The sequence below is a fragment of the Tubulanus polymorphus genome, chromosome 11 (assembly GCF_964204645.1).
Source record: "Tubulanus polymorphus chromosome 11, tnTubPoly1.2, whole genome shotgun sequence".
Taxonomy (NCBI): Eukaryota; Metazoa; Nemertea; class Palaeonemertea; order Tubulaniformes; family Tubulanidae; genus Tubulanus; species Tubulanus polymorphus.
The window spans coordinates 1,675,486-1,726,883 of NC_134035.1; the positions used below are offsets into that span (position 1 = coordinate 1,675,486).

General features: G+C 37.3%; 2 protein-coding genes and 1 long non-coding RNA gene across 4 annotated transcripts; 2 read left to right on the forward strand and 1 right to left on the reverse strand.

Annotated features, from left to right (window-relative positions):
* The first annotated feature begins 15,396 nt into the window (after positions 1–15,396).
* On the forward strand, positions 15,397–32,765 carry LOC141912790 (xylosyl- and glucuronyltransferase LARGE1-like). Of its 2 annotated transcripts, XM_074804185.1 has the most exons (18): positions 15,397–15,475; positions 15,989–16,164; positions 16,491–16,596; positions 16,984–17,155; positions 17,739–17,910; positions 18,122–18,156; positions 18,301–18,396; positions 18,756–18,917; positions 19,445–19,702; positions 20,324–20,482; positions 21,139–21,447; positions 28,273–28,428; positions 29,140–29,246; positions 29,484–29,556; positions 30,137–30,261; positions 30,964–31,062; positions 31,158–31,244; positions 32,079–32,765. In XM_074804185.1, the coding sequence occupies exons 2-18, from the start codon at positions 16,071–16,073 to the stop codon at positions 32,275–32,277; spliced, it is 2,409 nt and encodes an 802-aa protein (XP_074660286.1). In that variant the 5' UTR covers positions 15,397–15,475; positions 15,989–16,070; the 3' UTR covers positions 32,278–32,765. The 2 variants fall into 2 exon arrangements, with proteins under 2 accessions (XP_074660286.1, XP_074660287.1); XM_074804186.1 differs by having other exon boundaries at positions 31,158–32,197.
* Positions 24,007–24,787, reverse strand: LOC141912541 (uncharacterized). Its single transcript, XR_012620182.1, has 3 exons — positions 24,759–24,787; positions 24,496–24,568; positions 24,007–24,060 (listed from the first exon to the last, which is right to left on the reverse strand). It is a non-coding gene; the product is annotated as an uncharacterized LOC141912541 (long non-coding RNA).
* Positions 32,766–35,044: 2,279 nt separating the features above from the next.
* On the forward strand, positions 35,045–45,893 carry LOC141912882 (uncharacterized). Its single transcript, XM_074804303.1, has 15 exons — positions 35,045–35,318; positions 35,877–36,694; positions 36,997–37,135; positions 37,437–37,594; positions 37,853–38,017; positions 38,254–38,343; positions 38,924–39,102; positions 39,621–39,810; positions 40,640–40,814; positions 41,331–41,510; positions 41,593–41,787; positions 42,089–42,328; positions 42,619–42,802; positions 43,203–43,356; positions 43,854–45,893. The coding sequence occupies exons 1-15, from the start codon at positions 35,069–35,071 to the stop codon at positions 44,019–44,021; spliced, it is 3,285 nt and encodes a 1,094-aa protein (XP_074660404.1). The 5' UTR covers positions 35,045–35,068; the 3' UTR covers positions 44,022–45,893.
* The last annotated feature ends 5,505 nt before the right edge of the window (positions 45,894–51,398 follow it).

Sequence of the window (51,398 nt, forward strand, 5' to 3'; positions counted from 1 at the left end):
AATAGGTGTGGCAGGCAAAGAGTTACGAATGTTCTTCATTTATATTCCCGCTTTTTTTCTCATATACCCTAATTATTCACTCGCCTTAAGCCCGCCGCACCGGCATAACATTTGTTTCGCCAAAACAGAAAACACACTTTTCAGAACACGTTTTGCCCACAAACAATAAAATGTTCAACGGACACGACATTTTGCTGTTCGGCGTTTTGTGTTTTGCCTTCCCCGCACACGGCATAACAAAAAACAGGCTTTAACCTCATGTACTAACACAATACAAATCATTTTCATCTCAAGTTTCAACATATTACAATTGATAACCAGCCAACAGAACGGATACATCTAAACTTACTTCGATGTCTGGGGACGCCAACGTGGACCTCGTTCCAGTGTGATGCTGTAAAAGAATAAAATTCATTAATACAAAGCCTAGGAATTGGTAAATCGACCATGGAAAACATCATCTTGTTTTGCAGAAAATCTACCAGGCGAAAGAAAAAAACGAGTCGGAATCTATTCAATCGTTGCGCTTATGAAAATCAGCACCAGTTTATGGGCATAAAAATGTGCGCCAAGAATTGAATTTGATGACCAATACAAATAAACCAAAAATAGACAGGTTTGATATCTGTAACCGAATTGGATTTAGAGCCGCCTTTTTTCAGGTCAAAAACGATAAGTTACAAAGGGAATCGAACTCCGATTAAATTCTGTAACTTTGATGATAATTCTGACGAAAAACTCATAAGAATCGGTTGTTTCAAGGTAACAGAAGAATTAATACTTACTGCCTTTGCTGCTGTTTGTTTACGCTGATGACATGAAAGAAAAAAAGAGAATTCCTTTTAGTTTTGTTATTTCACGTTCACACGTTAAATACAGTAAATATAAATACATCAATAAGAGATACATAAAATATATGCACATATATCCGTGAGCAAATGCTTCCAGATTTTACTGTGTGTGCTAATGTTATATAAAAGAAACTTGATATATAAAATAATTCTAAGTGATGGGAATTTATTTCATTGAAAGCAGGATTATTTTCATGACTTTGTTCCTGGTATGAAATATACGATGAAAATCAGAAACAAATCATCGTCTGTCAGAAAGAAATAAACACCACAGAAATTCCATGATACAGAAAACTTCTCACTTACTTCTGGTGCTGTTGTTCTTGTCGTCGTCGAATTCTGTCGCAATAAAAAAAAGAGAATTCATGAATTTCTTGCATTATTTCATATTCAGTAGCAAACATTAAACACAGGAGATCATATTATAATTAAAACAAAAGACAAGTTTTATATCTGTATTCGGGAAAAACCTCGATATTTCAGTATTCGTTTGTTTTAGGGTTTTATTTAAACAATATAAAGTCCATTAAACAGAAAAATTCAAACTTACTGTATTCGTCGCTGTTTGTCTGTTCTGTTGCAATAAAAGAAAAGAGAATTCATTAATTTCTTGCATTAAAACTCTGATCTCTGTAACTTTGATATTTCTGTATTCGTTTGTTTTACAGTATGATTCAAACGATATAGAGTCCATTAAACAATACCAGACAGGTTTAATATCTGGAAAAAGATTTCATCAGAGTAAACTTGTTACAATGAGAGAAAACCAAAAACACCACGCGATAAATCAGTTTGATAATTCCTTTCATCGGGATATTTGCACTTTAAAAATGACAATTGTAATTATCATCATTACTATTATCGTTATTACTACGAGTTTGATGATAATTATGAACTACATGCGCAAATATAAGTGTATGTGTAAGTGAGCGCGCGCACAAACTGAAGACGAAATCAGTTACAACTTGCTTAAAGAGTTATGAAGTTTCAATGACTCTCAGCGAAAATGGTAGATATCATATTCCACCGAGGAGATTAATAGAAAACTTACAAAATGAATTTCCGCTTCTACTGTTATCTAGAAAAGAGAATTAACATTCATATCTATAAAAATCATTCATTAAATGATCAATGAATCTAAGCGCCAGTTTTATGGAGACCAATGTTTACTTTAATAAATCTGGGTTAACTTGATTAAAAGTGAATTCAGTTAACTGAGCACGGGTTAAACATAATACCAGTCTAACCGGCTTCAGAGGACCAGGTTAAACAAAACAGGTTTACATAAAATGATATCATAAAATCTAAACTTACTGGCGGCGGAATTTCCTCCAGGACTTCTGGCTGTTAGAAAAGAACAATAACATTCACATTCAGGTCAAAAACGATAAGTTACGAAGGGAATCAAACTCCGATTAAATTCTGTAATTTTGATGATAATTCTGTTGAAAAACTCATAAGAATCGGTTGTTTCAAGGTAACAGAAGAATTAATACTTACTGCCTTTGCTGCTGTTTGTTTACGCTGATGACATGAAAGAAAAAAAGAGAATTCATTTTAGTTTTGTTATTTCACGTTCACACGTTAAATACAGTAAATATAAATACATCAATAAGAGAGATACATAAAATATATGCACATATATCCGTGAGCAAATGCTTCCAGATTTTACTGTGTGCGCTAATATTATATAAAAAAAACTTGATTATAAAATAATTCTAAGTGACGGGCATTTATTTCATTGAAAGCAGGATTATTTTCATGACTTTGTTCCCGGTATGAAATATACGATGAAAATCACAAACAAATCATCGTCTGTCAGAAAGAAATAAACACGACTAGAAATTCCATGATACAGAAAACTTCTCACTTACTTCTGGTGCTGTCGTTTTTGTCGTCGTCGTCGTCGTCGCTGAATTCTGTCGCAATAAAAAAAGAAGAGAATTCATGAATTTCTTGCATTATTTCATATTCAGTAGCAAACATTAAACACAGGAGATCATATTATAATTAAAACAAGAGACAAGTTTTATATCTGTATTTGGAAAAACCCTGAAATTTCTGTATTCGTTTGTTTTAGGGTTTTATTTAAACAATATAAAGTCCATTAAACAGAAAAATTCAAACTTACTGTATTCGTCGCTGTTTGTCTGTTCTGTTGCAATAAAAGAAAAGAGAATTCATTAATTTCTTGCATTAAAACTCTGATCTCTGTAACTTTGATATTTCTGTATTCGTTTGTTTTACAGTTTGATTCAAACGATATAGAGTCCATGAAACAGAAAAATTCAAACTTCTGTTGTCGTTGCTGCTGCAGCAGCAGCAAACTGTCGCGATGAAAGAATAGTAATTAATTGCGTTGTTATTTCATATTGAGTAGCACACATTTAACAGAGATCATTATTAAAATGAATACCAGACAGGTTTAATATCTGGAAAAAGATTTCATCAGAGTAAACTTGTTACAATGAGAGAAAACCAAAAACACCACGCAATAAATCAGTTTGATAATTCCTTTCATCGGGATATTTGCACTTTAAAAATGACAATTGTAATTATCATCATTACTATTATCGTTATTACTACGAGTTTGATGATAATTATGAACTACATGCGCAAATATAAGCGTATGTGTAAGTGAGCGCGCACACAAACTGAAGACGAAATCAGTAACAACTACCATATTAAGAAGCGCATTAATAATCGGATTCGAACCGACCGTACTCATACAGATCTTGCCGAAGCCAGTCGTAGTTATAAAAAAACTATAAGAAAGCACGTGAATTTACACAGAAAGCGTATGCAAAGAGAAATTCGAAACCTTAATCTTCATAACCCTAAAAAATACTGGCAGCTTTTAAACAGAAACACCCCTAGAAACACTAATATTCCAGTACCACTGGAGGACTTGTATGAATTTTTCCGGGATGCCAATAAGCAGCAAGATGATAGATCAGAATTACCTAATGTAGCAAATGATATGATCAATGAAAACGAGTCACTAAATGATGCTATATCTGCGGAGGAAATTTTAAAGGCAATTAAACTACTCAAAAATGGTAAATCAGCTGGAAGTGATGGCATCCTAAACGAACATATAAAAGCCACTAAGGATATCATGCTCCCAGTTTATGTAAACTTCTTTAATATCGTTTTAGATACTGGGATACTCCCAGAATCTTGGCTAGAGGGCGTCATTTGTCCCATCTTTAAAGGTGGAAATGACAAACTACCAGAGAACTACAGGCCCATCACTATTTTAAGCTGTTTGGGAAAGGTTTTTACAGCAATACTTAATAATAGACTAACATGTTATATTGAAACAAACAACATCCTCCATAACAACCAAGCTGGATTTCGTCGTGGTTACTCGACAATTGACAACCTCTACATTTTACATATTTTAGCTGAAGTTATTAAAACTCAGAAGAAGAAACTATATTGTGCTTTCGTAGATTTTACCAAAGCCTTTGACACAGTCTGGAGAGCCGGACTATGGCAAAAGCTTCTTACAAATGGTATAAACGGTAAATTACTTAACTGTGTGAAGAACATGTATGACAATGTTAAATCATGTGTGAGAGCTAATGGTAACCTATCTGCCTTTTTTCCTTGTGAGACAGGTGTCAGACAAGGTGAAAATATGTCACCGCTTCTTTTCTGCCTGTACTTAAACGACTTAGAAGAATTTTTACATAATAGAGCCAGTAATGGGATCAGTTTGTCCGATCATAACGATGTCATCGTTTATGCAAACTTGGTAATTCTATTCTACGCGGACGATACGGTAATTTTTGCGCAGAATGCGCAAGAACTTCAGCGCAACCTAGATAATTTCCATGAATACTGCAATGTATGGAAACTAAAGGTCAATACTAGAAAAACAAAGATTATAATATTTGGTTCTAGAGGCTTAGGAAATGAACAGTTTCACATGGGAAATCAAAATATTGAGGTTGTTACCAGCTATAAGTACCTGGGATTATTATTACATCAAAATAGAGGTTTTTTGTCGACTAAGAAATACCTAGTCTCACAAGCAAAAAAGGCACTACACGCTCTATACTGTAAGACTTATAGTCTAAATCTTCCTCTAGATTGTCAGTTAAAACTATTCGATCAGACGGTGGTACCCGTCTTATTATATGGCTGTGAAGTCTGGGGGTTCTCTAACATAGATTCTATTGAGTCTGTTCACTTAAGTTTTCTGAGACACGTACTGAAAGCGCGAAATAGTACACCAACGTTCATGTTGTACGGAGAAACTGGTAGATTCCCCCTTTCTATAGTAATTAAATCTAGAATTGTCTCCTTTTGGGCTAATTTAGTTAGTTCTCAGAACAAACTTTCTAGCATTCTGTATAAATCAGTTATGCGACCTTTTTACATTAACGGCATAGCTCCAAATTTCAAATGGATTAGAAATGTAAAAGATATTCTGTATTCTGTAGGTTTAAACAATATATGGGATGATCAATCCTTCCCAAACACTAGATGGCTGCAATCTACTTTAAAACGAAAAATAATGGACCAGTTCCTCCAAGAATGGAGAGCATCCATAAGGGAATCACCTAAAGGTGACTATTACTCTCTATTCAAAGATAATCATAGCCTGGAATTTATTTACACGTCGGACATTCCTGATGACCTGCTATATAGTTTAAGTAGATTTAGAACGTGTAACCACAAACTTCCAATTGAAACTGGTAGATGGATGAAAGTACCCAGAGAAAACAGGACCTGTCCTCTTTGCAACAGTGCTATAGGGGACGAATATCATTATATATTATGTTGTCCAACCCTTGACGTTTTAAGGACCAAGTACATTGAGAGAAAATTTTCAATTTATCCAAACCAGTATAAATTCTCCTCCCTTATGCAGACAAAAAACATCAGAACACTTTATAATTTATGTATCTTTATAAGTAAAATTGCTAAAATATTTGTGTAAACACGGCATTCGCTGCTATGTTATTTTGTATAATGTTCTATTTTTCACTCATATTGTCTAATTTGTAGACCTTGAGTTTGTCAAATAAACTGTAAACTGTAAGCTTAAAGAGTTATGAAGTTTCAATGACTCAGCAAAAATGGTAGATATCATATTCCACCGAGGAGATTAATAGAAAACTTACAAAATGAATTTCCGCTTCTACTGTTATCTAGAAAAGAGAATTAACATTCATATCTATAAAAATCATTCATTAAATGATCAATGAATCTAAGCGCCAGTTTTATGGAGACCAATGTTTACTTTAATAAATCTGGGTTAACTTGATTAAAAGTGAATTCAGTTACCTGAGCACGGGTTAAAGATAATATCAGTCTAACCGGCTTCAGAGGACCAGGTTAAACAAAACAGGTTTATATAAAATGATATCATGAAATCTAAACTTACTGGCGGCGGAATTTCCTCCAGGACTTCTGGCTGTTAGAAAAGAACAATAACATTCACATTCAGGTCAAAAACGATAAGTTACGAAGGGAATCGAACTCCGATTAAATTCTGTAATTGATGATAATTCTGATGAAAAACTCATAAGAATCGGTTGTTTCAAGGTAACAGAAGAATTAATACTTACTGGATTTGCTGCTGTTTGTTTACGCTGATGACATGAAAGAAAAAAAGAGAATTCATTTTAGTTTTGTTATTTCACGTTCACACATTAAATACAGTAAATATAAATACATCAATAAAAGAGATACATAAAATATATGCACATATATCCGTGAGCAAATGTTTCCAGATTTTACTGTGTGCGCTAATATTATATAAAAAAAAACTTGATTATAAAATAATTCTAAGTGACGGGAATTTTATTTCATTGAAAGCAGGATTATTTTCATGACTTTGTTCCCGGTATGAAATATACGATGAAAATCACAAACAAATCATCGTCTGTCAGAAAGAAATAAACACCACAGAAATTCCATGATACAGAAAACTTCTCACTTACTTCTGGTGCTGTTGTTGTTCTTGTCGTCGTCGAATTCTGTCGCAATAAAAAAAAAAGAAGAGAATTCATGAATTTCTTGCATTATTTCATATTCAGTAGCAAACATTAATAAACACAGGAGATCATATTATAATTAAAACAAAAGACAAGTTTTATATCTGTATTCGGAAAAACCTCGATATTTCAGTATTCGTTTGTTTTAGGGTTTTATTTAAACAATATAAAGTCCATTAAACAGAAAAATTCAAACTTACTGTATTCGTCGCTGTTTGTCTGTTCTGTTGCAATAAAAGAAAAGAGAATTCATTAATTTCTTGCATTAAAACTCTGATCTCTGTAACTTTGATATTTCTGTATTCGTTTGTTTTACAGTTTGATTCAAACGATATAGAGTCCATGAAACAGAAAAATTCAAACTTCTGTTGTCGTTGCTGCTGCTGCAGCAGCAAACTGTCGCGATGAAAGAAAAGTAATTAATTGCATTGTTATTTCATATTGAGTAGCACACATTTAACAGAGATCATGATTGAAACGAATACCAGACAGGTTTAATATCTGGAAAAAGATTTCATCAGAGTAAACTTGTTACAATGAGAGAAAACCAAAAACACCACGCGATAAATCAGTTTGATAATTCCTTTCATCGGGATATTTGCACTTTAAAAATGACAATTGTAATTATCATCATTACTATTATCGTTATTACTACGAGTTTGATGATAATTATGAACTACATGCGCAAATATAAGCGTATGTGTAAGTGAGCGCGCGCACAAACTGAAGACGAAATCAGTTACAACTTGCTTAAAGAGTTATGAAGTTTCAATGACTCTCAGCGAAAATGGTAGATATCATATTCCACCGAGGAGATTAATAGAAAACTTACAAAATGAATTTCCGCTTCAATCGTAATCTAGAAAAGAGAATTAACATTCATATCTGTAAAAATCATTCATTAAATGATCAATGAATCTAAGCGCCAGTTTTATGGAGACCAATGTTTACTTTAATAAATCTGGGTTAACTTGATTAAAAGTGAATTCAGTTACCTGAGCACGGGTTAAAGATAATATCAGTCTAACCGGCTTCAGAGGACCAGGTTAAACAAAACAGGTTTATATAAAATGATATCATGAAATCTAAACTTACTGGCGGCGGAATTTCCTCCAGGACTTCTGGCTGTTAGAAAAGAACAATAACATTCACATTCATTAGAATTATTTGAAAAGTAAGCATCTGGGGGTGGTTGCACGTCAATCGAGACTGAAGTCCGAAAGTGGTCTTAAATCTTAAGACTGGTCTTAAGTTGTTAGATTGGCTATAGAACCAAGTTGGTCTTAGACTGATCTTAAGTCTAAGACCTGACTATGGAACCGGCCCCAGAAAATGTTTCAGTTTTGAATCTTGATTGTAACATCAAATGATAACCGGTCCCGGGTTCAATTGCACATTTAATTCATTATTCCATCTGTATCCTGGATGGTTAGTGAGGTGGAGTGGACGGTATCTTTGATGGGTTGGTATGAACGCTAACACCAGGGGGAGTGGGGGCGGGGGATTTAAATCTAGCTCCGATATATCAATGAAATAGTGCGCACTATCTCAAAAATATCGATGACGTAGTGCACATCTACTCAGGTAAGTATACTAGGTATCAATGTAGATACAGACATATTATTGGAACAAAAAAAATGAATACTTACTATCTGCTTTCGTTTTGGAGCCATATTTCTAGAAAACAAAATAGAGACATCATAAACATTTGAGCGACGACACTTATCATCATTTGAAAATTGGCATATCGATTGTAAACAAATCCGCCAGATGACAGATCTGTAATCAGTCAGTGCTATGGAGGGTAGCCCTTGGGTTTTAATAGAAACAATTTCAGAGACAACACATTAACATCTGGCCCCAGTGTTACCGCACTATAGCAGTATGCGTGGTTACTACAGTTACATGGATTAAAAATTTCTAAGTATTTCATGGGTGATTTTTCAATTTTCCAAAGTGGAACTGAACCGATATCATCATGCTTCAGTTAACATTTTAGCGGTGACTGGTTGATACAGATGATTCTCAAGGGAATTTGCTGACGAAAGTTGCACTTGGCAAATACACAAAATATAAATGAATTACCCAAATATTTCCTTGATTTTAGGAAAATTTCCGAAATTTATTTTTGGAAATATTTCCAAACTAGGAATTATCATTTCAAAATTCCAAAGTTTTTCCCAATTTCCGCGTTCTGTGGGAACCATGAGTATGCCTGTTTATCTAAGTGCTGAGGTGGAATTTTTTAAATCTTTACATCTCCAGCACTTTCGAGTATTGATTAGTTCAATGAAATGCTTAACGCACCTTAAAATTTCAACAAAATATTTTGTTTAGGGTTTCATTCAGTAAACCATCAGGCCATACATGCAGTTCAACAGTTTTGGACGCAATGGTATAACGGCAAGGCTAATGAATGAATAAGACCCTAAAGATATTTTCTGTTGAAGACATTTTGAGGGCACCAACGATTCCCTACCATTTTTCATTACCAGTTGAAATTTGGTTTATTTCAGAATGTTTTAAATCTAAAAAACTGATCAAGAAATGTGGAACTGGGGGGTCCAGAACAGTGGAACTGGATCCTGATAGCCGCTTTAAATGAAATCTTTTTGACATTTTTGTTGAAGAAATTAAATTTGTGTAGGGTGCCAAAAATCCCAGATCAGTTATCCAAAGTAATACACACTAAATTTTTTATTTTCGTGTTTAAACTTTTCTCAACTTGGTCTCAACAGGACCAGTGAAACTGTATAGTCCAGATAAACCATCGTTTCTATATCCATCTGACACTGTTTTCAAAAGATTGTCAAAAAATCGTCTTTAACTGATTTGAATCAGAGAAAAGAGACTCCATTTTATGAACTAAATAAATTTTAACAATATGTTCCATGCCTACCATTTTAAATTATTTTCAAATCATCAAAAATCATATTTCAGAGGCATGGAAACACAAGAAACATTTTGTTAGAATTTCAAAAATGGCTGATCTTTTGTAATTGCAACATGAGAAAATGAAGACTTTTTGGCAATTCTTCAATATGGTGTAAAGTGGATGTAAATACAACTGTTTATTCAGACTGCACATTTTCACTCTGGTCGTATCGAGACCAAATTGAGGTGTGTTCAAAAGTTTACCCCCTTCAGTGTGTCTACAGCACAGTGTGGTATATAAATCGGTGATGGATTTTGCTCGTTCACCGCACTGCGGTGTCTTAATTAGTTTTTATCTCTATAGAAAGATGGCAGCACCTGTCAAACATAGTGAAATACTAGTAGCTAATGATACACCGTGCCGCGGTGTAGACGCGCTATAGTGGTATTCCCGTTATTCAACAAACTAGGGCAGAATTTTTCAAAATTTTAAAATTATCTCCAGCACTATAAGCTATTGATCAGTCAGCACTGAAAGGGTTAAGAGAAATATCACAAAGTAACGGATGTCATGCAAAAATTATGAAGACATCGGTCCATTCCGTTTCATGAACGTAAAAATAAAACCCTGTAAATCAATTCAACATTCACTAAATTCACCTGCATTAATGAAGAAATTTAAAATCGATTTTAAGTGTAAGATATTTTTTATCTAAGTGGGTCCTAGTCTAATTGGGTCTAACAGTCAGTTTCACAAAAATTTCATTGGCGAGATAAACTTTAGTTAATGATGAAATTTTATAATCGATGCTAAGTGTAAGGCTAAACAAAAATGATACCTTGTTTCTCCGCAGCGGCCGGGTCATTTTTGTAAAATATGATAAAATTTATAAACAGTTCATTTCTATAGCGGCCGGGTCTGTTATGGTAAAATTGATCACGATTTTAAAAGTAATGTAAAGGGTAGATAGGCGGCCGGCCGGGTCAACATTTAAGTTCAGCAGAGCGGAGAAACAAGGTATCAATTTTTTTTAGCCTAAGATATTCTTCATCTAAGTGGGTCCAAGTCTAATTGGGTCCAAGAGTCAGTTTCTCGAAAATTGTACAGCTATTTTCTATTTCGACTTGACTTGCACATCAGGTGGCCTAGCTCAGTCAGTTTTAGTGGTATATACCTGATAGAAGTCTTATTAGGACCAGAAAGGACTGGCAGTTGACGAAAAACATTGTTTTCTGATCCATTCTACACTGTATTTAAGGATTGCAATAAAGTCTTCATTGAAAACAGTTAAAATAAAGAAAAGTGGCTCTATGATTCTAACATTAAATTCTAACAATTTATTTCCATGCCTACATAGCAAACTTCAGTTGCTAAGGCTTTTTTGTAATCATTTGATACAGTGTGCAATGGATTAAAAAACGACTGCCCCTCAGTAAGTTTAGGTAGTATATACCTGATATTAAAGAAACGGGTCAAAAGGGTAAGCACAGATGGGCAGCTGATCTAAAAGCATCGGTTCCATTTAAACTGCATTGAGGGATAACCTAAATCTTCTTTAACTCAAATGATCTTCAATACAACGTAAAATGGATTAAATATCAAAGTTTAAGGTTGGCCGCCTATCTGTGCCATCTCATTTGAGACCTTTATAACAGGTTACGTACTACCAAAACTGACTGAGCTAGGCCACCTGATGTGCGGCCAAATCTAGTTGAAATAGAAATTAATCGAAAAACAATATTCTTTACCAACACTAATGGATACAAAAATCTTGTAAAACCAGGGCCAACTAAAATCGGGGAAGCAATTTCATGACATAAATTTGACACCAAAATCTATTTCATGGCTCAGTATTTTATGAGAATAGATAATTCTAGAATATAATCATATTTTGCCTAGTATTTGTTGATTTGTATCAACATCATCCACAGCTAATAGTGATCTAAGGTCTCAGTGAGTTGTATTGTATTCAAACAACTGTAAGACATGCCGTTACATTTTGAGCAGCCAGGGTTTGACTAGTTCGCCATCTAGTGGATACTATGAATTATGAGTGTCTATCGGATTAAATTGTCAGCTGGCAGATGAGCTTGGCAAGAAAGTTTTTCAAATCGATTCTAAAAATATTTACATTTAATTCAGTTTATCTCACCAATAAATTTTTTGTGAAACTGACCCCTGGACCTAATTAGACTAGGCCCTACGTGAAGAAAATCTTACTCTAAAATCGCTTTTAAATTACTTCAACACGGGTGCATATTGAATCGATTTAGGATTAATTTCGTTTTGGGAAAATGTACCCAGGGTCGTATATTTCATATAGGCAGCTATCAGGATCCAGTTTCACAGTTCTGGACCCAGTTCCACAGTTGTAAGTTAGAGCTAACTGAGTTCATTTTCAATGTTTTAACTACAATCAATTTTGAACTCAGATTTAGAGTTCAGGTTTAAAGCAAATTGAAATGAACTAATTTTAACTCAAAGTAAACCAAAGATGAAACCGAGATCGAATGCTGATTTTCAGATGCAGCTCTCAATTCAGAATAATTCTTATCAAAATAATTTCTGATCTTTAGGACTAATTTCACACCCCTTAACACTGGACAAAAATGAACTCAGCTAGCTCTACCACAACCTGGAAGCTTTGTTTATTTTCTACCCTTAGCTACGTATAAAGCTCGGGTCTAAAATCAAAACTTCACTTCAAAAACTTAGGCCTAGTTTACAAAAAATGGCCACCGGGCTGAAGAGGTAGGAGGGAGAGGGATCGCCGCCGACGGGGCTTTGTTTCTTCAGTTTTCTTCTGCCGTTCGTTCGACCATCTCATTTTTTCAACCAGTCGCTGCTGTGATGATATTCTCCTGCAGAAATTTGAGATCTCAAAAAGATCGGCCTCAAGAATATCGGCGGCGATCAGGATTGAGGAGCGGGATGGGTGCGGAAAGTGGCGCCATTTCAGACGACGGAATATCGAGTTAAAACATCGTCTGAAATATCAGTTTACATCAATAGATGATCGTCAAAAACTATTTCTACGCCGTCCAAACGACCTCTTCTGTTATATTGGCCGTAAAATCTACCGCAAAACGATCCGATTTAACGGATGTAAAGAGATTTAAATCGAAAAAAATCACCAACACGTTTACTTACATCGCTCGATTTAGCATGAATGATAATGCGCGCAACGGGCGAGCCAATCACCGTGACGGAAACAATAGGATCCAATCAACGGAACGGATACTATCGGATGCCGGACCACGTGGTGTGTTTGAATCGGCGGCACTCGGATACGGATTCTATAACCGAACCGTCGAAATGATATATCATTATCAATTTCAATTGATGTATCGAAATATCAATTCGACTATCGATAGAAATAGAAATGATTATATCGTAGATCTTTTAATATCAGTATCGGATTTTTTTTAGATTTTACGGACGCCCGACGACCAAACAACTCACATCATCCTCGATTGCCAGGGGCCGGATGAAACGTTGAACGCGGACTGCGTATCGGCCATCGGCACTATCTAGGCTATGAACCCAGGGGCGGATACAGGGGGTTGCACCTGCGGCTCGTGCGACCCCTTGAATTTGTGAAGTGCCCTTTTCAAAAAGATTCTCATGAAAATACAGCGCCAGCAAAATCCGACGTCCGGACCTATGAAATTAATTAGAATTTGAATTATTGCGGAAAAGGGCACTTTATATTGCAAAAAATGGCACGTTTCATTGAATCAATTGCCAAAAGGCACGTTATATTGTCAAGAAGGGCACATATATTGCGAAAAAGGGCACGTTCATTTGCAAAAAAATTAAGAAAAGTGCTCCAAAAATAGTTTGAAAAATCCTGTTATGGGCACGATTAATCTCCAAAATGAGGGCGCATGTGTTCAATCATATTACCGTACTGATGTGCTCTGACAGGGCACAACTCTGTGACTATCGGCACGTTCAAATTGCCAAAAAAATCCTAAAGGCACATTGTATTGCCAAAAGGGCACGTTCATAAAAATTCAGAAAAGGGCTCAAAAATAGTTGGCTCAAAAAAATGACTAATAACTATCACATTCTAAAAGGGGCACATTCAAATTGCAATAAATACTAAGAGTGGTTTGTTATTGCCTAAAATTCAGACAAGGGTATTTTTGCTATTTTGATGCCTCAGATGCTCTGATAGCTGGTCTTCAAATTTTTAACTGATTCTAAACCCCTTGGTGGCTTCGTACCTTCGGTGCTCGCCTCGTCGTGGTAATACAAATCCGGACAGGTGCCCTCTTGAATGACTGCTACCCCTTGAATTTGGGCCTAGATCCGTCCCTGGAACCGATACCAACCAAACACTTTCAAAAATAACTTGAAACCTTATTTAGAAATAATTGCGATTAAGATTTCATCCCCGGCTTTAATTACTCTTGTTAGCTCATGTTTTATTAGTAAAAATGTTCATGTAAGTCCCAGACGAAGTCTCTTGATATTTCGGCTAAAACATTTACATGGTGTATTGTTTTTATATACTTGTAATCGATTTTAATAAATTAATCGATTTTCAATCGTCATTGTAATAATTTTGTTCTTTTTGAATAAATTTCTTTTTAATGTTTCGGATAATTCTATTGATTTTCCTTGTGTAACAATGAGTGAATTGCTAGCTACCTCCTGAGGGAGAGACTCTCTTTAGTGCCTGCGGACCATGGGGAAGACCATGGGGGAGAACAGTGGAAGAGGCTCAGGGGCGGATCCAGGGGGATGGGTAGACAGTATTGGAAGGAAATTGAAGGGCACCTTTCTGATCTTAGGGCACACCCAGTATCCAAGTCAAAGCGAGCGCGTAAGGCGCGAAGTTCTTAAAGGGGGGTCTGGGGGCCCACCCCCGGAAAATTTTGAAAATATGGTACCATTTAAAGGCTTTTAGAGGGCTTCTAGAGGCTAGCAGAGCAATCCAGAATAAACGAATTCGAGACAAGATTTCAACAGATGCGGATAAAAAATGAAGCTGGCGAACCCATAAAAGAATGGTTGTCGCCAACTTCGCCTAGTGCCCCTATAATCTTTAAAAGTGCCCCTTAACAATTATACAGAATACGGCTAAGTGCCCCTTCATTGTTAACAATCGGCAAAAATTGCCTCGTCTTCACATTTATCCTCATGTCGTGTGCCATCTTCCAAACCAAAAGTGCCCCTAAAATTTTAAAAATTAGGCAAAAAAGTGCCCTTTTCTTCAACATTTTCCGCGTATAGTGCCCTCTTCTAAAGTACGAGTGCCCCTTTAGCCCTCCCTGAAAAGGCAAGGACAAGGTGCCCTCATCTAAAGCATGAGTGCCCCTTGCAAAAGGAGAGTGCCCTATTTAATTTATCATGATTAAAGGCTTTACAAATATGATTATCTCTCCTCACTTTCTCGGCAGCAGTATATACCGATTAATTTTATAATTATGCCCGGATTACGGACACGGAATTAGCGGTTGCTGAAATAATGCCGTCAAAAATATTGCCGGTGAAATTTCGAAGGGCACTTAACAATTCTAGACCGTATTGGGCAATACGGCTAATACGGTCTGGGTCCGCCCCTGTTTATTTTACTTTTGGTCGGTATCGGACGGTTCTGGTCAGTATTCGGCGGTTTCGGTCGGTAATTTACTTTTCCAATTCCAATTCGCTTTGTTGTCGTATTGAAAAGGTCGCCGTGCTTAAAAAGTGTTTATAAATAGATTTACTCGATATTGTTCAAGCTTTAAGTAAGAATTTAGAAAATGATGAATGAGTATAGAATGTAGAATGTATATCTAGAGTTTGAAACATTCGTAAAACTGTTTTAATCCGTCTGCCTAGTTAGTTTTTCCTGATCAATTCAATTAATTATATTTGACGGTGACATAATAAATTTCCTTTTTAGTCCTGTTTCTTTAAGAAGCCTAGTTTCAACAACATAATGTTGTTGGTTGTATGGCCCCTGCTATTCATACTTGCTTGCTGGGTTTTGATTGTAGTTAGTTTACGTGGCTAATGCCATATTATATGGTTGGTGGTGGTAGACTTTTAATTAACAGTTTTATTTATTATGGTATGAGAAGTTATTTATTCAATTGCCTTATACCAATGTGCAAGAATGATCCAATTCGTGAAACTAAACCCCTGACAGGTTACTGATTATTACACCACCCAAGATTTCTTAGGCCTATATCTAGTCGATCAGATGTGTGGTATTGATCAGCTGAATTTCGGTAAAAATAGGGTTTCTTTAATTTCAGATATGTATCAAATAGTACTGATAAACCAGTTACATTCAGTCTCTATCTGAGAGAATAATGTATCACTATTGAAAAGGTCAGAATGGTTCGACTTCGGCGAAAGTTCGTCGGCGTTTTATTGAGTGGTTTTATTATTATACTAGTCCTGCTCGGCTATGCTTACTGGTGGAGCGAAGGTGGGTTGAAAATGACTATTCCGTTTCAGTTTATGAGTAAAGTCTCTAGTCCGTTTATGAGACTTGTTTTTCTCGGACATTTTGCTTTCTTTTTTGGGTTACAAAGGCCTACCTCATTTTGCTCTTAACATGACTACAAAAATCGCAATATTATACCAGTTCGGTACCAATAACAAGGATTGCCGATGAAGTCTCCTTTAATCGAGTTGAATAAGAGAGAGAGAGTGATTTTGTTGTTGAGACCCCACAAGAGGAAGGCATTTCTTTGGTGTTACTGGTGTGATAGGTACTGAAGCGTACAAGTTTTGTGTGTATATTTTCAATAGGAATACGTTCTAATGATGTGATGGGTTTCACTCACAGAGAAGCTAAACTAGCTCAGAGAGTCCGTGAAGTCGAAGAACAAAACCAACTGTTACGACGACAATTAAGGTAAAAACAACGAGCGAATGATGGTAGACTCCAACCTCACCACAGAGCGGATTGTCTCTGATTATCATGAGCCCCAGACTCTGTTTGCCACGGAGCTGATTGCCTCTGATTATCATGAGCCCACTCTTTTTGCCGCAGGGAGCACATTGCCTCTGACGGGCTTCACACTCTGCTTGCCACGGAGCAGATTGTCTCTGATTTGTTACTGGCTTGGATTATCACATGTCCCAAATAGAATATCAAGAGTTTCCCTACGAAAATTCAAATCATGGAGATCCATCATTGCTATGACAGACTGCGATGTTGGTTTCACCGCTGTACAAAAATGTAGGAATAAATGCTCAGGTTTTGAGAGGAAAGTAGAATATTTTCTTGTTTTTCGAATAGTTTATCGCAGAATCAGTTGATGAGTCTTCAGTACACGATTAAAGATGAGAACGAAACCGATAAAACCAAGTTGGATTCAGTCGTTGCGGGAGTCGTTCCAGGAGTCGTTGCGGGAGTCGATGGCTCTCGAGTGAAATGTATCAGCACCGAACCTGATGTGCCTAAATGTGAGGTAAATATAACACTTTTGAACGTCTGCAGTTATTCAATCTGCTGCCTGTAACCATCAGCGTGAACAAGACAGGAGAACAGGTGGATCTTGATGGTCAGTTTTTATACGGATGGCAATAGTCTTTGGGTGCATGGTTACAGAAAACAAAGTGGGTTCTCAGAGGGTACATGCAATATTGATGAGGGGATGGTACAGACAGCAGATTGTCTGCGGGGGTGCTGGTTACAGATTCGGACCTATTCCCGAAGTTGGTGTGTAAACTTAAGATGATAAATGGCCTATTGCTGCTAGAGTCAATTACTTAGTGAACTTTGTTGACCGGTTTATGTTCTTCCAATTATAAAACTAAAAACCACCTTGACTAGTTGTAGTAAGGAGAAAATCTATTGGTCCCAGTTCCACAGCTCTTGAGATTTAACTCAAGAGTTCGCTCATTTGGAAATAAACTGAATTCAACTACTCAAAAGTTTATTGGCAACTGTTGAACTGGATCCTGTAGATAATTGTTGAAGTAACCAGAATATCTATTGTAAGTACACATAGTTCATCCAGAGTGTTAAAGACATTTGATATTATATTTCAGGTAATACATATAGCTATAGTTTGCGCCGGTCACGGTGCCGCACGCGATGTCGTCACGTTGATTAAGAGTATACTGTTCTACCGCAAGAATCCGTTACAGTTTCACTTCATATCCGACATATCTGCCGAGTTAACGCTGAAAACGTTGTTTAAAACGTGGAACGTTCCCGGAGGTGAGATCTGTTCAATCTATATCGGTATTTCATACAATCCTTCTCTGATTTTTCTACATCCCAACATTACAACTACGCTTATGTTATGAAGGCCTTCAGACCATTAGATTACCACTAGGTAGCTGATTACTGAGATTTATTTCTCAACCTGCCTAGATTGATGAATTTCTTGTTCCGTTGAAATTAACACTTAATATTTTCATTTGTTCAGTTGATGTGAGCTTTTATATGGCTGATAATTTAAAAGTAAGTTTAATATCAATCACATTAAGACAAAAATGTCTTGTTTAGTTAGTTACCCGTATTTACTTGCAGTAGATGTACACGATGAAAACAATTGGAATTTATTTTTGACGTTTGAAATTTTTGCTTACGTTTCTTAACTTACAGAAAGATATAGATTGGATACCGAACACTCATTACTCCGGTGTTTATGGCCTGATGAAACTATTGCTGCCAAAGACTCTCAATTCTGACCTGGAAAAGGTAAGAAATCGCGTCAATTGCTGTCACTGTTTATGTGTGTTATGTTTTTTCTAAGATTATCAATGTTGATCAATAAGTCTTATTGAATTCAGTCAATAAGGGAATAATGATTCCTAATACCGGTACATGCAAATTAAGAAGCAACACCAGTCGAACTTAACTTCCTTTAATACAGACAACCAAAATGTCTGATGTCCTGCATGGGTAGGTTAGATTAGATACAATATTTCATATAAAGTAGCGATGGAACTATGAATATTTCACTGAGTGGAAAATCGTTGAAATGGAAATGAATTTTGAAGATATTCAGCGCGTTGAATGGATGGTTAATTGAGAGTTGTGTATTTTTTCGTGGACAGGTTATAGTGTTAGATACGGACATCATCCTGGCGACCGACATCGCCGAATTGTGGAAGATATTCCGACGTTTGAAAGATAAACAAATTCTCGGTTTGGTCGAGAACCAGAGCGATTGGTATCTGGGTAAACTTTGGAAGAATCATCGACCGTGGCCAGCGCTGGTGAGTTTTATCTGAAGACGTGTACATTTAATGCAGGTGTCATCCTGCAGCATGCATTTACACTTCTGGATATTCATTGCATTACCACCATTCCTCCAATTTATAATCATCCTCTCTTCACATGTTTTGATGAAAACTCCCGGAGATTTTGAATTGACGGTGAACTAAAACATGAAGATTAGGCACTTTATTGTTATACTTAGAAAGTGATCATCAAGACTTCACTGAACCGAGGTGAATTGTCTGGTAGTGGTTCAGGGTTACCGATTGATGCATGCATTTCATTATCTTGCATTGCAAAATGCTTAATTCGTCTTTGCACATAACTTCTTCTGATCCTGCAGGGCAGACTTTGATTTTGATTAGGAAAAAAAACGATGATAATTTTCAATGGATAATTCTAATGAATGAGTTGGAAAGCTTTGTATCATTTAGCCTTTGATATTATTGTGATGGTGGTTGTTAATCATTTCAGGGTTTTCAAGTACTACGTTACTAAAGCTATTCATGATTGATATATATTTCAGGGTCGCGGGTTCAATACGGGCGTGATACTGTTAGATCTGAATAAAGCTCGCGAGGTCAACTGGATGCAGATGTGGAAGCTGATCGCCGAACGCGAACTGATGACGATGTTGAGTACGTCGCTCGCCGATCAGGATATCTTCAACGCGGCACTCAAACAACATCCGTATCTCGTGCATCGTATGTCGTGTCAGTGGAACGTACAACTCAGTGATAATACTCGCAGCGAGTTGTGTTACAGCGAAGTCTCCGATTTAAAGGTAAACGTTAAATCACAAGAATCTGTTCTAACAAACCTTACGTTTTGACAAATTTTTAACTCTGTGAAATCTGCTAGAATTTATTTGGACAAACCTTCCGTTTGCGGAGCTGCCAACTGTTCCTGATTTTCAGTATTTGTTACTCTTTAATGATGAGAAATTATGATTTGGTTTGTTTGATGCTTATAGAAATATGAAAGATGTTACTGAGGGTCTTACTGTTGATTACTGATTAATTTGAACAGAAATATGAAAGACGTTACTGAGGGTCTTACTGTTGATTACTGATTAATTTGAACAGAAATATAAAAGATGTTACTGAGGGTCTTGCCCCCTTGATTAGTAATTAATTTAAAAAGGAAGGAAAATGAAAGGTTTTACAGAGGGTTTTACCCCCCTTGATAAGTGATTAATTTGTACGGAAATATGAAAGATGTTACTGAGGGTCTTACTGTTGATTAATTTGAACATTTTCTTTCATATTTCAATGAAATGTTATTGAAAAAAATTCAATTTGCTACTGATAATACATTTCAGAGGTTGGCAGCCATCTGTTTGCCAAATTCTCAACTCAGTGAAATATTTACTGAAATTTCTATCCACATTTCTCGGAATTTGTAGATCATTCACTGGAATTCACCGAAGAAACGCAACGTCAAAAACAAACACATCGAATTTTTCCGTAATTTGTATTTGACGTTTTTGGAATACGACGGTAATTTGCTGCGGCGTGAACTGTTCGGTTGTGGAGTTACGCAGAACACGGACGTTAAAGAACAGGTCAGTCGAAACAGCACGTTTTACATAGCAAAGTGAAAATATTGAATTCGCTTATTGAACCAATACGTGCTCCCTGGGTGGACCGAATGCCATAGAGATCCTACCACAGCATAGATCTCTGTTCAAATAAACTCAGTTTCTATATACAGTTCACTTCAGTTAACTTGGGTCCCGCTGGCTCCGGGCAGTCGTAGCAATGATGAGTTGTCATCGCAAGAATTCGACTAGAAAATTTTTTAACGTTCTGTCGAGGACATGTGATAATCCATGGCAATCAGCTCGGAGGCTAGTACATAGTCTACTGTAGTTAACCAGCATTGCCAATCAGATATCACATTTCATTTCTATTCATGAAATTGCCATAAAAAGTAAATGATTGTCATTTTCAATGAGCGTTGATTCCTTCGTATGATCCCTTCTGAATTTTTCTTGAAAAATCCCTACTCCAAGTAATTACAAAAAAACAGTCCAGAATATTAACCATACTCAGAAGTCGGATATTTGGTTTCATAGATGAATCTACAATTTGATTGGGTTGAGCAGTAATTGAAGAATATGACTGATTCTATCTGGGAGATTTAATAGATCCGTACTCCAAGTAATTACAAAAAAATAGTCCAGAATATAAACCGTACTCGAAATGTTTTTGATTGTAGTTGAGTGCTTTGAACGAAGAGGACGAATGTTACGATTTCCGCCGCGAGAAAGTGCTCGTACATCGTACGCACTTGTATTACATATCGTATGACTACGAGCCGCGTACGGACGACGTGACGCTCGTCACGCAGCTCAGCATGGATCGTCTGCAGATGATCGAATCGATCTGCGAACACTGGGAAGGCCCGATCAGCGTCGCGTTGTATATGTCCGACGCCGAGGCGCAGCAGTTTCTGCGGTACGCGCAAGGATCGTTGATTCTGATGCAGCGACGCAACGTCGGTTATCACATCGTTTACAAGGATGGAGTAAGTAGAACGATAATAGGTCGTCAAACTGGCCAGGGATGGATTGGACAAATCTGAGCTGACGTTGAATGGTCTTTTTATTCAGTCTGGGTTTGTCCATTCTAAAATGGAACAGACCAATTTAGAACAGACTATTTGTTAGTGTGAACAATCGGTGCATTCTTGGAATGGTCACCAAAAAGATTTAGAATGTTTTGAAAACATAGTGTGTTTGCAACTATAGGCATCATCAGGAATTTTTGGAGGCGTCTCAGATTTGTGCGGAAGTACATGTTTGTGTACAACAGCATCGCTCACATCAACAAGGAATGTTGGTCAGAAACCCTTATTTGGTTTCATAGATGAATATGATACAAATTGCTTGGGTTTAAGCGGTTATTGTAGAATATGACTGATTCTATCTGGGAGATTTAAAGGTCCTGAGAAGGACCATTGATTTCCGGGAAATTCAACAGTTCAGAAGTCTCCATCCATCGGATCTATCGCCAAACAGAACTGTCTAAGTTCATCCATCTCATCAGCTTTCTTCCTCGCATATTCATAATAGACGAATCTCATTCCTTCTAGAGTAGATATCTGTATTTTATAACTGATGAAACTGGAACGTTGACTGTCATATTCAGCTCTCTTCATTTGAACGTCGAGACGAGACAGTTTCTGATCGATGACGATGATTTTATTACAAGCGGCTCGAAAACGTTTCTCGGTGTTGAAGAAGTTTTCTACAGCAGTTTCGTAATCCATGTTTGAATGTTGTGTATCGACAGTGAATGTGATACCAGTTGTAAATTGTCTCCGCATTATATACAGTAGTCAATATATGACAATTGACATAATAGAGATAGAACTTGTGAGGAGGGCATCTCATCTTATGACAACCTGTCACTAATTATTGATCACTAATTATCATCCAACTTATGATTTCTACTCAAAATCGGTAATTAATAAGGTTACCATTGGTGACAATCAAAGCTACTTAAGCGAATTAGCATTAATTCGCTAATTACAATCAGGAGTAATTTTGAGGAATTCCATCAACATCAGACCGAAGTAGAAACACTTGAAGATCGCAGCAGTGATGCGTTGTAAATGATAAGATGATTGTAGACTCCACTTAAGTTTATTTTTTGGATTATTCAGACTGAAGCAATCTTTATAATGAACATAATGATAAACCTTAAATGGTAACATGGATAAACATCCACCAGCTAAAAGGAAGCTGTACTAGTGATTTACATAAACAGAATTGAAGTCAAAATGTTATTACATTTCATTCACCACTTCGGTTGAAAACGAAATCATTTGAAAAATTCACTTTCAGAATTGATTTCTTTGCGGGACTTCATTAGTGATATAACACTTATTATTTCATACACAGCAATGAATTAATTTAATTGATGAGATCACGAGTAATTAAAGCGTCATCATGAGATTGATGACAATTCTGGCTTAATTATAATTAATAATTAGTGATCATTAATTAGTGACAGGTTGTCATAAGATGAGATGCCCTCCTCACAAGTTCTATGTCTATTATGTCAACTGTCATATATTGACTACCGTATATAATGCGGAGACAATTTACAACTGGTATCACATTCACTGTCGATACACAACATTCAAACATGGATTACGAAACTGCTGTAGAAAACTTCTTCAACACCGAGAAACGTTTTCGAGCCGCTTGTAATAAAATCATCGTCATCGATCAGAAACTGTCTCGTCTCGACGTTCAAATGAAGAGAGCTGAATACGACAGTCTACGTTCCAGTTTCATCAGTTATAAAATACAGATATCTACTCTGGAAGGAATGAGATTCGTCTATTATGAATATGCGAGGAAGAAAGCTGAAGAGATGGATGAACTTAGACAGTTCTGTTTGGCGATAGATCCGATGGATGGAGACTTCTGAACTGTTGAATTTCCCTGAAATCAATGGTCCTTCTCAGGACCTTTAAATCTCCCAGATAGAATCAGTCATATTCCATGAATACTGCTTAACCCAAGCAACTTGTATCAGATTTATCTATGAAACCTTTAAGATTTGAGGAGTGAATTTTCTGGAAAAAAATGCTCAGAACTCTTGCATACTGTGAGTGGTAATTCCACACTTCCCTCATGTTCTTGCGACACTTTTTGAGATTATGAAAACATTCATTTATGCCAAAAACCAAAATCTAAATAAATGATTTTCCCTTCCGAAAAAAATTGAGATTCAGTCACTGCTGCTGCTATCTTCTCAATGGCATAAACAACTAATGAAGTTTTAGTATTTCAATGAATGATTTTATTTAATTCAATTAAAAGCTGTACCCAGAACCGATACTATGTAATATGATATAATCTGACATGATGTAATCTGAATAACTTAGGCATTACGAATATCTGCAATGAAACATAGAATTAATGATATCAATATAATTCGCATTCTAGTTGTAGAAAGTCTGCAGTGATGGTAACTTTATATCAGTGTTTTTGAAAACACTTGTTAATGGACTTACTTTGATTTGCCTTAGCGGCTGGAAGTGGTGGCGGTGGTACCACTATACCACGTGCGTCCGGTTTGTGGTATACATCGATTGAAACATTGGGTACGATCGGTTTGCATACAACTGTCGAATAATGAAATTTCGAAATTAATTTTCTCAGTGCATCTACACCGCAGTGCGATGTATAAGTCAGTGATGCACTGTACTTGTACATCACATTGTATTGATGTATCAGTAATTATTAATTTTCTCTGATGAAAAAAGGCAGCGCCTGTCGAACATGTTGAAATATTAGTAGCCTATGATACACCGCACTGCGGTGTAGACAAATTAGTGGTATGCCCGTTTTACAATACACTGGGATGGAATTTTTCAAATTATCTCTAGCATTTTAAACTAACAATTAGTCAGCACTAGTAGGGTTAATGTAAGTGTCTGAAAATGGGGTTTATATTGATGAATGGATGTGAACCAGATGCATTTAAACAATTTATTGATAAAGTAATGATAATTTGACTAGGTCCACATAATTAGAATTTAGTATAAGTCTGTACATACCATGTTGTAAATGGGAAGTCAGTGTTAATGATATAATGACCATTAGAACTATAGTTCTCACCACTGCGATTAGCTAGAAAATAATACAGGCAATCAGGAAAATATTTTACTATTTTAAACATATCATTCTTCAAAATAACTGATCTACTTTCGATGAGGCGTTCCTCCCCAGAAAGATGTTATGGTTGACCTATTTCTAGAGTTTCCGGATTTTTCATTTGTGTGCAAAATACTTGGACACGTAGGGAATTCAAAATTCATACCTTCTTAAGCAGCGTAGCCATGATTTTGATATTCCTTCTCTTCTTCAATTGTTAGTCGTCCTAACTCAGATACAGACTCCTAGTCGGATGTTAGAAAATGAAATTAATTGCCTAAGTAAATAGTTTCAGTAGACCTATATCCTTATAAAGTTGATTATTTGAGATGCCATAACAAATAAGTTCAATATCAATTTCTGAACATTCATGAAAATGTAGACTTACGTAATACAATCCCACGATCTTACAATTAACTAAGATATTTGATTGAAAATAGTTTAGAAATATTTCCGATCAGAAGGGCAGTTGAAATGTATATTCACTATTTTGGAAATTGAAAATTTTGATTATTTGTACGATTGTTGGGTCTTATTAGAAATACCACAATTTCTACATTGAGAATACAAACCGATTTACTTTCACTGCTTAGATCTTTGGCATTAATGAATATATCCAGGAGATTATTACGTTGGCTACGTGTATATGTATAAATACGTGTATTGCTTGCACGCGCGTGTATTTTACAGATGTCATAATAAAAGAATCACTTGAACTATTTCAAATACTATACATCGATACATTTTCCAATCAGCCATTTACCAATCAGCCGTTCTTCAAATTATTATTCTCATAAGGAAATACAAATGCTCCGTGAATTGAGTGTTTTCCTACGTCGATTGAATCAGGAAATATGATTAGATTAAGTTGCAAAGAACAAATGTTTTGATAAACAACAGTTTTAAGAGCTATCAGTATCAACGTAGGCCTTATCGAAAATATGAATTGACTGACTAAGGGAAATTCAATCCATCACGTTGTGGCCCGCTTCAGGAAAAGGAAAACAGTTTAAATCATTTGAAATATAATTTCATTAGTTGATATCTAGATAGCTGTATGAATTGGTTGGAGGTTTTTTGGAGGAGACATCAAAGTTATTGGGTCGGGTATTTCATGTCGATGTGACAATTCTAACCATTCAGTCGTTCTCAAATTATTTTGCTGAATAAGAAATACAAATCACGATTGGTAGAACACTATATCCGTGTTGACGCGATGAGGAGAGAATCCCACAATGATAATAAAAAGTCTGAAAATGAAACTTCGAGATAGTAGTTTATTTCAACGTTTCGACTATATCCTAATAGTCATCTTCAGGAATAATTTTCATTTTCGGACTTTTTATTATCATTGTGGGATTCTCTCCTCAAGAAATACAAATGCTCCTACAATTGAGTGTTTTCCTACGGCCAATGAATCATGAAATATGATACAATTGATTAAGTGAATTCTTAGAGGAGGCTGTAGAATAGCCGAATACAATGTAACAAATAGTAGTTGATAGGTTTTTGCTACTAATGAATAGTAGGTTCATCAGGTGAATGAGTCCATTCACCTCATCTCGTTGTAATTCTTTAAGTAGTAAAGAACACATGTTTCAATCAACCACAGTTTTAAAAGCTCTCGGTATTTACGTAGGCATTTAAGTGTTCATTGAGACAACGAGCTCATTGAATATGGATATGTATAAGTGACTATAACTAATCTAGGCGAATTTCAATGCGAATTTCAATCTGTTATTTTGTGGTCAGCTGCAAGATTAGCCAAACAGTTTAAATCATTTGAAATACTATAATTTCATTAGTTTTTTATGCCTTTTTTGCATGAAATTGAGGAAAAATTTGTTTTAAAGGGATCAAAAAGTTTGATACAAATTGCTTGGGTTAAGCAGTAATTGTAGAATATTACTGATTCTATCTGGGAGATTTAAAGGTCCTGAGAAGGACCATTGATTTCCGGGAAATTCAACAGTTCAGAAGTCTCCATCCATCGGATCTATCGCCAAACAGAACTGTCTAAGTTCATCCATCTCTTCAGCTTTCTTCCTCGCATATTCATAATAGACGAATCTCATTCCTTCCAGAGTAGATATCTGTATTTTATAACTGATGAAACTGGAACGGATACTGTCGTATTCAGTGGCTCTCTTCATTTGAACGTCGAGACGAGACAGTTTCTGATCGATGACGATGATTTTATTACAAGCGGCTCGAAAACGTTTCTCGGTGTTGAAGAAGTTTTCTACAGCAGTTTCGTAATCCATGTTTGAATGTTGTGTATCGACAGTGAATGTGATACCAGTTGTAAACTGTCTCCGCATTATATACAGTAGTCAATATATGACAGTTGACATAATAGAGATAGAACTTGTGAGGAGGGCATCTCATCTTATGACAACCTGTCACTAATTATTGATCACTAATTGTTAAGTATGATTAAACCAGAATTGTCATCAATCTCCTGATGGCGCTTTAATTAGGCCTACCCGGGATCTAAGATTGCTGTTTGTATATGAAACAATTATCTGTCATTTATCTAATGAAAATTAGTCCTGCAAAAAATCTAAATCCGATAGCAAAGTTTTGAAATGAATCCTTATTCAAACAAACTGATAAATGAATAAATATGATGAATGAAATTTATCATCATTTTGATTTCAATTTTTTATGTTTTGCACTATAGAATGAAAAGCACTACAATCGTCTAACTATCTACAATCTTCCAGTGAATATTCAAAATCTTCAAATGTTTCCAAGCTATGATTGAATATTACAAAAAGGGGTTATCTGTTGACAGAAATTCTGGACATTGCATTCGATTTATGATTATTTATGATTAACAAAGAACTAATTAATGCTAATTAGCTTAAGTAGCTTTAATTGTCACTAAAATGTAAATCTTATTAATTACCCATTTTGAGTAGAAATGATTAGTTGGATGATGATTAGTGATCAATAATTAGTGACAGGTTGTCATAAGATGAGATGCCCTCCTCACAAGTTCTATGTCTATTATGTCAACTGTCATATATTGACTACTGTATATAATGCGGAGACAATTTACAACTGGTATCACATTCACTGTCGATACACAACATTCAAACATGGATTACGAAACTGCTGTAGAAAACTTCTTCAACACCGAGAAACGTTTTCGAGCCGCTTGTAATAAAATCATCGTCATCGATCAGAAACTGTCTCGTCTCGACGTTCAAATGAAGAGAGCCACTGAATACGACAGTATCCGTTCCAGTTTCATCAGTTATAAAATACAGATATCTACTCTGGAAGGAATGAGATTCGTCTATTATGAATATGCGAGGAAGAAAGCTGAAGAGATGGATGAACTTAGACAGTTCTGTTTGGCGATAGATCCGATGGATGGAGACTTCTGAACTGTTGAATTTCCCTGAAATCAATGGTCCTTCTCAGGACCTTTAAATCTCCCAGATAGAATCAGTCATTTTCTACAATAACCACCAAACCCAAACAAATTGTATCAGATTTGTCTATGAAATCACTGTGACGCTCCTTGAAATCAATGGTTCTTCTTAGAATCCTTCAGATAGAAGAATAAGTTCGTATTCAAAATGAACTGATGCTAACTACTTGATGAACCCGAGCAATTTTCAGATTTCATTTTAACGACAATTGAATTTTTCGGGTATTATTTCTTTCAGTTGTTTTATCCGGTGAACTATCTGCGTAACGTCGCGTTGAAACAGGTTCAAACTCCGTACGTGTTTCTACTGGACGTCGACTTTCTGCCGATGTTCAACATGTACAACTACGTGAGAAAAGCCGTTTCGATGATTAACATCGCGACAGAGAAAAAGGTATATATTTCTTCGTAGACAGGAATAGCAATGTCATTGAGAGAAACCCACAATATCAATTCAAACAGCTGTTATTGCATTTTTTTTTGTACATACCCTTCCACCCATCTTTGTATGACATTCATCAAGACTGGAAATAGTCTCAACTGATTACAAGCAATAAGTTAATAAATCAGTACCCATTAATCTGTAACACCAGGGGCCAGTTGCATAGTCATGGCCTAGACTTAAGACCAGTCTAATACCAACTTAGTTCTATAGCCAATCTAACAACTTAAGACCAGTCTTAAGATTTAGGACCACTTTTGGTCTTAAGTCACGACCGTGTAACTGGCCCCTGGGGCAGATTCGAGGACTTGTTATGAAGGTTTTGTGACACATTTGACCGCATTTTTGTTAATTCATTGAAAAGGCATATTTGGAGGTGCATAAGCAATTAAGACGTCGCCTTTGAAATTTCGTGTATCGGTCGGATGCATTTTACAGCATTTCTTAAAGTAGAAAACTTTTCCTCATTCTCTACTAATTGCACAAGAGAAGTTTACAAGATTGAATCAAATCAAGGGTAGTAAAAAAGTTAGGAGTTTATTCAATTGTTTCTTTTGGGTCAATCGCAAAATTGTTACTTTATCAGAACTTGAAGAAAACTTCGATTTTAACGGAGATATTTTGAAGATTTTATTCTACATATTCTTTTTATCCATTTTCAAGGCTCTGGTTGTTCCTGCGTTCGAGACGCAACGTTACAAACTCGATTTTCCGAAGTCGAAAGCTGAACTGATTTCGATGTTAGATATGGGTACTATAGTAACATTCAGGTATAGTGTAGTTACGTAATCTAGTGTATATATATATATATATATATCTTTATTTACGTGTCATCTCGATAGACAAGCCAGCCTATAATAAGGCTTACAAGACACATTGACATTTACAAGTACAACAAACATGTGACAAACTGGTACAACTAATTCAGATTGGATCTAGTGTAAAATTATCGGTTTAAATCTGATGGATTGAATTTTTGGTGTAAATCGATTATTTTCTATCAATAGATATCACGTTTGGCCTAAAGGACACGCTCCGACTAATTTTGCTAAATGGAGAACAGCGACTATGCCTTATTCGGTAAGACGAAATTTACACTTTTCTCAAAAAGATTACGCCATCCATAGATTCACTGTCGCTTCGGGGTTCCAGTTGTATAGCCGTGTATGTTGCATTATCCATAGATTCACTGTCGCTTCGGGGTTCCAGTTGTATAGCCGTGTATGTTGCATTATCCATAGATTCACTGTCGCTTCGGGGTTCCAGTTGTATAGCCGTGTACGTGTCTTACTGAGCATGGCCATTGACCTGGAAAACCTGGAAAACTCAGGGAATCAGAAAAATCTAGGAAATAGATAATCAGGGAAAACTCCGCAAATTTGATAAATTTTGCAAGAAAACCTGGAAAACTCAGGGATTTGGATTATGTTATTGATCCCGTGTTTCTCAATCAATATACGTGATTCAATGAAAAATAAAGCGTAACATTTTTTAAACCAAGAAATTCCTTGGTGCTGGGAACTTTGTGATATTATATTGAAAAATCAGGAAAAACTGAGGGAATTTGTAGATTTGTGGAAAGCGGCCATACTGTATACCTTCTTTCTTAGGTTCAACTAGTGGTAACTATAAAAGGCCTTCTCGTATATTTTCCTTGCAGGTAGCTTGGCAACCGGATTTTGAACCATACGTAATCGTACCCAAAGACGTTCCGTTGTACGACCAAAGATTTGTCGGGTTCGGGTGGAACAAAGTGTCACATATAGTAGAACTCGATGCTAAAGGGTATGTAAGCGTATTGTGTTTATTGCTGTTAATGTGGGTATCAATTCACTGTCTGGACACTAATTAGCAGAACCCACAGTTGATGACTTGATAATTTATTCTAATCTGACAGTTTCAGAGTTTATCAAAACAACGTCCTCAAAAATGCTATTTTTTATTCTCTGATGATGGAGTTAAGATAAACTCTGAAAGAAATTGTCAGATCTGAATCAATTATTAAGTAATCAAGTAGTGTGGGTTTTCTCATTAACTCTGGTCAAGTCTGGGTACTTTCCATCAGATATGCACCATTTAAGCGTGGGTGGATGGACACTTGAATGTAGATAAAATGACCAATGTCCGGTGTATAAAATTTATTGGGAATGCCTTATGTGAAGCCTGAACAAGATGAGAAATTAGGGGAATAGTGATAAAGTATTAAATATCTGAGGTGTGCAGGGTCCGGACTGTTGAATGAAACATACATATAAATGATCTTGATTACCTGTGGAGAAGCAGAATGGTTGAAAATGAAGTTTTAAAAGCTATAGAAAAAAGTTGTTTATTTCATAATTTCGAATATGAAATCCAGTAAATCATATTAAAAAGATATTACAAAGACTTCCATTTAAGTTTATAGATCAACTGTAGAACCAATTAAACGGCCTTGCGCTTGTCTCAAACACCTCAATTGAAATCGACGGTTTCTTATTTCATTTTCAGCTATGAATTCGTAGTCTTACCGAATGCATTTATCATTCATATGCCTCACGCTCCTAGCTTTGATATCGCAAAATACAGGGCGAGTAAACTTTACAAAAGGTAAATTTCAATCAAGGATATTATACCAAATACACTTTGTAATGAGTTATTGATTGCATAATTGAAACGGGACGAAATGTTTTTTTCTTGATCAGGTGCTTGAAAATACTCAAAGACGAATTCCAACGTGATCTCTCGAAGAAATACGGTCTGAAAGCGCTGAAATATCTCTCAGTCGACAGGTGATGAAAACGGACGGAGAACAAGAATGTCAATTTTACTAAACAGAACCCGGTTGTACAGTCAGGACTTAGATTCAAAACCAGTCTTAGAACATCTTAGTTTATTAAAGTCAATGTAACAACCAGTCTAAGACCATCTAAGTTCTAAAGTCAATCTGACAACTTAAGACCAGTCTAAGACCATCTCAGTTCTATAGTCAATCTAACAACTTAAGACCATTTTAATTCCATAGTCAATCTCACAACTTAAGACTATCTTACTTCCATAGTCAATCTAACAACTTAAGACCATCTTAGTTACATAGTCAATCTAACAACTTGAGACCATCTTAGTTCTATAGTCAATCTAACAATTTGAGGCCAGTCTATGATCATCTTAGTTCTAGAGTCGATCTAACAACTGAATACTTGTCTCAAGATATAAGACCACTTTTGGACTGAAGTCGTCATGATTGTGCAACATGGCTCTGGTAATAACTCGGGTATGAATTTTAAGTCGATTATTTCAGATCTGAAATTCGAAGTCAATTGAATGTTTATTTATTCTCTTCGTACGAAGCCGATTGTGATATAAGTCATTTTTGTCGTCGATGTTGTCGATATCTGAAACAAAAAACGAATCCAGCATTTAGCAAAAGTCATCATTATTTTATTCCTGATAATGAATGATTTTATTTCGTGTTCAGCGCCGTAGGTTCTGACAATTGAAGGATTTCGTTTTCTGATTGTTTTTTCATCGAGTGGTTTCACCTTACTTGAGCGTATCCAGAAATTGTGTCAAGTGATTAGTAAATCTTGCGTAGCTCGAGGTAGAAATTTAAATCTTATTTTCAGGTATGAATCTACTGTCTGTACACTGCGCCCCCTCAGGCAATATGCTGTCCGGACAGACAGCACCAACCCTTTTCAGACAATTGGCTGTCTGTACCGACCTCTCAATCTGCTCTCTGTACCCTACATCCCCTCAGGCAATCTGCTGTCTGTACCCTACATCCCCTCAGGCAATCTGCTGTCTGTAACCTACACCCCCTAGGACAATCCACTCTCTTATACCCCTGCACCCTCTCAGACAATCTGCTATCTGTACCCTACACCCCTCAAACAATTTAATTGTACCCTACACCCCCTAGGACAATTCGCTGTCTGTATCCTGCACCCTCTCATACAATCAGCTGTCTGTACCCTACACCCTCTCAGACAATCAGCTGTCTGTACCAAAACGAAATTATTTTTCAGTACCTACATGTAGAACATTATGCTTTTTACCTGAAGTGTATTGCAATTTATTGTGTGACGTTTTAAAGAAAATCTGATAGAACAAAATCATTTTTTTGATAAATCTTCTTCGTACTTACTTATACGTGTATTGATTGTCCATTGTAGTATTCTGATTTGTTTTTGTATCATGTATTTCATATATTTGTAATCACATCGGTATTGTTTTTAGAAAAATCGTCTTTAAAATTATCCACTGAGCGAGAATTTTGTGATATTTGTGATGCATGTATGTGTGCATATATTGTTCGTGTGTAATTTTATAATATTTATAAATTCAAACAATAAATGATTATTTTCTACTTAATCTCTTTGTTTTTAGCATTAATCGGTAGTTTGTGGTTTTATTTCGCTGAAATTGAAGAATCTTGTTTTGATATTTTTGGATGCATTGAATCATCTAAAGTAAAGCTCATCCAACTCATCGACAAGCCAGGACCGAAAAAAATTGGTTTGAGATAAGCGAATTCCAGTAAGGGTCGGAAAATAAGAGATAATTGTGTTTTTGTGCGTTATTCAATTGTTCGAATTGGGCAGATTATCTCGAGCCCGCACACTTTAACTTTCACCGTCTCGTGCTGCCACCTAGACAACCTCTCGCCATATTGGATTTTGTGCACTGTGAGCAAGTCAATTATAATGGTATGTTTTTACTCGAAATATTCCCGATTTCCTGATATGATTACAGTTTTAAACTAATTTAATGAATAGTGGAATATATTTGCTTTACGATTAAAGCACGATTACGCGTGGATGGCTCGTATTAACCGCACTAAACCATCTCGAGTGAAACAACTCGGAAATCTTCCATTTCTGTCACCAAACTTCACGTTGGCATTCTAGAAATAATTTCCTAAAACCTTGGTTTCAAGCTTGGCTGTTTTAAAATCCAAAATCTCATTTAAGTTTCACATAGTCTCAGAGGTCGATTTTACAGACTTGAATGCTACTGATAATCAGCGTCTGAGAACTGTGTCGAAATGTCAGTAATTTTCAATCAATGCTTATTACCGGTATATTACTTTTAGGCTGCCCACAAGACTTTCCGAATTAAACAGAAGCTTGCCAGAAAGCTGAAACAAAATCGACCAATCCCACAATGGGTTCGAATGAGAACTGGTAATACTATCAGGTGAGTCAATTATTGTTTTCAGAGAGGCTACAAGGCAGATCAAGGAATAATCGGCGAATTCAAGTTCTGAAATTTCTTGTTAGATGGCGCTAGTTAGAAAGCGTTACTTTTATCTGCCACGGCATAGCCAAACTTTTGGTGTTCTTTAGGGCTATGTGTATTAAGCGAAATTGTTTGCAAGGTAGAACCCTTGTAGATCGGGTTATCCAGCCATTCAAGAATTGATATTTTATTCAGATTTCCCATAAACCGGATTATTTTCATAGGTCACAAATGATCTGAGGCCGGTTCCATAGTCAGGGTTTCAATTTTAAGACCATGTCTAAGACTAAATTAGTTCCATGGCCAATTTAACAACTTAAGACCAGTAAAGACTCAAGATCATGGAACCAGCTCATCTAAAGGAAGGGTTATTCTCTGTGGCACTATCCCAGAAGTTGAGTTGTTTTGTTGCATAATTTGACCTTTTCGTCTTATGACGAGAGAAATCCCACAATAACGAAGACAAGATTGAAAAATTCTATATCAGAATGATTGTATTTGAGGAGCGACGTTTCGGCTAACAACTGTTAGCCATCATCAGGCGTACTGAGTACAAAATCAAATAACAGGGTATTGTGTATCTTCTCGTCCAACTATTTGTTTAATATTCTCTATCTATGATTTTATCTGTTTTCAGATACAACGCCAAGAGACGTCACTGGAGAAGAACGAAGTTGAAGTTGTAAACGATGAGAAACGAACTCTTGAAAAATAATGATATTTTTTTCACCTCAAAACTGCGACTACATAACTACACCGACAATGTAAATCGATCGTTCGTAGATGACTGGAACTATAAGTTTGAGATGATAAAAATGTTGTCTATACCAGTGTAAAAAAAAGAAAAATAAATTCGAAAAATAATTTACTTCATTTTGTAATGAACTTAGTTTACTTCATATTTGTTGTCAGGCGATCAAAGAGAATGTTTAGGATTGTGATTATCTTGAGGACATGGAGTGGAAATAGTGATGGTAACAGCAATTGCTTGAAAACATAGTTTGGAGGGGAATTGTAACTACAAATTCAGCCTACATAGTAAAATCGCTCTTTGGAAATCAAAGTCTTCTTGGAAGGTTACTTCTATCGTGTTCCACAACCTGCATCTTCGCTTGCCAGGGTGCCTGCGATTGGAGCATACCATGGCAAGTGAGGAGTATCAGTAGGTCAATAAAAGTATGATTGAATTGGTAGATGCAGTGCTGCTACCTATTGAGCTATTCAATATTTCCTGGCAAGTGACGTCATCGTACGGGCATTCGACGAGCAAATCAGCTACTGATGGCTTGAATTAACCAATCACCGACGAGGAAGCCTGCTTTCTGTAAATTGATGTGTGGGACCCCGGATGAATTGGGCTACACGGGGTACGACTATGTCGAATAACGGGGGCCTTATTCCAGGAAAAAATGGCGGCGCCCACGGGGACTCACATGGAGCCGGACCCGGTTGGGCGAAAGCAGTGTCGATACTGTCAAAAACGAGCGACACGACGACGACGAATGGTGATATTACGAGCATCGATACCAGCAGCGCGGATCAAACACTGATACAAAATCAAGATGGCGCCGATCAGCAGCGGCACGATGAGTCGGCCTCCAACAATACAACAACAATAACAAGAAGTAGGCTCCACTGACTGGCATTGACACTGACAGTACTCCTTTCTATACTACTGTCCCCACACCCCAGCCCGAGTACTTCAACACATAATGATCCCATTATTGATAATTAAATTATAGTAATAGTATTGTTGTGGCACCACCATGGTTCCTGTGAATAAGTAGTGTGGCGAATTGAAATAATCCAAAATTTGATGGACTACCAACTTGACAGTTTATCACATTCCTTAATTCGGACCTGGCGCAAAAATGTATTGACCCCACTATATACCTATCCTATTATCAGTCATTGTCAATCTCAATGATAATTCACGCAAGCCTAATGCTTAATAACTGTCATAGGCCAAGTACAGTACGTCTACTTATAGCCTTCTTTCATTCGCTAGCATTCCTTACTTAAGTTAAGCATTTCTTTGCCCTGTTAAAAATTCAAACCTCATTACATATTCATCAGTGTCCTTAGAGACAATGCGTTAACCCATGGCAGGTTACGGCTAAATCATAAAACCATTATTCTACGATAGTTACCGCTGCTGATAATGAAGATTTCATTTATTTCAGATGCGAAAAATGTTCCCATTAACGTGGCGACTAGTAGTGGCTACAACAATGCCCAGAACATCGTCGACGTATTCATGGCTAAAAATCTCGATTTCACGGGTAACGGCTCGGTCGGAGAGGAGTCAACGGTCGACGACCAGCGGGTCGAATGTATTGAAGAGAAAATCACTCAATGCGTAACGATCGAGGATCTGTTTAACAGCACCGGTGATATATCGGTCGTTAACCTATCCGACTCGTTTCCGCCGGTCGACGAGTCGACCGAATCGACCGGCGTCGCGGCGAAGAGTCTGGATTTATGTAACTACGCGGACGGTACGACGGGTATACACGGGTTAACGGCGCAGGATCGCGCGTGTCTCGAAGAGCTCGAACGCGGCTCGAATCTGAGCGTCGAGGAACGCGAGATGCTCGAGGCGAGTTGTAAAGATTTGTCGAGTTTCGAATTCGTCAATTTAGACCTGGACGAAGAGAACGATCGCACGGCGGCGATGTTGATGAGTCCGCTGCCGAACGGCGGGTTAGAATTCGACGACGATGACGACGAAACTGTCGGTTTATCCGGCGTCGTGTCGGCAGCCGACGACGACGAAAATAAAAACGACGAGCCGACCGTTGCTGCGGCGAGTGAGGAAATGATGGACTACGACTGCGGCGCGTTAGAACGAAAACCGGACATCGCCGCGATCAAACCGGTCGTCGCCGGCTCGAAGTCGAAACAAGTAAAGAATCCGAGCGGTCCGTCGACGATAACCGTATCGAATAATTCATCGACGAATATCGCTCAGATCGTCATTCAAACTCCGCAAGGACAACAGGTACGTCAGTTAGACCATCTCCATCCTCCCCGTCAGGGATTCAAACCTGATGGTATCAAGACTTGCCACGCTACAAAAGCTACATGCGCAGCTAAGATGATGTCATTAGTAGCCAATCAGAAATCCTGTTTTATTTTGCTATCAGGTTCGAATCCCTGCCGAGGGAGGATGGCCCATCTCTTTAGCGTTTAATTACAGTTTGCCGTCTTTTACTGTTTTAAGCTGCTGGAATTTTGAATTTATTGTTTACCTATTCCTGAATTAGATTAGATTTTGATGTCGATACTATTTTGATTTTGAAGGTGATACAGATAAACACTACAGAGCTCGCGCAGGCAACGTCGCAGCCGATATTTCTGGCTCGTGAGGATATAAAACCGAACGTGCAGCTTAGTTCAACATCGAACCTGACTGACTCTGCAATGACCAATCAAAAAGATGGTTAGTAAGATTCTTAACGATCCCTGAGATTGGATACTGTGGGTGTATATAAAAACATGTCTAGTTCTACAATACTATACCCTGCTTATTTTGGATCATTTGGCACAAATTAGATTCATCCGGTTTATGATAAATCTGGAGGATATAACTTCATGTTTTAGATACATTTATGTATAGGTGGACTCTTAGAAAACCTAGAATAGTTTGAAATCCAGATTAAGTTATCGAAGCCCTCGTAGAGAACACGGAAGGAGAATGAAATGTATCAGTTCACTGTTGTACTATTTTCTATTTGAATCAGGATTGTTGCTGATACCGTTGACCGGTAATAACACTAACAGTCGACCAGAACAACCGCAACAGCACCAACTCGCCAATAAAGCCAAAGACACGAATCAAAATGTCGTAATGAGAGTCGTAAATGATTCGACATTAATCACTGAAGATCTCATTCTTGATGTGAGTAATTTTTAGTCTATTTCGTTTTCCAATGGATGGATCTTACCAGAGTGTCCCAAGAGGGGCGAAATTCCACCAAAGCATCCCTCTCAAGATGTACTAGTCCTAAAAGCAAGCCAAATAAAAGTGGCCACCCTGATTATTCGCTCATCGTTTTATGCTTCGTGTGGCTTGATCCTAACTGTAAGGTTTTAATCGAGTGACCTGAGATTAAAACCAAACGATATTAATTATTGCGATGTTTTGTTCATTGCGTAGCCGATGACGATGGAACCGGTGTCGTCGATACCGATTATTCCCGAAAAATCCGAAGACGGAAATCGTATTTACGTGTGTTCGATGCCCGATTGTAAGAGAACATTCCAGAAACCATCGAAACTGAAGATACATTTAATGCAGCACACCGGCGAACGACCTTTCAAGGTAAAATATCTCTGCCCCGCGACGAGATTAGATTTTTAAAAATTGCAGCAAATGAATAGAAGATATATAGAAAATCCAACTCTTATATAATGAAAGATAAAGTCCAAAGTGTTTCCTTTCAGCTATAAATTTATTCATCCAACGTTTCGACTTTATCCTGATAGTCATATTCTGGAACGAAAAGATAGAAGAATAATAGATAAATTTATTGGTATTTTGTTTGCTGTATATTTCAGTGTTCTGTCGAAGGTTGTGATTGGGCGTTCACGACAAATTACAGACTCAGACGCCACGAAGAGTGTCACCAAAAAGTAAAAGGATACAAGGTTAGTTTTGTAAACAACTTCATTATAAGTAGAATCGATGGACTGTTTGAAATAGCTGTTAGTCTTACAGCCCATGAGACAGTTGCTCAAAAATTAGTTACAAATAACTGGCTGGGGCGGGTTGCTCAAAAGTTGGTTAGAGTTAACCAGTGGATAGTTGATATGGTGACAATTGAAATTTCATTGTTACTATGGCATTTAACGGCCGGTTATCTTTAACCAACATATGAGCAACTGGCCCCTGGTGGATAAATACCATAGTAACAATGAATTTTTAATTGTCACTTCGACAACTATCCACTGGATAACTCTGGTTAACTCTAACCAACTTTTCAGTAACCGGCCAGTGAAGCCTTGTTACAACAAACTCCAGGTGACCAGAAAATATGTATTTGGTACTTTGTTACGTCCAGCCGGTTTTATCGTCTTATTGGGCACATAATTCTTGATTATATAAGATAAATCCATTATATCTGAGTTCTTCACGACATGTGGCTATACTGTATTCGTTATCTGGTTTAAATTGTCATCTAATTTGTGTTAAATGTTTATATCTTATAATTCGTATTTTATGTTGCAGTGCGATAAACCGGATTGCGGTAAAACATTCACGACAATTTACAATTTGAATACGCACAAACGTTTACACGACCGCGAGAACAACGAATGTCCGGCGCCCGACTGCGGAAAAATGTTCAGCAGTAAACATAAACTAGAAATGCACCTGCGAGTTCATCCCGGTTATGAGAAATTGTACAAGTAAGTTAATTAATTGTCCTGTTGACAGCGTATTTGCATGGCAACAATTTTCTTCGCAAGAGGCAACCGATTGTAGCAATGATGAGTCGGCATTGCGTAAATTAGAGAAGGGAAATTTTAAAAGATTGGTTTGCAATAATCCGAGACAATCAACTCTACTGTTATTATTACTAAAGAGTAGACTTAGTACTCAATCTCATCAAAAACTAACAGAAAGTTAATCTACTCTCTGAACCATTCTGCAAGGATCCTAACCCGCATAATCCTAAAAATGCAATGAAATATGTAATCAGTTCATTTCTATAGCTGCCAGGTGTGTCATGTTTTGGTAAAATTGATCAGGTTTATATAGACAGAATGATTTGATATATTGTAGTTTTCCTCATGTAGAAATAGTAGAATGTTTTATGTAAAATTGATCAGAATTTTGTAAACAGAATGATTTGACATAATCTAGGTGTCCTCACGTAGAACTAGTAGAATGTTTTATATAACAAGAATAATTCGTCGTATTGCAGGTGTCCTCACGAGGGTTGCCCGCGCGTATTCAACTCGTTGAACTGTATATCGTCTCACGCGCGCGTACACCAGACCACGTCTCAGCCGTTGACGTGCGAACAATGCGGTAAACAATTCGAACGTTACTGTCGTCTGAAACAACACATGCGTATGCACACCGGCGAGAAACCATATCACTGCACGTTCGAGGTCAGTTTTACTAAATCAACAAAAAAAAAGAAAGACTCTATTTATATCGATACCTGTGCATGTTTTGTTATGGCATTCAACAGTGAAGTTGTAGCTAATGAAAACTCACAGTAGATTTGTAGAAACAGAATCAATCAAATACTCTATTTATATTGATACCTGTGCATGTTTTGTTATGGCATTCAACAGTGAAGTTGTAGCTAATGAAAACTCACAGTAGATTTGTAGAAACAGAATCAATCAAATACTCTATTTATATTGATACCTGTGCATGTTTTGTTATGGCATTCAACAGTGAAGTTGTAGCTAATGAAAACTCACAGTAGATTTGTAGAAACAGAATCAATCAAATACTCTATTTATATTGATACCTGTGCATGTTTTGTTATGGCATTCAACAGTGAAGTTGTAGCTAATGAAAACTCACAGTAGATTTGTAGAAACAGAATCAATCAAATACTCTATTTATATTGATACCTGTGCACGTTTTGTTACGGCGTTCAATAGCTAAGTTGTAGCATATTAGTTGCTCAAAAGTTGGTTAGAGTTAATGATTGGATAGTTGACATAGTAACAATCACAAGTTCATTGTTACTACGTAATTCATCCGCCGGTTAAAAGTCACCGTTGAGCAACCGCGGCCTCGAGGGGGTTAATGATTGAAATCATTTAGTTATGCAAATATGTTCAATATTTCGATGTATTATGGTGGATATCTTAAAACAATTGTGAAGTTGTTGCTCGTATCAATGATGTCTGTATGCGCGGTGATGTATTCCTGTAGAAATGGAGTCGATAATTTAACGATAATTTTCTGATTGTTATTCAGGGTTGCGGTTGGTCGTTTGCGACAGCTAGTAAACTGACTCGACACCAGCGAAAACACACTGGCGAACGTAAATACGTGTGTATGATCTGTAATAAAGGGTTCATGCGTTCCGAACATCTGAAGGGTCATCTCATTACGCACAACGGAAACAGGCCGTTTATCTGCCCCGTCGAAGGTACGTATCGATTTTAAGTTTAAGTCGCTTGACCAAATTTTTGGCCGGACAATGACTGGCCCAGTTTTTGGTACAGTGCGTTGCAAGCCCTTACGGTCCCAGTCATTGCTGGGCTGACAATCAAAATCTAATCATCAATTGTGACGAATCCAGACCACAGTATTAAAGATTAATGCTAACAATACCTCAGTAATAGTGCCGAATTTTAGGCCCGACAATGACCGGCCCAGTTTTGAGATGGGTGTTGACGCGATCCAAAACTCTTAGGAGAATGGACGTATTGGACAAAAGATACACCCAAAACCTTTGATTAAAGGGTGAAAGTTTACTGATAGATAAATGCCATAGTTTAGATTTAAATTGCAATTTTCCATGGTATTAGTTCAATTATTAGTTCATGGCATTAGTTCACCATTTTCCTCTCTAACCTACTTTTAATCAACCTGCCCCCCCCCTACTGTTGATATTCATTCACAGATCTTATGACAAATGTTTTCTCATTCGACATTCTTGCAGGATGTGATTGTAAATTCACGGCGCGCAGCAGTTTGTACGTGCATATGAAAAAACACGACCAGTCGGGCGAAAAGATTATATACCACTGTCCGTTAGAGGGCTGCTTGAAAAAATACGGCACGAAGGCCAGCTTGCGCAATCACATCAATAAACATTTGACCCTTCAAACGTCTTTATCAGGTATGTAATAATCTGAAGTACATTTGTAAGTTCAACCTCATTCATATATATTTCATACTCATCTATTTATATTTTATTCAAGGATCCGGTGAAATCAATATTTGGCCGTCGCTGCTCGCCGACGAGGAGACATTAGCTACCGAATCGCTTCACGTGTCGTCGTCATCGTCGTCGCCGTTGAAAGATGGCGCCGGCGTACAGACGTTGCAGCAATGTTTGTCGAGTAATGGCGTCTTGACACCGGCTAATATCAACCCAGCCGAATATATTCAGTCGGGTAAGAATGAAAAACAAACTCTTGATTTGATAATTGTCTTCAAATGAAAAAACACAGAGTCCCTATGCCTCCTTGATTCTTGGAAAACTCCTTCAATACCAAAAATATTTTTCAAGGACCTTGAAAATCCTTGAATTTGAAAAAAATTCCCAAAGGTCCTTGAAAACTCCATAAATTTTGAGGAGTGAGTAAGCTAATTTCAAAATTGAGTCCAGGAACTGGGTACTCAACTGTGGAACTACCGTCTTCATTGTCCTATAGTTATAATAGAAAATGTACGAATAAGTATTTGATTTTAAAGCTTTACCAACAACCGAGAATGTTCTAGTGACCACAGCTTTACAACAGCAGCAACAGAGTCTAATAACGCAGCCACTGTTCGTCAGCGGAGATATCGGACATTATTCGACCTCCTCGACTACGGAGTCGACCGCTATCGGTAGCAACAGCAGCGCGACCGCGTTACTAGTCACCGCACAACAGATGCAAACACCTCAATACGTTAAAATCGAAGCCCCGCCATCAGCCACCGTGCATCAAGGTTCGTTCTGCAGTGTGTATACCACTGATTACCCCTAAACGTTCAGACTAACTTTCTCATCGTGAACAGCTTATTCTGTTGCAATTCATCTACTATATCAAGGGCAGATTCAATTTAAATCTACTTTCCAGAGAATTTTGCATAGAAAGTTAAGAATAAATTGAAATAGGCCCAGAAAAAGGCCAGAATAGTTCAATTTTAACCTAAATTTTCCAAAGTTCCATAATTTTTAAGCGTTAATGATAATAATAATAAGCGTTCAGTCAATGCGATTGTTTTCATTGTTTCAGAGGTCGACCAGTTGATCACTGTACCGCCGGTACGCGATGAAGAAGGCTCGGCTCGAACGGATTTCCACAGCAACAAACTGATGAGCGATTTAGCGAAGAAACGTCGACAGATGATGAAAGAAAACGGTTCAACTCTGGGCGTTATCAGTCTGCAAGGTATGTGTAGGTTGGGTCGTATCTACATGTCAACTTAACATGTTCGGTGTGTCTACACCACAGTGCGGTGTATAAATCAATGCAGTACACTAGATTTTGGAATCTGATGGAAGCTAGTACACCACATCACGGTGTATTGATGTTGAGTAGTTAGATTTTATCTCTATTGCAACATAGCAGCGCCTTTCAAACATAGTGAAATATTAGTAACTCGGACACATTGCACCGCGGTGTAGACACACTATAGCGGTTTGCCCGTTGTTCAACACACTGGGGTGGAATCTTTAAAGATTTTTTGAAATTATCTCCAGCACTTTAGGGTATTAATTAGTAATAGTTAATGAGCATTAAACTGTGAACTAAGCCAAACTGAACTCTTATTCAATAGTTGTATTTTTGATTTTTGTAACAGAAGCGATTCAGAAGAGTCGCGAACATCAGCTGCAAATATTATCAGACACTTCACCGATGTCGTCGATGGCCTCTTCATTGTACAGTTCGTCCGATTTGATGGCGTCTCAAGCGATTACATTCCGGGATCCTGAAACCGGCGTCACTTACGTTACAACTCAATTATTGCAGGTAACATACACGTTTATTGCCATTTCTCTCAATTGGAATAGTACTAATTCTAGTTGAACAGTTGCGATTTTTAAGTCCTGAATTGGTCGTATTTATTTTTTAAGCCCCAGGTTCCAGATGTGCCGGTCTTAGACCTAAATCATAAAATCGTCTTAAATCATAAACTGTGATTGGTGTTATGTTGATAGATTTAGTCTACAATCAAAATAGTCTTGTGCGAAGTTGCTAAAATGGGTATTGGACCTTAGAATTGGTCTTGGATCGAAGGCTGGACCCTTGTCCGTGTCCACTGTCAATAAGGATTAAGTTATGAATCTAGCTTAAATCATAAAAAAAGCTAAAATCAGTGCAAATTTTTCTGATTTTAATCCAATGATAACTTTTCTTTGCGTCAATAATTAAATAATTTTAATTTCTGTTAATTCGTCGAAGCGAATTAACGCGATTCTTACGTTCGAAGTTAAAACGATCGATTTTCCGTTTCTGTATTCGTTCAGGATGATCCTCCGAATCCGACTCTGCCCGTTTACGAAGACGACAGCGAACTTTCCCCGGGCGTCGACCACGACTTCAAAACCGTATTGTTGCACTCGGACGACAGTCACCACGGCAACATCGAATTTCCGAACACAACGATCAACCTTCAAGATCTCGGGTTTACATAAAACGAACGACGATGACCGTGAATTATCACCTGCACGAACATGACAACTGAAATGATAGTATTAACTAAATTTTGGGCATTGATCGCCGGTCAGCTTCGATTAACCTCGAATGCTAATCGGTATTTTCTCTCTTTTTAACTCTGCTTCAATCGAGGGGTTCCGGGGGGTTCGACCATCATCGCCTGTCCGTCTGTCAACTCTAACTTTCAAATTCCTTAAGTATTAATCCTATCTTTCCGAAACTTGGTGTATTTTATCTACGGATATATATATGCCTCTCATTTTTGAGAACTTCGTAGTGATTGTTTGGGAAAATTTCAATACTATTCAAGTCATTGGATATATAAACTACTTGGGTTTCGATGGATAAGTAACTGTCTAATTCAATCGGGAAAAAACCCTAAAATATGAAGAAAAACTTAGAGAGTTGTGATGTTTCAATTGAACTTTATGAGCAGTTTTGAAAATTGCTTATTATAGAATTGAATCGAAATGCCAAATACTTTTGTAGTCTTTTCTTCGAATTGTGAGTTTTTTCTGCAACTACTATCAGTTGACAGGCTGTGTTTTACTCTTTCTAAAGTTCCTCGAAATCATCGTTTTAAATCAAACAACTGAGATGATGACGAAGCGTGCGTGCGTGCGCATTCCTAGATAAAACTAGAAAATAATCTACATCGTCGCTCAAGCATTCACAGTTTGAAATGTGACTATATTGTTTGAAAACATCGTAAATGAACAAATTCTAACAAGGTCTCTCATGTGTCAAATGAGAAAGATCCCAGTTCTTTTACTGTATTTAGTATTAAGGCTAATCATTTGAAGGCTGTACAAATAATTAGATATCAGTAAATTGTCAGAGAGATTAGTCGAATAAAAGGCTCTTATCCGTGTTAGCTGTTGATGAATTAAAAATCCCTCAATAGAATTTATCAAAATGAAACTACTGAGTTATGGCTTAAACAGTCGATGACTGCGGTGGTTTCATCAATTTCCTCGCATAGAATTCTATCGTGTGACTTTCATTTATCAATCGAGAAGTTTTCACTACCTTCATAGCGAAATGTAACTTTCAAAAAAGGGGTTGGAGTTAGAGAATTGTGGTTCCCAGTTCTCTGCAGACGTAAAATTTGACCGGAATTTTACTCAATCTCGTCTGTCGTAGGAACTAAAAATCAACGCATAATATGTGTCATGAGAATGTGTGAATGCGTGGCAGCATTTGATAAACCACTGCCAGTCTATGGTGATTTGAAATAAATCGGCAGATTCTGATCATCCACGGGCGGATCTAGGGTCCGATTCACAGGGACAGGTGTACCCCCAAAATAGGGCATGTCATATATTGAAAAGGGCACCGTGAAAGAAAGCTTATTGGAAAACATTAACTCATTTTTTCGAAATGCAGAGGACACTTAGGGGTACGCACCACCTGCACCCTTCCGATCCACCCCGTCATCAGCACCCGATACTAATTTTCACCCCTGCTGCTAAAGGTATTAGTTGCAAATTTGAAAATCTGATCCAATAGGATTTAAAACCGAAGCGAGCTGCGCGGCTTACGTTGTGTTCTCGCGCATTTCAACGGGGACGTCATTTGAACTTCCTTCGCGCGATCACAAATATCTGTGCAAGGTCACATGTGTGTATTGTAAACGTGAAACGATGCACTGTTCTTGTTGCATTGAACAATACACTGATGGTGTTCTTGGCTTGATATGAAACAATGCAGTATTTGTGAGACACTGCTTTCTATTCTAGCGGTGAAAATATTACCGGTAGATAGAAAAAAAACAATGCGCTATTCTTCTGCGTTGTAACTGTGGAAATATGAAATATTGAAAAAAACGAAACAAAATCCCTTCAGGTAGAAAACGGTCTGATCAGAATGTACTGATTTATTTCGAATGGCTTTGCATATGATGTATATATAAAAACAACATGTAACGCCTCTGATTATATATATATATATATATATATATATATATATATATATATATATATATATATATGTATGAATAGATATATATATATAAATACCATAGAAATCGGGTAAAATGATTATACTGAAAAAGTTACATCAGGTACAAAACTTTACAGGAGGCATTGATCGTCGACCAATCATCAGGAAGCATTTCTCTTTCTACACGAAATGCCGTCTGCTACCGGTAAACTGAAGTGTGTATACCAGTATTCTAACTATACGCAGTACTTTATTCTTGCGGGATGTCTCTCTTCGGAGTGTAGAATATATGCATTTATAAAAACAAAATGATCAGATTTCAAGGAGCTCTTACCTCATCATGTATAGATATTTACTCCTTTTAACCATCCGTTTAGCAGGTACGCACGTTTTTTCAAAATTTTGGAACCCAGCTGCGGGTACAGAGTGTACAGATATCCGGGGTACAATCGATGATAAACTCAGCCGCCCGACCCAATTGAAAGGGATCACTGGCTTCTCGTAAAATCCTGGGTTTGTGGGTTCAAATCCTGCTGTGGTTACGGAGTTTTTGGTGGTGACAATGGAGTTGTTCATTATCATCCATCCTGTCATGCGTACATGCTAAATCATGGATGGCTTCTACGAAGGGAGGTCGCGTAACCTGAGAGAATATTGTAACTGAATAATCTTCCAGCAGTGTTTCACTCGACCTGCTCCAATATACTCGAGGAATATCGTAATACTTTCATACGTTACGATCCAGCGCGATCCGGATCGGTTGAATTTAGATTTCGATGTAGTCCTGAGTCCAGTCGACGTAAACACGCGTATAGATTATGCTGTTTAATCCAGTTTTCTCAAATGATCCGGATTAAGCCGATTTCGCTGTATAGAACTGTGGTACGTCATGTTGTCTGCTTCGGATTTTGTGCTGCTCGGACTTATTTGTGTTTAAATAGTTGTTTAAATGAGTCGTTTTCATTTTTCAGAATTACGATTATTTTCTTTTGAAGACGTAGAGTATTTGTTCCTTAACGCAACCGAGTACTCAGAACCGGTCTCAACTTGGTCAAATATCATAAGAATACATTTGAAAAAAGTTCTATTTGCCTGATTCTAGACCGGGTGATGATAAATTTACAGTCCTGACGCTATAGATGTAGCAATCAGGCACATAGAGTAAATGTTTGGGTACCGGCACAACCACTGTGGCAAGTGAGGATCCCACTACGCGTGGCTAGTGGCACTGGGTTACCGCGCTTCAATTTCATGTACGTTTCAATTAAATTTGAATCCGCTTTTCCGATTAGTAAATCAGTTTTCAGTGCCTGAAAATCAATGAATTTTCACTGCAAATACGAATATTTATTACACTCCAACCATTCCCATGGTATATGGAGGAAAAACAGTATTTACAATTATTTACAAAAACAGTAGATAAAAGCACTTTGAAACATAACAAACGTTATTTACAACATACTATTTACACACACTATTGGAGGGATCTATATACATCTAGACCTAATTTGATAAATTAAGCAAGTTTAAAAGTTGGATTTTTTAAAACATCAAGATTCCCGAAAGGTATTTGAATTTAGGTAGCTTTCACTGCGAATAGTGTATTGTTGCGCCCCCTGGTGTGTGCTGGTACCTCATTGATAGTTTTGCATCGATGCCTGATATCAACTGCTAAGCAAACATTCCATAGTCGCGATGTCTTTCATTTTGTTACTGTGTTCAGCAGCTTGTGTCGCGCGTGCATTTCTTGATGGTCATGATTTTTTATCGACGAGAACAAAAATTTCAAGTCTCGTCACGCGCCGCAGCTGTTTACACACCACGTTCGATATTAGATTTACTTCTAGCGTTTAGGAGTGATTTCCTACTCGTGTGTGTGTGTGAGGTGGCATTTATTATTTGCAATTCGGTTCGTTGTGTAGTATTTACCCCTGCTTATATTTGCCCCGCGAGCTGAAACAACGAATGAATTGAATGAAAAAAAAAATCCAGACTCGCGTCGTAACGTAAAACATAGGTTTCGCAGAACAGTTGCGGATTCAATTCCGTAGCGCGAATTGTTTTAAGTCGTTTGTGAATTACTTACGTCAAAAATTGGCCACTTCTCCCTACATACACCGGACAGACTTGAGTTTGACCAGTCTCAGAGCTCAATTACTCCCAGAAATATCAAAATATTCTCAAAATCAGAATAATTCCTAGTTCATTTTCAATCGAGCTGGTTTTGGTTATTTGAAGCCAAGCGCACTGACAGCGAGAAAAACCTTGAAATAGGAATCAGACTAGACTACTGGCTACTGACTACCATTTGAGAGTAGTTTCCACTCTTTTTAAAGCTCAACTACTCCTAAAAACATGACTAGTTTCAGAGCTCAATTGCTCCTAGAAATATCAAAATACTGTCAAAGTCAGAATAATTCCTAGTTCATTTTCAATCGAGCTGGTTTTGGTTATTTGAAGCTTAGTGCACTCACAGCAAGAAAAACCTCGAAATAGGAAACAGACCCGACTACTGACTACTATTTGAGAGTAGTTTCAAAATACTCATAAAAATCTCTAATAATTTCTAGTTCGTTTTCGATGATTATACCACTGCTTTTGATGTAAAATTACTCTCAATTTTTGGGGAAAACTTCTACAAATAGAGGCATATCGGGTAGTGGCGTTTGCCACCATGCTTAAAATTACGTACATTGGTAGGGTGACGGGAATACCAATAGGCATGTGCCAGCGCACTCGGTCTAATAGGTAGGGTTTGTAGCCACGCGATGTCCGTTGCGGAACATATCGTCAATGAGGTGCTCGCCGAGGCGATATTCGTGGAAAAAAAAGCTTTCAATGTTCTTGTTTATCTATCTCTCTATATATGAATAATAATTGTAAATAGTGTGATGTCGATCTATTGTAATGCAACAATCCCGGTGAATAATTGTTGTCCATGTTGTTTGTGAGATATCGTGTTATACAATGTATCATACATGCTTCGTCTATGTGTTTGTACGATTGTGTGTGAGAGACGCCGCGAACCTTTACTCGAATTCTCAGCTGCTTTTTCGAAAAAGTCCTTTGCAGAGTTTTCGTCGCGCAACCCGGGATGCTGGATACTAAAACATTAGTAGAATCCGCATTACTCGGTTACGGTTGATCTCGGAAGACTGCTCTAGTGGCGCGGTGAATTTGACTATGGTAGAAATTAATTTGGAAAAAAACTTTTTCCCTGATTGACAACTCTGTATCTGGTCAACTTAGTAGTGAAATAAGTCCCAACTCAATCAAGTAGTTAACTGAGTTGACTTGTCCTTATTTAGTACTTGTCAACTCGATGAGATTTATTTGGAAGCCTGTTCCATTTCAATGATTCTCAACTCGGTGAAATATTTACAGCAGTCTCAACGCTACCGAGTTAGTGCCTTGAGTGCCTTGATTCTAAAACTCAGTGAAATATTAACTGCAGTCCCAAAGCTGCTGGGTTCCTCGATTCTTAACTGGGTGATATATTTACAGCGGTCCCAACGCTACAGAGTTCCCCGATTCTCAATTCAATGAAATATTTATGTTCACAGTCATGAGAGTAAGGCGCAATTTACTATATTTCACTTGCCTTGCATCTCACTGGACCAATAAATTTTCTCAAAAGGCAGCAAGTGAATTCCGGGCGCTGAACAGTGACGTCGCCTCGTCATTACTACTTGAGTGTTGTTACAAGATGCTTATTGTACATCACATGAATTTGATGAAGAAAATATTTTGAATTTTGTCCGGAGGGGGGAGGGGGTATGCGATTAGAGCTAGGAGGGGGGAAGGGGGTATGCGATTAGAGCTAGGAGGGGGGAAGGGGGTATGCGATTAGAGCTAGGAGGGGGGTAAGGGGTATGCGATTAGAGCTAGGAGGGGGAAGGGGGTATGCGATTAGAGCTAGGAGGGGGGAAGGGGGTATGCGATTCGAGCTAGGAGGGGGAAGGGGGTATGCGATTCGAGCTAGGAGATAATTTCGAGACAAAAAGTCTTGAACTTCACACGGAGTTCAAGTGCGTGGTTTCAGAGTTTGTTTGTCAACCAGTGCTGGAGACTTGCCGTACATAACTAACGAGAAAAGATGATCAGCTGGGGCCGGTTCCTCAGTTGAGACTTAAGTCCAAAAATGGTCTTAAATTCTAAGACTGGTCTGAAGTTGTTAGATTGGTTATAGAACTAACATGGTCTTAAATTGGTCTTAAGTCTAAGCCATGACTATGGAACCGGCCCCTGGATTGGCTTTAGGATTACGTAGGTGACTGACCTGTGAGTTTATGTTATTGTTCAACTGTGATTTGAGAATGATATCGTTGACATAAATCCAACTGATGCTATCATAAATACTGTAAATATAAAATCTAACGATGTTATGTCATCAGTTTCGATTCAGCCACGTTTGAAGCCAAACTAAACCTAGCCCACAGCAAGTCGCAAGCCTGAAACGAGAAACAAGGAAAAAGGCTTTTCAACATAAAACAGGGGATTTATAAAATTCGAGCATTTGTCATGTAAATCACTTATTGCGTTTGCCAACTGATAAGGCGTCGGTCATGTTGAAAAAGTACATAGCTGCAAGTCAACTGTGTGTGGTCCTGCGCCACTGAATGAGGCTATAGTCTACAGTAGATATGTCGTATACTATTCATTCAGTTCGTGTCTCGAATTCGATATATTTTTTTCTTATGACCATAATGATTTTTCATCGTCGTTCATCTTCGATTAAAATTAGTTTATATATTTATTTATGAGTAATGTTGGAGGGAGCGCGCGTTGCACGATGCGTGTGTCAGATTGTGAAACTTTTGCGTCGTCGGCGTTCGGCGAATTGGTGAATAATTAATACGGGATTCAATGTCGATGAAATATGACAGGTCGACTAAACCGTACGTGTCCGCGCATCGTTTTACCGCACGCTTACTGAAAACTAGCAGTTTTCGAATACGATTCTGTGTAGATTAGTTTAGACTAGTCTGAGACTGTATGGAGTATATGGAAAAAAATCCATAACATCGACAAAACGATACTCATGAAATCTGTTTCACTGATGTTCCGGAAATATTTCTTCCCTCCGTGTTCACAGCTTACTACAGAGCTCGGATCGAAAATGGATACATTTTTCGAATGAATCTCTGAAGACAGGAAAAAGAAATATTTCTGAAAACAGATATTATTGTCATTTTTTTCATCGATATTGTGGGTTTTTATGCAAAGACTTCATGTAATTCGGTTGATAAATTTTTTGAATCAAACTCGGCTAAGTCGTTGCATCACGTAAGTCATTTTGTTTGAATCATTCGTTAAGTCATCAGTCTTTATCACCTAGCTTGTATTTCCAATTCAATTTACTAAGGGGTCTTTCATTTATTACGTATGCATTAGGGGAGGAGGAGGGGTCAGTG

Coding starts and splice junctions, on each gene's coding strand:
- LOC141912790 (XM_074804185.1), top strand. CDS start 16,071: ATGGTTCGACTTCGGCGAAAGTTCGTCGGCGTTTTATTGAGTGGTTTT. Junction 29,247..29,483: donor GGTACTATAGTAACATTCAG/GTATAGTGTAGT, acceptor TTCTATCAATAG/ATATCACGTTTGGCCTAAAG. Junction 31,245..32,078: donor AAATATCTCTCAGTCGACAG/GTGATGAAAACG, acceptor TCTTATTTTCAG/GTATGAATCTACTGTCTGTA.
- LOC141912882 (XM_074804303.1), top strand. CDS start 35,069: ATGTCGAATAACGGGGGCCTTATTCCAGGAAAAAATGGCGGCGCCCAC. Junction 35,319..35,876: donor TACAACAACAATAACAAGAA/GTAGGCTCCACT, acceptor CATTTATTTCAG/ATGCGAAAAATGTTCCCATT. Junction 41,511..41,592: donor CCTTCAAACGTCTTTATCAG/GTATGTAATAAT, acceptor ATTTTATTCAAG/GATCCGGTGAAATCAATATT.